Consider the following 71081-nt stretch of genomic DNA (forward strand, 5'->3'; position numbering starts at 1 on the left):
ACACACACACACACACACACACATCCGTGCGTAAGAGGGGAGCAGTGTGCGGCGCACTCAGCTGGACGTTCAATTCTTTGGTGAATGACTGCACAACAATAGAAGCACAATGAAGGAAATCAACACATTACTTTCTCCACGCCTCTCCCTCTCTTCTCTCCCCCTCTCCCTCCCCCCTCCCTCTCTCTCGCTGAGTCTTTTCTTCTCCCTGAACAACGTCCCGGAAACAGAATGAAAGGTGAGCGGCGCGCGCGTCTCCCTCCTCACCGGCGCTAAAGAAAGACGCGCCGCGCGTCCCGCGTCCCGCGTCCTTCAGCCTGCCGCCTCTTCCTCCTCCTCCTCCTCCTCCTCCTCCTCCTCCTCCTCCTCCTGCACCTTCCAGGGGAGCCGCATGCCCGGATTATGAAATCCAAATGCACCGCTGCAGGTTTCTCGTGTTCCGCCAACAGGATCAGGGGAGGGGAGGTGCATGAAGCTGCTCTGCGCTCAGGGGTTTTGGCCAACGGTCTGCAGCACCGCCACTAGTCCACCGTGATGGAGACCGTGTCATGGCGGCGCCGTGGCGCAGTGGTTAGCGCGGCCCTCTCGCAGCAAGAAGGTCCTGGGTTCGAGCCCCGGGGTAGTGCAGGCTTGGGGTCGTCCTCTGTGTGGAGTTTGCATGTTCTCCCCGTGTCTGCGTGGGTTTTCTCCCACAGTCCAAAGACCTGTAGGTCAGGTGACTCAAAGACCTGTAGGTCAGGTGTCTCAAAGACCTGTAGGTCAGGTGTCTCAAAGACCTGTAGATCAGGTGACTCAAAGACCTGTAGGTCAGGTGAACCGGCGGTACTACATTGTCCCTAGGTGTGAAAGTGTGGTGGCCTGGCGGCCTGTCCAGGGTGTCTCCCCACCTGCCGCCCAGGGGCTGCTGGGATAGGCTCCAGCACCCCCGCCACCCTGAGAGCAGGAGAAGCGGTTCGGATGATGGATGGATGGAAACCACGTGGTACACTCGTTTAACTACAGAAAAACGAAATGGTGGATGTCAGTCAGTCAGTCAGTCAGTCAGTCCAAACGTTATTCATGCGGTACATTTAGCACATTTAAATGTAATACAATGCGCTCTACATAAGGTGAAAGTGCCCAGATGAAAAGAATGAATAGAGACTTTGAAAACTAATGATGAACTGGAAAGACGGCGCTTCATCAGAATAATGAAACAGAAGGAGGTGAATCCACGTGGACCCGCCACGTCAGATTGTAGGACAACTCACATTTTCTCTTCTCCAGTCCTGTACTGAAGAATTTAACGAGGTCTTGCTCCACTCCCGGGTAAGCAGCGCCCCCTAGTGCATTGAAATGGTAACGCAGGTAGACTGGAGGCCACTGTGAGGAGCCAACAAGAGTTCAGCGTGGAACGACCTCCATCACGAGGGTCCGTGACGTCCCTCGCCGAACAAGTTCACACAAAATGCTCATTCCAGCGCCGCATGTCTGTTCTGGGGCTCCACTACAGCAGCTCTGCATAATTCACAGTGGTCGATTTTTAGGACCCCTCTGAACCTGAATGAATACGTCAGTACAGTTGCTGTGTTAAATTCTGCGTGGACACCTGTATTCCCATCCGCTTCTATCTGAATCAGAAACCCTAGAGTGTCAAGATAACAACCTCTCCCTAAATGCTGAGAAAACAAAGGAGATAATTGTTGATTTTACGAAGTCCAAAACAGTTCAGACACCAGTTTGCATCAACGAGGTCCCTGTTGAAATTAAGAACTTCAGATTTTTAGGCATTCAGATCTCAGACTCCCTCTCCTGGTCTCTAAACACCAGTTGTGTCATTAAGAAGACACAACAGAAACTCTGAAATGTCTTAAAAGTTTCAGAATGTCCACAGAAACCCTGGTCAGTTACTATCAGACCACCATAGAGAGCATGCTTACTGGAAGCACACTGGTGGGGTTTGGCAGTCTGACTGAACAGGACCACAAACAACTGAGAAGGCTAGTAAAAACGGGTTCAGACATCACAGCAACAGCACTGCCCCAACTTCAGGACATGTACACCACCCGTTGCAGAAGGAAGGCCCTAAGTATGATGGAGGACACCATCCACCCAGCACATGGTCTGTTCTCCTCCTTCCCTCAGGACAATGCTTACAGCTCATCAGAGCTCCGACCAGCCAACTCAAAGACCGTGTTTGCCTCCAGGCCGTCAGAATAATGAACTGTAGCCTCCCTATATAACTTACATTGATCTATTATTTTGTGGGACTACTAATTTCTTATTTATTGTTTTGGTTCTTCTTCTTTCGGCTTGTTCCCTGTGTCTCAGGGGTCACCACAGTAGATTTTGCCGTTTCCATCGGTACCCTGTGAGGGCACAGCACCAATGGCAGCCATTGTCAACCCGGGCCTTGACCGATCCGGTATGGTCTTGTCAATCCGCATACCGATTTGGCAAAATTTTACGTTGGATGCCCTTCCTGACACAACCACTAACCCTGTGGATGTGGGCACAGGTAAAGAAAGCGCTGGATGCCAGCCCAGGATTCATCCCAGGACTCATCCCAGGATTCATCCCAGGATTCATCCCAGGACTCATCCCAGGATTCATCCCAGGACTCATCCCAGGATTCATGAACTTGCGCCCATGCCTGTCGCCTGATTGATTGATTTTGTAATTATTTACTATTTCGTTGTATAGTTTTAAGGACTGGGCGAGCCAGGGACATGCATTTCATTGCATTTGAAGGTACATGGTACTTTTTACAAGTATATGAAAATAGTGAACTTGAACTTGAATTCCTCTCACTGCCAGAGGGGGGAGTCAAAACTTCCGCACTGCAGGTTTAAACAATACACAACAAATGCTGCCTCCTTCTCACAACACGTCCTGTAGGGATAACAACAGGGGAGCTGCACAGAACGTGATCGCCAGGAACGATGTGAAAAGTCCCCAGTGGTACAACAACTAAATTAGTAGTAAAAAGGCTGGTAAACTATGACTGAAGTGACGTTATTATATTATATTCGATTAGATTAGATTTGGAAGGGTGGTGCAGTGGTTAACGTGGTCGCCTTACAGCAAGAAGGTCCTGGGTTCGAGCCCCGGGGTAGTCCAACCTTGGGGGTCGTCCCGGGTCGTCCTCTGTGTGGAGTTTGCATGTTCTCTCTGTGTCTGTGTGGGTTTCCTCCGGGTGCTCCGGTTTCCTCCCACAGTCCAAAGACATGTAGGTCAGGTGGATCGGCCGTACTACATTGTCCCTAGGTGTGTGTGTGTGTGTGTGGGTGGGGGGGTAGGTGCCCTGTGATGGTCTGGCAGCCTCCAGGGTGTCTCCCCGCCTGTCGCCCAATGACTGCTGGGATAGGCTCCAGGATCCCCCGCGACCCTGAGAGCAGGGTAAGCGGCTCAGATAATGGATGGATGGGTGGGTGGGTGGATGGACGGGTGGATGGATGGGGATTTGGAAGGAAAACCAACTTCCGATGACTTTTCAGGTTGTGTTTACATAATATCACCAGCAGGTGTCGCTGTTTCTTCATATTTAGCCACCTTCTGCCCTCTCATGGCTTCATGAAAACACACACACACACTCATGTAAGCACCAGCAAACACACGTCATGCCCACTTTCGCACGGGCGGGATCATTGTGCACACACAAACACAGGTTCACATCTGCACACGAACCATTAGTGCTAGTGTAGATAAGAGGACGTGTCCACGGTACCAGTTTAATTGAGCATGGTACTGAGGTCACACTTCCTCTTTCACACACATTGTCCGCTGTGGGCGCCATATATCGTTTCCTTCCATCCTGCAGCAGAGGCCGTAAGACCACTGCGACACTCCCCGAACAAGACTGATGGCTGTGCGTTAATCATTTAAAAGATGAAAATGTCTTTTCTTCTCACCTTGCAACAGTTCTTGCGCCAGTCCTGTTACACACTTGGTGGAGCTGCAGAGGTCCGTGGTTAGTAGGTCATATGTTCTGTCAGTAAACGCAGTGTAACGTGCATGGATAAGAAGACACGCTGGCCGCTGGCTGGCGGGTCTGACCCTTTGGTCGAGCGGTTAGCGATGCCTCCTGCGGTGCGGGCGATACGGGTTCGCGTCCCGGCCGCGGCAGTTCCTGTGGCTGCGTTGTCCCCCGAATTCGCTCCAGTATGACGGTCAGTTAAATGGGTTTTTCCAGCCAACTGGGTATTGCTAGGGACGCACGGCGATATCGGCGCATCATCGGTATCGGTGGGTAAAGGCTTTAAAATGAAACATCGGTATCGGCCCGAAATGCCGATAAGATGACGCTTTAACTAGGCGCACGCGACGCGGACACGGCGCGTCACGTGAGTGGAGTCGCATAGGCGCAAATTTTTTGGGTTCTGCCCCTGGGTGCCCAAAGGAAGTGAGTACCACCAAAGTGATGATGGTCACAAAACCACGTTTATTGCCAGGCTGCCGTCGCCTGGCGGCCGCAGACACACCCCCGACGAGATGCGACACTGCTCTGCTGCAGCTCATAGCAGGCTACACCCTGCAGGCTACACCCTGCAGGCTGCACCCTACCGGCACACAGTCCGCTTCATTCATTCATTTATTCATTCATTTGCCCGTTGGTTTTTGGTCGGCCTTCCCCGTGGGTGCTCAACCTGTTCATGGGTGGTCGACACCGGAGCACCCACGTGATCGGATCCACTGGCGGGGCGGAGTGGGGCGGGTTGGTTCCCCCTGCGGCGCCAACTGCGCCTGTGTGTGGCGTGCCAGCCGTGTTTCCTGAGGAGATCCCAAGTGGACTACTGTGAAAAACGGGCAAGTTGCTGCGCATAGAGCAGAAACAGTAGACCAGACTTCCGTGGTCAGGGTAGCACCAGACTTCTGTGGTCAGGGTAGCACCAGACTTCCGTGGTCAGGGTAGCACCAGACTTCCGTGGTCAGGGTAGCACCAGACTTCTGTGGTCAGGGTAGCACCAGACTTCCGTGGTCAGTCAGGGTAGCACCAGACTTCTGTGGTCAGGGTAGCACCAGACTTCCGTGGTCAGTCAAGGTAGCACCAGACTTCTGTGGTCAGGGTAGCACCAGACTTCCGTGGTCAGGGTAGCACCAGACTTCCGTGGTCAGGGTAGCACCAGACTTCTGTGGTCAGTCAGGGTAGCACCAGACTTCCGTGGTCAGTCAGGGTAGCACCAGACTTCCGTGGTCAGGGTAGCACCAGACTTCCGTGGTCAGTCAGGGTAGCACCAGACTTCCGTGGTCAGGGTAGCACCAGACTTCTGTGGTCAGTCAGGGTAGCACCAGACTTCCGTGGTCACATATTCATATCACATATTACATATTAATATCACATATTAGATATCGGCAAAAATCCAATATCGTGCATCCCTAATTATTACTGATCACGACTTAGACTGTATAACATGCCTTATTGATATTCATAAACGACAAATGACTGCGTATTTACCGTGTATTATGGTACACACGTAACTAATTTTTCAGTTAAGCTACACCCATGGCGTACAAAACGGAAAATATGTCTATTTAGAAGCGTGGAATAGAATAGAATAGAATAGAATAGAATCATTTTATTTTTCCAAAGGGAGCGTCGTGTGTAGTAGCCACTATGAAACAGAACAGAAACAAAATGTGCCCATATATTCTTCAAATTTGTTATATGTAGAAATTATACTCATAATTCTAATTATTAGATGTTAATTACAACTATACTGATAAATTATGCTGATATATTCATACTAGTATACTTTCATACTAAAATATCAGTGTAATATTTTATACATTACTAATGATATACTAGTACTTATTCATTATACTATTTATACTTTACTACTACTTCTACTACTACTACTACTACAATAATAATAATAATAATAATAATAACAATAATAATATCACAGAAAGTTGAATCAGTTCATCTGGACACAACGTTTATTGACAGAAACGTTTCATCATCTAAGTCAGGGGTGGGCAACATGGTCCACAAAGGGCCGGTGTGGGTGCAGGTCTTTGTTCCAACCAACCAAGCAGTTACACACCTGATTCTATTAGTCAACCAATAGTCTTTGCTAAGGACCTTGATTTGTAGACCCAGGTGTGTAACTGCTTGGTTGGAACAAAGACCTGCACCCACGCCGGCCCTTCCTGAATCATGTTGCCCACCCCTTATCTAAGTGACCTCTTCAGTCTCAACTGATTGCAGGTATCCCACCCTTATAAACAATACAGAGGCATAATGACCAAACCAACGATCAGTTTCATATGCAAATTGCTGTGAGCATTAACTAAGAGTTACAATGGCCATGTCACAGAGGATTTGGGAGTGTTTGCAATCACAGCATTGTAAGATGGCAACAGATGTAGTCTTGCCCCCCCCCACAGATGTCCTTTTTGAGCCCCCCTTCAAACCTGTGTTCCTCCTTATCAAGGATGTGCACATCTTAGGAGACATGCACTCTGGGGGGGGGGGGGGAGTTAAGAGTACATCTGTCACCATCTTACAATCCGTCTTCACGGATATATAACCAAGTCCAATTGCACTTGTATCAATTCCTTTGGATAACTATGACCTGGATGAATGAGAACATTCACAGACCTGTGATTACAACTATTCCCCAATCCTCTGTGAATAGTACACATGACCATTGTAGCTCTAGTTAATGGTCACGGCAATTTGCATATGAAACAAATCGTTGGTTTGGGTCATTATGGAACTGTGCTGTTTATAAGATTGGGGTATACTTGCAGTCAGTTGAGACTAAAGAAGTCACTTGAATGATGAAATGTTTCTCCTAATAAATGTGTCCAGATGAACTGATTCAACTTTCTGTGATTTCCTTATCAGGATTATTGGGCATGCATAAAGACAATAATAGTAATAATGCATTTTATTTATGAGCGCCTTTCACAGCACTCAAGGACACCTTACAAAATACAGTTAAAAACAAGCAGCAATGTATCGAAATATAAAATCAAAAAAGCAATGATATAAAATAATAATACAACAGATAAGTATAAAATCGTTATCAGTGCAAAACTCGGTGTGAATGTAACTATTGAAGTCAGGATCAGACTGAATATGCCAGTTTGAAAAGGTGCGTTTTGAGACAGGATTTGAAGGTGGAAAGAGAGTCAATAATGCAAATGTCTTATGGGAGAGAGTTTCAGAGGTGGGGGGCAGAATGGCTGAAGGCTCTAGACCCCATGGTAGTCAATCGGGCAGATGGTGTAGTGATTTGAATGGCAGAAGAGCATCTGAGAGTATGGAAGGGTGCGTGGATATGAAGGAGTTTGGAAAGATACAAAGGTGCTAGGTTATGAAGGGCCTTGAAGGTGAGAAGCAGAATCTTGAACTTGATACGGTATTTAACAGGGAGCCAATGAAGCTGCTGAAGAGCAGGAGTGATATAATCTATGGAAGGAGTTCTGGTAATGATACAGGCAGCTGAATCTTGGACCAACAGAAGTTTATGAAGACACACGAGAGGAAGACCAAAGAGGAGAGAATTACAATAGTCAATAATTAGGGTGTGAATGAGAATGGTGGTGCTGTTAGGTGTAAGTGATGGGCAAAGACAATTAATATTGCTTAGGTGAAAGTATGCAGACCAAGTAACATTGTTGATGCATGCTTCAAAAGATAATATGCCTTCCAAGATGACACCCAGACTCTTAACCTGAGGGGAGGAATGAACTCTACAATTTCAATAGTCAGAGAAAAACTATCAGGTTTAGCCAAAGTAGATTTAGTACCTACGAGGAGAACCTCGGTTTTATCACTATTAAGTTTCAGAAAGTTGTATGAGAACCAGGATTTAATTTCCAGTAAAGGGAGGTGGGTGGAAGAGTAGAAGTAGGCTTGGTGGATAGATAGAGCTGGGTGCCATTCATGTCGCAGTGAAATGTGGCCAAGAGGCAAAAGATAAATAATAAATAGGAGGGGGGCCCAAAACAGAGCCCTGGAGAACACCGGTAGTAACAGGAAAGGGCTGTGATCTCTCAAATATATATATATATATTTTTTTTTTTTGAAGGATGTATGTTTTAATGGTAACAGACTGCTCCCGGCTTGTCCTGTACTACTGCAGATGAGGGTCTCATCACTATTGAACAGTTTGAAGTCATGGAGGACTGGCAGGAAACATGACGAAACTCTAATGCACATGACTGAGAGCATCAAACTCGAGCATCGGTAGCTCCAAAGGGAATAGGAACTAGCCCCCAGCAGAATACCATCTGAAGCTACACAGAACCATACAACATCTAAACAGTAAGGTTTCCCCAGTTAGTGATTATAATTTGTGGAGCATCAGCAGGCAAACACAAAACAACGAGTAACCAAGAATTATTTATCAAGTCACAGGGCTGTGGCCAGACCAGCAGGGGTATGTGGGTCTTTATTCCTCAAAAGTTTGCCTTTTTATAAAGAGCACCGATTAATAATACACTTTACCACAGCAAACAAATATCATTTTGTATTTCTCAAATCCTTTTCCTTGACTCAAAATGTTATTGTGAGTAGCTGCTACATTTCCTGAGGCATCGTGATGTTTTATTGTTGGCTGATGACTTGTCACTGGTCGGACTTTTTGGACCTTTTGTTTTTTGAGGTAGGTCAAATGACCCAAATGACCCTCCTGGAGAAAAAACAACTTGGAAACTTTCAAGACAACATAGGTTAATAACTCTAAAAACAAATGAGTCACAAAAATGAAAGGGTAGCAAACGGCAACAACTGAGGCGGTGATGGAATAACTTCCCTCTCATTACTGAAGCACTGTTGAAGTCCATGTGCTGCCAAACCAAGTAATCACCTTGTGATTGTGATCTCAAATTTTTATGTTGGACAAACTTGAGTGCGGCCTGAGAGATATGATCTAAACCAGGCAATAGAGGTGCCACTGAATCCAATTGAAGCTAATCTCTCTAAGAGGATGTTATGTGAGATGGTATCAAAGGCTGCACTCAGATCAAGAAGGATGAATATGGTTAAGATCCCAGAATCAGCTTCCATCAACAGATCATTGGTGATTTTCACCAAGGTTGTCTCCACACTGAAAGGAGCAAAAACCAGACTGAAATTGTTTAAACAGATTGTTGTCAGCCAAGTGAACGTGTACCTGAGCTACAACTGTTTTTTCAAGTATTTTAGAGAGAAATGGTAAATTTGAAATTGGCGAAATTTATTCAAATTGGTTGGGTCTACACCAGGTTTCTTGAGCATTGGAGTTATTGCAGCTGTTTCGAGAAATGAGGGAACAACAGTAGACATAAGGGGGGAATGTATGGTATCAATTAATAAAAAAGGCACAGAAAAAGTAGACAGACTATTACTAAATAAGTAGGAAGGGGTCCAACTGGCAGGTATATGAATTGGATTTATGAATGAGACCAGATATTTCAGCAATGGTTGGGAATTTAAAACTAGATAGTGAAGAAAAGAGGAGTACGTAGAAGGGTGAATAAAGTGAACTTTATGTAGTATTTGAATATTTTCAGTTTTGGCATTGAAAAAGGTCATGAAGGTGTTACATTGAGCAATTGAATACAGCTGAGGTGCAAGAGTGTCCGGTGGCTGTAAAATATTGTTTACCATGGAAACAGGCCGTTTGCCTGATCTAATTAAATTTGCATAATAGGAAGATTTAGCTGTGGAAAAAGCCTCCTTATATTGAAGTATGTGGTTGCTTGCGGCACGATGGCCCAGTGGTTACCACTGTCGCCTCACAGCAAGAAGGCCCTGGGTTCGACACCCGGGGTTGTCCAACCTTGGTGGACCTTGTTCACCTGACCTACATGTCTTTGGACTGTTGGAGGAAACTGGAGCCCCCGGAGGAAACCCACACAGACATGGGGAGAACATGCAAACTCCACACAGAGGACGACCCGGGACGACCCCCAAGGCTGGACTACCCTGGGGCTTGAACCCAGAACCTTCTTGCTGTGAGGCGACTGCGCTGCTCAGCAATATTATATTAGGGGACAAAGAACATAAGAAGGTTAGAAAAACATTTAAGAAACCGTTGGATGGTCATTTAAGGAACCGTTGGATGGTCGATACTAATACAGTTTACGGTAACACTTTAGTATGGGGAACATAAAAAAACTTAATTACTAGTGAATTAGTAATGATCAAGATGTCACTTTAGTATGGGGAACATATGCTAAGTAACAAAAACTTAATTTAGAGTAATTTAACACTATGAACACTTGTAGTTTTGTGTGTTGTTATGTAAGAACAGAGCATATTCATTAAGTGTTAGTAAGGGAGAATAACTCTTCTTGTGGTACTACCACCTTATAAAGGCCATACTAAGCAAAGCATATTAAGATGGTACTACTAATAAGCAATACTTCTGAGGTTATAGAGGGAAAACTCATAGTTAATGGCTTACTGGTTGTATAATAAGGCCATGCAGAATAAGGCATTAATGAGTACGTAATAATGACCAATTAACAGCCAATATGTTGTTAATTTGCATGCTAATAAGCACCTAATTAATGGTGACTACGCTCCCCATACTAAAGTGTTACCCAGTTTACTTATACTGTTGTACTTTACTATACTGTTATAGTATACAGTATTGCATGTACAACGAGAAAAGTGCAGCGCTTGTGATGTACTCCAAATCCACCCGGCGCCGTCGGGGCTGCCCCTCGCCTCACTCCAAGCGATGTGATTGGCCGTGGCGGATTTGTTTACCATATTTGGCAAGGTAGTGCCACAGCGCGTCCAGGGATTGGACGAGCGCCTCCGTCTTTCACAGAATTCCACCTCTGAGAACGTTACAAACAAAGCGCGGGCCCACGGGACTTGTAGTCCAAAACAAACCCTCTCGCAGACCCCCCCCGGGTCGGGGCCTTGTGGCCTACGTACGGCGATTTCGAGCGCATGTAGACGCCGCGTCGCAGAACACGCACATCTCCATCGGTCCGGTGTGTTCAACGCGCGGGTCAAACCCGATAAACCCGCTGCCTGAGAATACCGAGAAATACCCCAGGAAGCATGCGGCATACACGTCCCGCCGGCGACACTCTCGCCCCATTGGCTGCGCTCTCCTGTCAATCAACGGGGCTGTCCTTCCACTACCGCTCCTACAGTAAATATTTGTGTTTGCTCAGCCGGCTGTAATGGTGGACGACTGAGGAGCAGGAAAAGGCGAGGACTTCAAAACCCCCTCCCCCCCCCACAACGAAACAGGAGTTTAAAGACGCTTCAGCGGCAGCCGCGAGTAGGACACAAAGCTTCGTCGAAAAATGGATGAACTTAAACATCAAGTGATGATCAACCAGTTCGTCCTGACGGCGGGTTGCGCGGCGGACCAGGCGAAGCAGCTTCTGCAGGCGGCGCACTGGCAGTTCGAGGTAAAATACAAACGCTGCTTCTGCTCTGCCATTCATTCTCCCTTCAAGCCTCCCCCCTCTCTCTCCCCCCCCCGGGGGGGGGGGGACGGCGGAGAATCCCGTCTCAAGAGTCGCAACGGTACAGAGCGGAACTTTCTGGGGGGGGGGGGACCGTTTCAGTTTTCATACAATTAAAGTCTTATTTTACCACCGTTAATTACACGCACGCCATCGTAGAAGAGCGAGGCGGGCGGCAGCGGCGCCCGGCTTCCCCCCCCCCTGTCCAATTAGACCCGACTCCGGATTAAATTAAAGACTCTAATCCCCGCATGGCAGCGGTGTGCGCCGGCTAGGCTGCCGAGCGCCGTTACGCAATAAAGATGACCGCTGTCCGTGCGGCCAACCTGCATCCGCGCTCCGTCTGCGGCCGCACTGACGGCGGATTTTCGCCGCGGGGGTTTCGTGTCTTTGTGAAGAGCGAACGACCCGCCGCCCTGCCCGGCTTCTGGAAGTTTCGCTTGCTTTTGCGTCCGGCGGGGCTGTGCGAAATGTCGCCTCATGTGTGTGTTTGTGTGTGTCTCTTGTTTGTTTGCAGACTGCCCTCAGTGCCTTTTTCCAAGAAACCAATATTCCCTACGGCCATCATCATCAAATGGTGAGTGTGTTCGCCCTCCCTTTAACCTGTCCGCCTGACGCCGGGTACCCCCGGCGTGCGTCGTTACGGACGGCCCAACGCTCCCCGTCTTCTCTCGTCTTTGCTGTAATTGCGGAGGAGAGGCCGGAGTGCCGGGACGGGCCGGGAACGACGAGGTTGTACTAACAATAACAAAGCACATGGCGGCCATGTTGGGAGATTCCAGAAATAAACACAGGCAGGCATGCGGCCGCAGCCACGCTCTGCGCGTGCGCTCGCGCTCTCGCGCTGGTTCTTGCTCTGCTATATTTGCCGGGGCCCGGCGAGAGTTTTTAAGTCGTTTTGAGGACACGTCCTTACCATTTTAAGGGTCTATAGTGAGGGTTAGGACCTGAGTTAAGGGTTAAGTTCAGGATTAGGCTGAGTTTTGGGTAAGGGTGGAAGCAGGGGTGGGCAGTCTTGTCCGGAAAGGGCCGGTGTGGGTGCAGGTTTTTGTTGCCACCAAGCAGTTACACACGTGATCCCACTAAGCAGCCAGGAGAGTCTCTGCTGAGGAAGCTGACGAGACGACGCAGGCGTGTAACTGCTTGGTTGCAACAAAAACCCTGTCCAAGGGCAGGGTGTTGTGTTGCTGTGAAGCCCACTGAGGCAGATTTGTAATTGGTGATATTGGGCTACACAAATACAATGGACTTGACTTGACCCGCGCTGGTCCTTTCTGGATAAGATTGCCCACCCCGGGGTTAAAGGTTAGGCACGTATTTCTGAAGGTTTAAGATACAAGCTGTCATGGTTGTGTTTATGCCCCTGCTTTGCTCACCTGCCCCCCCCCCCGTTCCCTGATTGGCTCCCCAGCAGTTATACCCCCGCCCCGGGGTGCCCCGACTCTTTGTCAGATCATCAGATAGACTTTCGGTAGCTGGATGCTCCTTGGCGTCTGGATGGACTGTTGCTGTTTCGTAGGTTGTTTGCTTCATTCAGCACTGCTCCTGCTCCGGCCCCGGCCTGTCTCTGCTCTCTGCATCTGGGCCCCGGTCCTGCTCTTCCCCGTGACACAAACCTTCATTCAAGTGGAAACCAAAGGGTCGCGTTGCTGCCAAAATACAAAGTGAAGGGTTAGAATCTGCTGTCACTCCCAGATTGATTGACAGGTCTCTTAATAGCGGGCGCTGCAGCCGCCCATTGTAAAACAGACCCACGTGTTCTATTGCCATCAGTTGAGAAAGACGCAATATGATCGTTTTACATCTGTAACTCAAACTCTTCAGTTATGCATGGAGAGATACCTCCATTTGATACCATCACATCTCAGGATGGAGCTGTAAGGTTAGCGTTCGGGGCGTTGGAAGGAATTTAGCTAATGAGGGTCCTGGCATGTAGGGAAGTACAAAGTGTGTGTGTGTGTGTGTCAGGACCATGTCTTTAGCATCAAGGTACTACGTGATATCTCCCGTTTCACATTCTGTCTATGCCCTGTGCAGTGCTGAGGGGAAGGAAGAGCCCCTCGGGTTTCTGAGGAAGTGAGAAAAGGCTCTCCAGGAAAAAAAGGCCGCTGCCTCTCGGAAACAGAACCTTGTGACGGACACGTCCCCTGTTTTGGGCCGGCCGGGTTCTCTGTGAGCTGGGCACTGCTGCTGGCAGGAGTTAGGGACGTATGGAGGCTCCACAGTGTGCAGGATACTGTGAGGGCAGCAGAACGGGCTAGAATAAGCTAGGGGGTGTTAGGGCCGTGTCACACGAGGCGCAGCGCAGACGGAGGGGGGACATTATGAAACACCAACACAGGATTTGGGCAGCCCACTTCGGTAGCACGTTGGCCTTTGTTTGCAGCTGCATGCATGGTGAGCATCCGGCAGCAGCTGCATTCAGGAATGGCCTGACGCTGACAGGGGATTTGGGTGAATTTGCCGATCGGTTCTGGAGCCAAAGAAAAGTGTGTGTGTGTGTGTGTGTGTGTGTGTGTGTGGTCAGATCGTCACATCAGTGTGGTCGACATTTTGAATGTGATTTAAGAAAGAAGAAGAAGAAGAAAAACCAGAAGGGAAAGAGAGAGTCAGATGAAAAGTTTTCTCCTCGCCTCTCGTTCACATGTGTGTTCATTTATAGCCTGCACACAGAGCATCATCATCATCATCATCATCATCATCATCAGTCCACGCACAAAAAGATTCACATGGGCCGTTTCATTTGGTTTTCATTTGGCTGCAGCCCTGTTGCAGAGCCAGAGCACCCTGTATCCCCTGCTCGGTAAATAACCCGCGGGTCTGTATCTGGTGTATCTGGCGTATCTACTGTATCTACTGTATCTAGTGTATCTGGTGTATCTGGTGTATCTACTTCACTGGTGTATCTAGTATATCTGTTGTATCTAGTGTACCAAGTGTATCTGGCGTATCTACTGTATCTACAGTATCGACTGTATCTGGTGTATCTGGCGTATCTACTGTATCTGGCGTATCTACTGTATCTACTGTATCTAGTGTATCTGGTGTATCTACTTCACTGGTGTATCTAGTGTATCTGGTGTATCTACTTCACTGGTGTATCTAGTGTATCTGGTGTATCTGCTGTATCTACTGTATCTACTGTATCTGGTGTATCTACTGTATCTGGTGGATCTGGTGTGTCTGGTGGATGTGGTGTATCTAGTGTATCTGGTGTATCTGGTGGATGTGGTGTATCTGGTGGATGTGGTGTGTCTGGTGGATGTGGTGTATCTAATGGATCTGGTGTGTCTGGTGGATGTGGTGTATCTAATGGATCTGGTGTATCTGGTGGATGTGGTGTACCTAATGGATCTGGTGTATCTGGTGGATGTGGTGTATCTAGTGTATCTAGTGTATCTGGTGTATCTGGTGGATGTGGTGTATCTAATGGATCTGGTGTATCTGGTGGATGTGGTGTATCTGGTGGATGTGGTGTATCTAGTGGATCTGGTGTATCTGGTGGATGTGATGTATCTGGTGGATGTGGTGTATCTAATGGATCTGGTGGATGTGGTGTATCTGGTGGATCTGGTGTATCTGTTGGATGTGGTGGATCTGGTGGATCTGGTGGATGTGATGTATCTAGTGTATCTGGTGGATGTGGTGTATCTAATGGATGTGGTGTATCTAATGGATCTGGTGGATGTGGTGTATCTAGTGGATCTGGTGTATCTGGTGGATGTGGTGTATCTAGTGTATCTAATGGATCTGGTCTATCTGGTGGATGTGGTGTATCTAGTGTATCTAGTGGATGTGGTGTATCTGGTGGATCTGGTCTACCTGGTGGATGTGGTGTATCTAGTGTATCTAGTGGATGTGGTGTATCTGGTGGATCTGGTCTATCTGGTGGATGTAGTGTATCTAGTGTATCTAGTGGATGTGGTGTATCTGGTGGATCTGGTGTATGTGGTGGATCTGGTGTATCTGGTGGATCTGGTGTGTCTGGTGGATGTGGTGTATCTGGTGGATCTGGTGTGTCTGGTGGATGTGGTGTATCTAGTGTATCTGGTGTATCTGGTGGATGTGGTGTATCTAATGGATCTGGTCTATCTGGTGGATGTGGTGTATCTAGTGTATCCGGCCCAGGAAGTCTCGCATCCAAATCACTTTGATGTAAACATCAGCGAGAGCATCTTGACCTGTTTCCAACTGGGCTTTGTGGAAACAAGCCTGATGGACACACACACAATAGTCAAAAGCCGTTTGTTGAACCGGTGTGTGTGTGTATTCATTCTGTTGTGTAGTTGCGGTGTATACGTGTGTGTGTGTGTGTGTGTGTGTGTGTGTGTGTGTGTGTGTGTGTGTGTGTGTGTGTGTGTGTGTGCAGGCAAGTGTACTTGTGTCTGTGGTGTTTCACGATGCTCCACATTAGGCCAGCATGTCCAGCTTTCTGCTTATCGGTGTTGGTTGGTATACACACCTAATCCACTTTGCTCAATCCCTCTCTCTCTCTTACACTCTCACACTCTCTTGCTCTCTCTCTCCCGCTCTCTGTCTGTCTCTCTTACACTCTCACACTCTCTTGCTCTCTCTCTCCCGCTCTCTGTCTCTCGCTCTTACACTCTCACACTCTCTTGCTCTCTCTCTCTCCCACTCTCTCTCTCTCTCTCTCTCTCTCTCTCCCTCTCTCTCTCTCTCTCTCTCTCTCTCTCTCTCACACTCACACTCTCTCGCTCTCTGTCTCTCTCTCTTACACTCTCTCGCTCTCTGTCTCTCCTGCTCTCTGTCTCTCTCTCTTACACTCTCACACTCTCGCTCTCTCTCTCCCGCTCTCTGTCTCTTGCTCTCGCTCTCTCTCTCTCGCTCTCTCTCTCCCGCTCTCTGTCTCTCGCTCTCTGTCTCTCGCTCTCTCTCTCGCTCTCGCACACTCTCTCGCTCTCTGTCTCTCGCTCTCTCTCTCGCTCTCGCACACTCTCTCGCTCTCTCTCTCGCTCTCGCACACTCTCTCGCTCGCTCTCTTGCTCTCGCTCTCGCTCTCGCACACTCTCTCGCTCTCGCACACTCTCTCGCTCTCTCTCTCGCTCTCGCACACTCTCTCGCTCGCTCTCTTGCTCTCGCTCTCGCTCTCGCACACTCTCTCGCTCTCGCACACTCTCTCGCTCTCACTCTCGCTCTCGCACACTCTCTCGCTCTCGCACACTCTCTCGCTCTCTCTCTCGCTCTCGCACACTCTCTCGCTCTCTCTCTCGCTCTCTTGCTCTCGCTCTCTCTCGTGCGCGCTCTCGCTCTCACTCTCTCTCTGTCTCTCTCTCTCTTGCTGTCGCTCTCTCTTGCTCTCCCTCTGTCTCACTCACTCTCTCTCCCTGTTTCTCTCTCTCTTTCTCTCTGTCTCTTGCTCTCTCCCTCTCTGTCCCTCTCACTCTCTCCCTCTCTCTCACTTTCTCGCTTCCCCTCTCTCTCACTCTCTCCCTCTCTCTCGCTTCCCCTCTCTCTCTCCTTCTCTCTCTCTCTTGCTCTCTCCCTCTTTTTCTCTCGCGCTCTCCCTCTCGCTCACTCTCTCTCTCTCTTGTTCTCTCGCTCTCTGTATGTCCGTGTCTCTCGCCCAGTTTAGTAAGCGTGGCATGAAGCCGGGTAAGTTTACTTCGGTTAGCAGCCGAGGGTGAACGACATGACATCGGATGTGTTTCAGAAATGGCCGCCCGTTGATGTTTTACTTTACAGTAAACACGCCGGGCCCTGACTCCTCAACCGGCCCACTGTGCTCACTGGCACACACACAGTAACGCGCATTATGTCCGTTTAGGTCAATGCATTCACGGACGAAGGTTCAACGACTGTTTGTGCAAGTTGGAAAACGAGCAGATTACTTTCCCCCGCGGCTAATTTTAACTCCCGTTTCCCCGTTGCGTGAGACAGAACTGAGCTGCGTGGTGATCTGTGCCGGTATCGCAGACAACTATCTGGGTCGGTTCTGGCAGTGCACAATATATCGGTCAGCTTATGGTATCGGCCACTAATGGCTTATTGTGTCCGACGTGTCTCGCCGATGTAATGGCAGGTTAATTATGTGCTGACGGTGGCGACAAGCGTGCGTAGAAGCAGGTGGCGCTACGTCCCAGAGGTGGCTGCGGTGCGGTGTGTGTCCGTTACGACCCCGACCCGGTATTAGTGGAACAAGTCAACGGGCCTCGCTCAGGCCTCTCAGTGGTGCGTGAAGGGAGCGTGTTCACAGCAGGTAGTTGTCCCGGAGGCGGCGGGGTGGTAGTCACCGTTTACACACAAGCTCTACGGGTGGACCTGCGGCGGGGCGAACGTCAGGACAGACATGTCGGAAAATGTCCTGCCAAGATGACTGTTTCCTCCAGTTCAGTTGAAGTCCTCTGTGTTCGTCCCCTTCAGTGAAAGCAGAGACCTGGAGACGGTGCTCTGTAGGACAGCAGGACAGGTAGTAACGCAGCACAGTTTGATATTCTCCTTCTCACTTTGCGGCGGCCTCCTCCAGCACCGTCCATGCAGTGTCTTTGTCCACATCCACGTCCCAGTTTGGTGGCTGGGAGAGCTGGCGCTGGACGGGCTGGGAGAGCTTGGTCTGCCGTGTCCTGTGGGCCCAGGGACCACGGCCCTGCCTGGAGCCGAGCCCGTGTAGGAAACGCCCAGGGCGGCCTGACAGGACGTGGAAGCGGGGCAGGCTAAGCTAACCGCTAGCTCTCCCGGACAGTGCAAGTGTTGCACTGTGTTGCACGGAGTGGACTGTGTTGTTAACGGTTTGTGTGTGTGTGTCTGTGTGTGTGTTTTTTGGTGTTGTTTTTTGCCTAGTTCTCGGTTTTTGTATGTTTGTGGTGGTGTCATTGCGCATGTGTGTTCTTGTCTTTTGCGTCGCACTGCTGCGGGCTGGGGGGCAACGCACTTTTGTTTCTTTTGTGTTGTTCCCGGTTCCTGATCTCCGGTTCCAGTAGAATCCTGGATACACTGGGATTGTAGCGACACAGACGGGTCCGTATCGGTATCGGCCAGAAGGAGGGCTGGGATGAGCGGGTGTCGGATACCGGGGGAAATTAAATATTGTGCCTCCTTAGTTGCTTCAGTTCACTTCCTGGTTGTTGAACATGCTTTGTGCGGGGGGGGGGGGGACCGGTCAGCAGAATGTCTTCGGTCTGAGCGGCCCCGAGTCTCGGGTTAACTAGCGGACCTGCGCTCTCGCCGGTCCGCCGGTGCGGGGAGTGTCGGAGACCGGCGTCCCGTGAGAGATGGGTATTAAACCTGAGGCGGTTGGGTAAGACCGGCAGACCCCTGCAGGATGCTGCCAGAGACCTGGGACTCGGCTCTCGGCTCTTCATTATTATTCCCACTTAGCGTCCATCCCTGGGAGTGCCCGCTCGCTGCCGGGCCGCGCAGACAAATGCCGGTCTCTGCACAGACACGCACACACTGTGTTGCCTGGTGTGTGTGTGTGTGTGTGTGTGTGTGTGTGTGTGTGTGTGTGTGTGTGTGTGTGTGTGTGTGTGTGTGTGTGTGTGTGTTTCCGAGGGTAGGTGTGTTTGTGTTAACAAACTGAATGGAAGCAGGTGTGGGCGTCTCGGTGTCGGTGTTAGTGTTGGTATCTCTGCCTGTGTTTGAAGACGGTCTTTGATTAAACCTGACCTCAGCGGGACAGACGGAGAGCCGGTTGTGGCTGCTGGTGGTCCGGTCCAGGTGCCGGGCTTAAACCTGAGCGGCCCGGTGTAATCCTGCCCCAGTCGTGGCGTCCTCCAACGTGTCCTCCTTCTGTGGCTGGGAACCGCTGTGGCCGCTTCGTTTTCCAACAGGATATGACAGTCTTCAGTGTGCGGTGGTTAGACACAGCACCTCCTCTACTGTCTCTGTCTCTCTCTCTCTCTGTCTCTCTCTCTCTCTCTCTGTGTCTCTCTGTGTCTCGCTGTCTCTCTCTTTCTCTGTGTCTCGCTGTCTCTCTCTCTCTCTGTGTCTCTCTGTGTCTCTCTCTCTCTGTGTCTCGCTGTCTCTCTCTCTCTCTGTGTCTCGCTGTCTCTCTCTCTCTTTGTGTCTCGCTGTCTCTCTCTCTCTCTCTCTGTTTCTCGCTGTCTCTCTCTCTCTCTCTGTCTCTCTCACTCTGTATCACTCTCTTTGTGTCTCTCTCTGTCTCTCTATATCATTCTCTCTCTCTTTGTGTCGCTGTCTGTCTCTCTCTCTCTGTCTCTCTCTCACTCTGTATCACTCTCTTTGTGTCTCTCTCTGTATCTCTCTGTCTCTCTGTCTCTCTGTCTCTCCCTGTGTGTGTGTGTGTGTCTCTCTCTCTGTCTCTCTTTCTCGCTCTGTATCCCTGTGTGTGTGTGTGTGTGTGTGTGTGTGTGTGTGTGTGTGTGTGTGTGTGTGTGTGTGTGTGTGTGTGTGTGTGTGTGTGTGTGTGTGTGTGTGTGTGTGTGTCTTTCTCGCTCTCTCTCTGTCTCTCGTTCTCTTGTCTCTCTCTCGCTCTGTTTGTTTGGTCCTGCCCAAGTTGCTGCCATGACTGTATCTGTGTTCCTGTCTTGAGGATGTGAACCTGGATTTTGCATGAATGAAAGGAAAAAAACCACTTGCTGAAGTGTGTGTGTGTGTGTGTGTGTGTGTGTGTGTGTGTCAGCATGTATGTACTGATACAGCTGATAAGCATATATAAATGATCATATATACATATATCTATACTGTACTGTGTATCAATACTGCACTATGTATCGTCCTGTACTGTGTATCGCCCTGTGCTATATGCATCATATCGTCATGTGTATGTGGTACAGTATCCTTACATTCTTCTAACAGTTCCATGACTTACAGCCTGCTGGTTTGTGCCGTGTGGTAAAGCCAAAAGGAACCGCGGATGGAGAGATGGAGTATACTGAGATATAAACAGAAGACCACTGAATCAGGAGGTTTGGCGGCGATTATTTCAGAACGTGTGAGCATATTAGGAATTTAAAGTAACTCGCCCTGTCGTGCTGCTGTGTCTTTGTGCATGCTCATGTGCACATCACAGCATGCACAAATCAATAAACACACACATGTGTTGTTGTATGAGATGGAGGGGGGGGGGGGAACTGAAGCAGCCAGCATCACAGAAGACGGCTGTGTTAAAAATAACTAAGAAGCACGTCGGCTTTGCTTTCGGTGCTCGTACGAACACTCTTACAGTTACAGTACAAAGCCAAAAATCGGAATAAAAGATAAAGCCGCTGAATCCTAAAATGGGAAAACTTAAAAAGGATTTCACAGGGACGTTAAAACTAGACCGTCTCCATGTGGGATATGCACAGCCCCAGTAAAGTCATGTGACCGCAGACCAGGAAGTAACGCTTTGCTGACTGAGTTCCAGTGCTGACTGCATGTGTGTGACCCCCACCCCACCCCACCCCACCCCACCCACCATGTGACTCGGTCAAGCACTGAAGTGAAACTAACCGACATTCGGAGGACGTCGGACACCTCTGTCTTCCGTACCCGAGTCTCGGTCACACGGGAACACGTGAGGCTCTCGGAGAACTACAGCACGGTCATTAGGGAAGGGCCATGGTGTTGAGCTGGTCTGCCGTCATCAGCAGGTCAACCCCGTAAGATTCATCTCCTTATGTAGCCTCCCATGCCCCCCCCCCCCCCTCCGTATCTCCCTCCCTCCTCCATCTGCCTCCATCACGCCCTTGTCTCAAATCAAAAAAAAGAACTCCTTTATCTTTCGCCTTGCTCCTTCTTTGTCATTTCTCTGCGAGCGCTTTTCGCTCACATGATTGCTTTATGGCGCTAGTTTTACTGTCAGCAGTTTGGTTTTACAGCCCTGCCAGCCGTTTACTGGCAGAGGCCCGTGAAGATCCAGATCCAGATCCAGATCCAGGTAGTAATCAGTGTTATTCAGTTGGAGCCCTCGTCTCAAGTCACTGCATCTACATGGTTATGGCCTCTCAACAGCTAGACGCTCAACTGAGGACCAAAACATATGAAAGGACGCTGCAGCCAGCGAGTAATCCAGATAACAAGTACTAAGAAAATAAGTGTCATACTCGGTATGCAACAGGAAGTAAGCAAAAGGAGTGGGAGATGCTGGCCAAACAAAACAGAAGACAGGGGAGAAGCTGTGCCAACCAGGCAATGGGCCGGCAAACCCACTTCTTCCCCCTAAGCTACCAGAAATAAATAAAGAAATAAACAAACTAAGCCGAACCAGAGACAAAACCTGAGAGCTGGACTACCAGAAATCTCCCAACCCAAACTAGAATAACAGTCCAGCCTAACAAAACCCAGCAGGGCTCGACCGATATGTGTTTTGTTTTTTTCAGGGGTCGGTACTGATACCGGTGCCGTATCTGCGGAGACTCGTAATCGATATGTGGAACGGATGTACATTTGCAGCATGAGTCCAAATTAAGGATAACACAAACTCCGACACAAAACTTTGTGGAAATGCCTTCAAGCACTTGTTTACTCAAAAGAGAAAGTTCCAACGTGATCTCGGAACAGAGAGTGCAGGGCGCCCCCCAGCAGCAGGAAGTGGTGTTGCAGCCCAGCGAGGTTCTTTCTACTCGGCTGGCTACAGTATGGATCAACAAGTCAACTTGTCCAAGTTCGCTGTCGCATTCAAGTTAGCTCCACGGGACGCCACGTTAGCTTACGTTATTATGACCGTTGGCTACCTATCAGGCGTGTGTGGCAGTGGGGGTGGGACTTGTTAATGCCAGCGGGGAGGAGGGCACACATGAGGCGAGTTAGCGTGGTTGTGGAGCCCTTCTCCTCCCCGCTGGGCCACTGGAGCGATCTCCTGGGCCAGCAGGGCCTCACTACCACCGCCACACGGGGCAGAGGCAGATGTACCGGCGGGGGGGGGCAGAGACGGGAGGCTGGCGTGGACGGAGAGCGAGGTGGAGGGAGAGCCGGAGCGGACCGACGCCGCAAGGGAGTGCTGGGGCGTGGGCACTGGGTGGGAACTTCCGCGTGGCCACGGACTGCACGGTGCCAGTCGGCTGCCACCGCAAGGGAGCCGAGCTGAGGAAGGGGGGCGAGGTGCGCCAGGGAAAGCCCGCGAGGGCTCTCGGTGCCAGCCAGATCTGTGGCCAGCAGCTCTGTGTACTCCTCCTGTAGTCTGTATGATTGTGCCGTAATAAATCTATGGCCGATTGTTGCCTCCGTCACTCTGTCCAAACCCCCCTCGTGGCAACAGACATTTCCACGATGTAAAAACACCAACTCGTATGGGGCGAGTCATGTTGCCTTCGCAATATGGCGGCTAAAACACATTGCGGTTGCCCTGGCACCAACCCGACTCAAAGCTATCGCTATGTAAATTCTGTCTCGTTGTGGTCCTTATTATTTGGGCACTTTCTGTGGTGCGACTGGGAAACTGGGCATACTTGTCATCATAGCAGTGCATAGGGCCGCCGTATCTGCTGCCTTACCTGCGAAACGCCGCGCCGCTCGCTCGCTCGCTCGCCAGAGCTGCCCCAGTCTGCAAACGCACAGCGGCCTTCAGCGTCGACCGGCTGTTAATCCTGACGTGCAACCAATCGGTCGGTGTTGTGGGCGGGACGTCGCTGGAGACCACAGCGTGGTGACCTGCATCAGAGCCAGAGTGGCACGTTTTGATTCGAGGGATTTTTATCGATGATCAGATAAAAAACGATTCCGACAGTTGTAAAAATGCTGAATATCTGATCCGATAGTCGGCCCGGCCGATAAGCAGGTAGAGTACTCAAGACACACCCACGAGAGGTGCGCCATAACGCACAGGGTTTGAACCAGTGTGTGTGTGTGTGTGTGTGTGTGTGTGTGTGTGTGTGTGTGTGTGTGTGTGTATCTTGCTCCCAGGGTTTCTATTTCAAGGTTTTGCAGTGTTGGTAGTCTACTGAATGCCGGCTAATCTGGCCTATATTCTATATACCCCACCGCTGCTAGCTCCCTGCTGGCTTGATTGATCATTTCTCGCCACAGTGATTTCAACACTCGTCCCTGACGTCACGCAGGGGTCCGGATCGCTCCGTCATCCCACGGTGGATGAATTTGTTCTTTCCTCTTGCAGTTGTTGCCCCCGGGAAGCAGTGTTGAGTTGTGAGCGTCTGGGCGCAGTGTCCCACAGACCAGCGGACATCGGTGGGCAGCAGTAAAACGCTGGTTCCTGGCACTGTGGAATGGAGGGATGGGGGCGTTTCTGGTAACTACAAGCATGTGGTTTTGGCATCTGGGTGTGCCGTTTTAAAACAGAGAGGGCTAGAACTCCTAACTTTTCTCTCTCTCGTGCACATGCACATGCACACAAGTGAGACTGGGATGACTGTGTGTGTGTGTGTGTGTGCGCTCCATGGCGAACGGCAGAGGTATAATTACAGCCGGTCATTAATCCTGATGTGTTGACATGGATTAACTGTCCGCTCCTGCTCCTCTTTCATTGGGACTTTCTTTCTACCCTTCTCTCGTCTGCAGGTATCCAGAGGCCTAAAGGGCAGAGATTGATCATGATGTAACCATATTAACACCACAGTGAGACAGTTGTCATGAATAGAAAACTTTATTTCCACGGAGCGTAATGGGGAGAGCAGTTAAAACAGTGTTGTACTTTGAATATTGGTGTAAAAGAGTCTGAAAATATGAAGCCGCGACTTAAAGACCTCGGTAGTGCTCCACCAGTCTCAGACCTGCACCACAACAAGCCCCCGAGGATCTGAGGACGCGCGGTGGACGGCGGGCCGAGGGGCGTCAAAAAACACTCCCAATGCATTGCTGACAATTCCACCGTGACGCAAAACTACAGATAAGATTCAGAGTCACACAACTGTGTATGTCTCCCAGAAGGGCAGCGGAGCTCCACAGTCTGCCCAGACGTTACACAAACTCACAGACAGGTGGCAGTCAGCAGTATGGCAGAGACAATAAAGCAGATGCGCTTCATTGTCCCACAGGGACATTTGTCTTGCTTGGCCTCCAAGTCACTGCACCACACAACACACTAGCCAACGTCACGACGCACATACAGACATAGGACATAGATCATATATACATAGTGTATATATAGAGGTACATTTTCTGCTCCCGGTGTGGGAAGATGGCAGCGCAAACTTACATTTGTGGCGGCCTCACCCAGTGCCTCTGCAGTGTCTTTGTCCACATCTGTGTCTGGGTTTGTGTCTTCGTCTGATGGCTGGCCGAGCCTGGTCTGCTGCGTCCTGTGGGCCCAGGGACCACGGCCCCGCCTGGAGCCACGCCCGAAGAGGAAACACCGAGGTTGGTCTGGCAGGACGCAGAAGCGGGGCAGGCTAAGCTAACTGCTAGCCCATGCAGACCGGCAGTTCTGATAACACTGAGGGCGGTCTGGCGGCGGCCTCGCCTAGCCTTGGCTGTGGTGTTTTTGGTGTGGTCGTGAGGAGTGTGGGGAGGTGTGTCAAGGGTGTCTAGCCGGGAGAGCTGGCGCTGGATCAGCTGGGAGAGCCTGGTCTGCTGCGTCCTGTGGGCCCAGGGACCACGACCCCGCCTGGAGCCACCGAGGGCGGTCTGACAGGACGCGGAAGCGGGGCAGGCTAAGCTAACTGCTAGCCCATGCAGACCGGCGGTTCCCACAGTCATCCTGGCGTTTGCTGTCTTGGACAGTGAAATAGTTTTGGTTTTTGTGGGTTTTTTTGGATGTGTTGGATATACTGTGTGTTTTTTTAGTTTTCATAGGTTTTTTTGTTTTGTAGTTTGGATGTGTTTTTGTCTTTGTGTTGCACTGCTGTGGGCTGGGGGAAACCATATCTTGTTACATTTCTTGTACGCATGTGCATGAAATGCATGACGAAGGGTCCGACCCGTTAGCCGGCGGGCTAGCGAGTCCAGTCATCCGTGATCGTTACATGCAGCTTTTAACTCACAAAGCTCCATTTGCAAAAGAGGGTAAATAACAAGTCATTAAATCAGACTAAATTATAATAAATACTTGCCAGTAGGCATAAAAAAAGACCTTGATGTACTTTTTAATTTTCTGTCAAAAATGAGAAGGTTTAACCCAACATGCCTTACAGAGCCGGTTTGCCTCACATGGCATCCTCTGTAATGTGGCGGTTGGACGTGATTGTGGTTGTGAAACGGCACATTGTTCAGCCTTAATTAGCACATTCCATATATCGGTGATACTCCGCCATGTGCCCTGCAGAGGCATGTGGATGCAGGTTTTCATTCAGACCCACTATTAACACCAGCTGATTCCCCCAGTTCACCCCATCTGCCCCCACTGGCCTGTCTGAGGAAGCCAAACAGCACATCTTAAGGACACCGTGGAGGAAAGGAGAGTTTAGGATGAATTAGGGTCCTGTGTTTTCCACGGTGCGGAAATCCAATACGGAGGGAATGACGGGGCGGAGACGAGGAAAGAGGTTTCGTATGGAAGCAGAAACAGTGCAGGGTTTGGACATTTGCGGGAGGTTATTGCAAAATGTATTATCATATTATGGATTTAAGGTCATTTGTTCTTGGACCGTCTGTCACTCTTCCTCACAGAAGCCCTGTCGCGGTGCTGTGTCCCGTCACAGCACCGCCCGTCAGTCAGGGCAAGCGAGTGTGTCGTCCAAGACGGAGACGAGAAGGACAAAGCAGCCGGCACCACAGACCACAACGTGTAAAATAACCAACAGACACCGTCATGTAGCGGTTCCTTGTTTTTGATAAAGCGGCGGTGGTTGAAACGTTGGGCTGGCTGGTGGCGGGGCAGGGGCAGGTACTGTTGGTTGGCTGGTGGCGGGGCAGGGGCAGGTACTGTTGGTTGGCTGGTGGCGGGGCAGGGGCAGGTACAGTTGGTTGGCTGGTGTCGGGGCAGGGGTAGGTACTGTTTGTTGGCTGGTGGTGGGGCAGGGGCAGGTACAGTTGGTTGGCTGGTGGCGGGGCAGGGGCAGGTACTGTTGGGTGGCTGGTGGCGGGGCAGGGGCAGGTACTGTCGGTTGGCTGGTGGCGGGGCAGGGGCAGGTACTGTCGGTTGGCTGGTGGCGGGGCAGGGGCAGGTACTGTTGGTTGGCTGGTGGCGGGGCAGGGGCAGGTACTGTTGGTTGGCTGGTGGTGGGGCAGGGGCAGGTACAGTTGGTTGGCTGGTGGCGGGGCAGGGGCAGGTACAGTTGGTTGGCTGGTGGCGGGGCAGGGGCAGGTACAGTTGGTTGGCTGGTGGCGGGGCAGGGGCAGGTACAGTTGGTTGGCTGGTGGCGGGGCAGGGGCAGGTACAGTTGGTTGGCTGGTGGCGGGGCAGGGGTAGGTACTGTTGGTTGGCTGTTGTCGGGGCAGGGGCAGGTACTGTTCGTTGGCTGGTGGCGGGGCAGGGGCAGGTATAGTTGGTTGGCTGGTGGTGGGGCAGGGGTAGGTACTGTTGGTTGGCTGGTGGCGGGGCAGGGGCAGGTACAGTTGGTTGGCTGGTGGCGGGGCAGGGGTAGGTACTGTTGGTTGGCTGTTGTCGGGGCAGGGGCAGGTACTGTTGGTTGGCTGGTGGCGGGGCAGGGGCAGGTACAGTTGGTTGGCTGGTGGTGGGGCAGGGGTAGGTACTGTTGGTTGGCTGGTGGCGGGGCAGGGGTAGGTACTGTTGGTTGGCTGGTGGCGGGGCAGGGGCAGGTACAGTTGGTTGGCTGGTGGCGGGGCAGGGGCAGGTACAGTTGGTTGGCTGGTGGTGGGGCAGGGGCAGGTACAGTTGGTTGGCTGGTGGCGGGGCAGGGGTAGGTACTGTTGGGTGGCTGGTGGCGGGGCAGGGGCAGGTACTGTTGGTTGGCTGGTGGCGGGGCAGGGGTAGGTACTGTTGGTTGGCTGGTGTCGGGGCAGGGGCAGGTACAGTTGGTTGGCTGGTGGCGGGGCAGGGGCAGGTACAGTTGGTTGGCTGGTGGCGGGGCAGGGGTAGGTACTGTTGGTTGGCTGGTGTCGGGGCAGGGGCAGGTACTGTTGGTTGGCTGGTGGCGGGGCAGGGGCAGGTACAGTTGGTTGGCTGGTGGCGGGGCAGGGGTAGGTACTGTTGGTTGGCTGGTGGCGGGGCAGGGGTAGGTACTGTTGGTTGGCTGGTGGCGGGGCAGGGGTAGGTACTGTTGGTTGGCTGGTGGCGGGGCAGGGGTAGGTACTGTTGGTTGGCTGGTGGCGGGGCAGGGGTAGGTACTGTCGGTTGGCTGGTGGCGGGGCAGGGGCAGGTACAGTTGGTTGGCTGGTGGCGGGGCAGGGGTAGGTACTGTTGGTTGGCTGGTGGTGGGGCAGGGGCAGGTACAGTTGGTTGGCTGGTGGCGGGGCAGGGGCAGGTACAGTTGGGTGGCTGGTGGTGGGGCAGGGGCAGGTACTGTCGGTTGGCTGGTGGCGGGGCAGGGGCAGGTACTGTTGGTTGGCTGGTGGCGGGGCAGGGGCAGGTACTGTTGGTTGGCTGGTGGCGGGGCAGGGGCAGGTACTGTTGGTTGGCTGGTGGCGGGGCAGGGGCAGGTACAGTTGGTTGGCTGGTGGCGGGGCAGGGGCAGGTACTGTTGGGTGGCTGGTGGCGGGGCAGGGGCAGGTACTGTTGGTTGGCTGGTGGCGGGGCAGGGGCAGGTACTGTCGGTTGGCTGGTGGCGGGGCAGGGGCAGGTACTGTCGGTTGGCTGGTGGCGGGGCAGGGGCAGGTACTGTTGGTTGGCTGGTGGCGGGGCAGGGGCAGGTACAGTTGGTTGGCTGGTTTCGGGGCAGGGGTAGGTACTATTGGTTGGCTGGTGGTGGGGCAGGGGCAGGTACAGTTGGTTGGCTGGTGGCGGGGCAGGGGCAGGTACTGTTGGGTGGCTGGTGGCGGGGCAGGGGCAGGTACTGTTGGTTGGCTGGTGGCGGGGCAGGGGCAGGTACTGTCGGTTGGCTGGTGGCGGGGCAGGGGCAGGTACAGTTGGTTGGCTGGTGGCGGGGCAGGGGCAGGTACAGTTGGTTGGCTGGTGGCGGGGCAGGGGTAGGTACTGTTGGTTGGCTGGTGTCGGGGCAGGGGCAGGTACTGTTGGTTGGCTGGTGGCGGGGCAGGGGCAGGTACAGTTGGTTGGCTGGTGGCGGGGCAGGGGCAGGTACTGTTGGTTGGCTGGTGGCGGGGCAGGGGTAGGTACTGTTGGTTGGCTGGTGGCGGGGCAGGGGCAGGTACAGTTGGTTGGCTGGTGGCGGGGCAGGGGCAGGTACTGTTGGTTGGCTGGTGGCGGGGCAGGGGCAGGTACAGTTGGTTGGCTGGTGTCGGGGCAGGGGCAGGTACTGTTGGTTGGCTGGTGACGGGGCAGGGGCAGGTACAGTCGGTTGGCTGGTGGCGGGGCAGGGGTAGGTACTGTTGGTTGGCTGGTGTCGGGGCAGGGGCAGGTACTGTTGGTTGGCTGGTGGTGGGGCAGGGGCAGGTACAGTTGGTTGACTGGTGGCGGGGCAGGGGTAGGTACTGTTGGTTGGCTGGTGGCGGGGCAGGGGTAGGTACTGTTGGTTGGCTGGTGGCGGGGCAGGGGCAGGTACTGTTGGTTGGCTGGTGGCGGGGCAGGGGCAGGTACAGTTGGTTGGCTGGTGGCGGGGCAGGGGCAGGTACTGTTGGTTGGCTGGTGGTGGGGCAGGGGCAGGTACTGTTGGTTGGCTGGTGGTGGGGCAGGGGCAGGTACTGTTGGTTGGCTGGTGGCGGGGCAGGGGTAGGTACTGTTGGTTGGCTGGTGGTGGGGCAGGGGCAGGTACTGTTGGTTGGCTGGTGGCGGGGCAGGGGTAGGTACTGTTGGTTGGCTGGTGGCGGGGCAGGGGCAGGTACAGTTGGTTGGCTGGTGGCGGGGCAGGGGTAGGTACTGTTGGTTGGCTGGTGGCAGGGCAGGGGTAGGTACTGTTGGTTGGCTGGTGGCGGGGCAGGGGCAGGTACTGTTGGTTGGCTGGTGGCGGGGCAGGGGTAGGTACTGTTGGTTGGCTGGTGGCGGGGCAGGGGTAGGTACTGTTGGTTGGCTGGTGGCAGGGCAGGGGTAGGTACTGTTGGTTGGCTGGTGGCGGGGCAGGGGCAGGTACTGTTGGTTGGCTGGTGTCGGGGCAGGGGCAGGTACTGTTGGTTGGAGATAGAATGTCTGCTTTGTGTCGGCTGCTGTGGAAGTGAGCCTCCATCTGTCTCACCTCCACACACACTGAGCTGGGAACACACCGAAAATTATCATCGGAATGGAGTTAAATCAAATTACCTCTTGTGTGTGTGTGTGTGTGTGTGTGTGTGTGTGTGTGTGTGTGTGTGTGTGTGTGTGTGTGTGTGTGTCTTGAGTGTTTGGGTACACGACATGGATGCTCATGCACCAATGTGTGTGAGATATTAAGAGTTTATCACGTCTAGATGTGTTGTTGGTGTGTGTGTGTGTGTGTGTGTGTGTGTGTGTGTGTGTGTGTGTGTGTGTGTGTGTGTGTGTGTCGCTGTGTAGCCATGCCAGGCAGTGAGCCACATCTGAAGAGGCTTGGCCTGCGCTCGTCATGTTCCAGCGTGTTGCTCTGCATGTTTCCAGGAGCAACACTTCCCAGAACACAAACCACACGCACACACACACACACACACACACACACACACACACACACACACTCACTCACAGGAACGTTGGCTCTGGGGAGAGTGGGAGTGGGAATCCATGAGGGAGTGCTGCAGGGACCAGATGTGTTTATGAGCACTGGAGTTAGATTGAGTTTCACAGAGATACTTGGACACAACAGAACGCACAACACACACACACGTATACACACACGTATACACACAAATTAAACAGATCTAGACCTCTAACACACTGTGGCAGATGCAAGAAGTACCAAATGTGGACATCTTCAGTCCACATGCAGACATGCATGCACGTACGTGCGCACACACACACACACACACACACACACACACACACACACACACACACAGAGATCACAGGAAGTTGAATCAGTTCATCTGAAAATGTTTATTGACAGATACATTTCACCCATCAGTCATCTAACGCCCCTTTTCCACTGCCTGGTACCGGGTCAACTCCACTCGGCTCTAGTCGACTCTACTGGCTTTACTTTTTGGGGTTGTGTTTTCCACTGCAGATGGTGTCCCCTCACGGCCAGGCCCCGCTGCTCGTTTGTGGGCGTGTTGACTGGTTTTTGTTTTTTTAAGATTTTATTTATGTTTAAATAAATATACATATATTTATGTTTTACTTATATATTTATAGTGGTATTTTCATTAGGGGTGTAAGAAAATACCGATACACTTGAGTATTGCGATATTATCTTTTGTGATACTGTATCGATTCTTAAAACCACTGTATCGAGTTTTAATTGTTTACATGTAAAGGTTCGTGACAAACATGTTGTGTTGTGTGCAACCCCACGGCCGCTAGACAACAGTGTTGTAATCTATCTTCAGCCATTTGACTCTTCCACTCCAACGCAACAATGTAAACTGAGACAGGAAGTAGCACAAGCACAAAGAACACAGGCCTATGAAATCACAATATATCACCTTTCTTACAGTATCACAATGTATCACCTTTCTTACAGTATCACAATGTATCACCTTTCTTACAGTATCACAATATATCACCTTTCTTACAGTATCACAATGTATCACCTTTCTTACAGTATCACAATATATCACCTTTCTTACAGTATCACAATATATCACCTTTCTTACAGTATCACAATATATCACCTTTCTTACAGTATCACAATGTATCACCTTTCTTACAGTATCACAATTTATCACCATGTATTGAATCGTAACCCTGTATCGTGAAAACCAAACAAAGCAAGTAGAGTAGAGTGGAGTTGAGTCAAGCCGGCACCATGCCGTGGAAAAGGGGCATAAGTGACCTCTTCAGGCTGAACTGACTGCAAGTGTCCCCACCCTTATAAACCATACAGTGGCATAACGACCCAAACCACCGACCAGTTTCATATGCAAATATGGGCGTGACCATTAACTAGAGGTACAGTGGCCATGTGTCCTGTTCACAGAGGGTTGGGGAGTAGTTGGAATCACAGGTGGTGTGAGAAAGATGGTGACAGATGTACCCTTAGGCCCCCCTGAGAGCGCATGTCCCCTAAGATGTGCACGTCCTTGATAGGGAGGAATGCTGGTTTGAACTGGGAAGGAAAGAGGCCAGCTATGTGAAGAGGGAACGACCATCCCTGACCCGGGGGGGGGGGGCCTAAGAGTACATCTGTCACCATCTTACGATGCTGTGATTGCATCCAGCCATTATCCAAGCTGTTTATCTCAATCAGGGTTGTGGGACGCTGGAGCCTATCCCAGCAGTCTTTGGGTGGTGGCGGGGAGACACCCCTGGACAGGCCGCCAGTCCATCACAGGGCTCATACACACACATTGTCTCTCTGTGGCTCACGCTGGACCTTTCCTCACCACCTCCTCCATGTGTCCCCTTTCCTCCTGGTCCTCTCTAACACCTTACCTCCTCTACTGGTCTACACCTTCATCCTCCTCCTCCTCCTCTACTGCAGTCATCGGAGGAGCTTGGTTCAGATGTTGTCGTGTGTCCTTCTCTCTGGGAGTCGGAGGTCCGAAATGGGTTTTGCTGCAACCAAACAATTTCCCCCATGTTTTGTGTTTAAGTCCTCCCAAATCCGACCCCCCCCCCCACCTACACCACACCCGGTATTAACATATGGTGTTTTATTTTATTTTATTTATTTTTTTCCCCCAGCTTTTTCTCCCCAGTTGTATCTGTCCAATTACCCCACTCTCCCGAGCCGTCCCGGTCGCTGCTCCACCCCCCCTGCCGATCCGGGGGAGGGCTGCAGACTACCACATGCCTCCACCCATACATGTGGAGTCACCAGCCGCTTCTTTTCACCTGACAGTGAGGAGTTTCGCCAGGGAGACGTAGCACGTGGGAGGATCACGCTATTCCCCCAGTCCCCCCCCCCCCCGAACAGGCGCCCCAACCGACCAGAGGAGGCGCTAGTGCAGCGGCCAGGATGCATACCCACATCCGGCTTCCCACCCGCAGACACGGACAGTTGTGTCTGTAGGGACGCCCGACCAAGCCAGAGGTAACACGGGGATTCGAACCGGCGATCCCTGTGTTGGTAGGCGACGGACTAGACCGCTATGCTACCCGGGCGCCCTGACCTTCACCAGTCCTGAAGTGTCCCAAATGACCGTCTCACCCGCTGGTCCAGATGTTAATCATTGATGTGTGGCCTGTGATGGAAAACGAGCGCCATCACAATACGTGCTGCTTAATCTTTACCCGCCAAGCAAATCATTTGATAAGAGAAGAGGTGAGCAGTAACACTAAACACCTGCTGTAAAGAAACAGAATGAACTTTGACCCCCCCCCCACACACACACCACCAGCACACTTTCAGGACCTCCTCCTTCCTGGTTCTGTTCTTGCAGACGTCCCTCACATCTGGATTGGGGCCAGCTGTGACGCTCAACACTGTTTTCAACCCTACTCGGCCCCTGGGGCTACACTCAGACCAGCATGGATGTACATCCTCTGTGTGTGTGTGTGTATATGTTGTGGTCTGCTTGTGTTGATGCCTCACGTTGACCCTTGACCCCAGAGCTACTGCTGGCCGCCGCTGTGTTTCTTTCTAGAGGACCGTGGGTAACTGTAACGCCATTGTTGGTCTGGGGGACATTGTTTTGAGCAGCGTGCACCGTGTGCAGTTGCTCAAACAAAACCTTGTTGTTTGACTGGTACACGTGTGTGTACACACACACACACACACACACACACTGCACTGTGCTGTTGTGTTGTGTTGTGACCCTCTCTCCCTCTCATTCTCCGTCTCACTCGCTCGCTCTCTCGAAACACACCAAGTAGTTGTACGTGTTTCCTTCTTTCTCTTTGTTTGTGTCTCTCTGAAGTCAGTGACCTTTATCGGCGTTAAAGTTTAGCAACAGTGTTGCCAAAGCAATGTCACACAAACAATATAACGATTAGAAAAATCAATAAAAAGAAAAAAGTCACAAGAAACGGAAGGAAACATGGGCGGATGAGGAGAATAATTAATCTCTCTCTTTCTCATTTACTGTTACTTTCACTCAACCCCCCCCCCCTCCACACACACACACACACACACACACACACACACACACACACACACACACACACACACACACACACACACCTCTTTACAAGGTGTCATACACCCACAGTCTGTCTAATAATCAACTGAGTCCCCGAGGGAACGTTGACCCTAACATATGTGTAACACACACACACACACACACACACACACACACACACACAGTCGCTCAGCCTGCAGGGGGCTCAGAGGGGTGTTAGGCCTTCAAGGGTCTAGGTTGGGTGGTAGGCCTGCAGGGGGCTAGGTGGGGTGGTAGGTCTGCAGGGGGCTAGGTGGGGTGGTAGGCCTGCAGGGAGCTAGGTGGGGTGGTAGGTCTGCAGGGGGACTAGGTGGGGTGGTAGGTCTGCAGGGGGCTAGGTGGGGTGGTAGGCCTGCAGGGGACTAGGTGGAGTGGTAGGTCTGCAGGGGGCTAGGTGGGGTAGTAGGTCTGCAGGGAGCTAGGTGGGGTGGTAGGTCTGCAGGGGGCTAGGTGGGGTGGTAGGTCTGCAGGGAGCTAGGTGGGGTGGTAGGTCTGCATTGGGCTAGGTTGGGTGGTAGGTCTGCAGGGGGCTAGGTTGGGTGGTAGGCCTGTGGGGGACTAGGTGGGGTGGTAGGTCTGCAGGGGGCTAGGTCGGGTGGTAGGTCTGCAGGGAGCTAGGTGGGGTGGTAGGTCTGCAGGGGGCTAGGTGGGGTGGTAGGTCTGCAGGGAGCTAGGTGAGGTGGTAGGCCTGCAGGGAGCTAGGTGGGGTGGTAGGCCTGCAGGGGGCTAGGTGGGGTGGTAGGTCTGCAGGGAGCTAGGTGGGGTGGTAGGTCTGTGGGGGACTAGGTGGGGTGGTAGAACTGCAGGGGGCTAGGTTGGGTGGTAGGCCTGTGGGGGACTAGGTGGGGTGGTAGAACTGCAGGGAGCTAGGTGGGGTGGTAGGTCTGCATTGGGCTAGGTTGGGTGGTAGGCCTGTGGGGGACTAGGTGGGGTGGTAGAACTGCAGGGGGCTAGGTTGGGTGGTAGGCCTGTGGGGGACTAGGTGGGGTGGTAGAACTGCAGGGGTCAGCCTGGTCTTGGGATGTTGGGTGTTGGGGGGGGGGGTGGTAGCGGGGTGGTGGAGGTGTTGGGGTGTTTGTCTTTTAACTGATGAGTTTGCTGAAACCTTCAGCAGCTGTCCCTCTCCTTTATTTAGTTATGGAGAGTTATACATGACACCCACCCGACCTCGGTGACCCCCCCCCCCGTCTGACAGACAGACAGACAGACAGACAGACAGACAGACAGACAGACAGACAGGATCCAGTCAGTCAAAAGCTCAGACAGACTTCATTTAAAGAGGGTTTTGTACAGAAAATGGGGTGCACTTCATGAAAGTGTGTTTTGTTGAAGAAGACGTTTCGACCGGGCAGACTGAAACCTGTCAACAGTCCACAATGATAACCCCCCCACCACCACCTCCACCTCCACCACCACCACCACCATCCTTCTGTTCTTTTCCAAGGCAAAAAAATATGAACAATAAACGTAATATATTTTAAGAAGTATACAGAGAAAAGTTGAAGTGGAAGGGTTTGGTCGTCCAGTTTTAGAAAGAAATGAAAAGTGTGGGGAAGTGTGGGGAGGTGTGGGGAAGTGTTGGGAGGTGTGGGAAGGTGTGGGGAGGTGTGGGGAGGTGGCGGCGCCAATTCACGTCTGCGGTGGCCTCACCCAGTACCGTCCATGCAGTGTCTTGGTCCACGTCGGCGTCTAAGTTGTGTCTTCGTTTTATGACATGGGGGCGTCTGGGTGGAGAGCTGGCGCTGGACCGGCTGGGAGAGCCTGGTCTGCTGTCCTGTGGGCCCAGGAACCAGGGCCCTGCCTGGAGCTGCACCCGAGGGCGGTCTGACGGGACGCGGAAGCGGGGCAGGCTAAGCTAACTGCTAGCCCATGCAGACCGGCAGTTCTGATAACACCGAGGGCGGTCTGGCGGCAGACTTGCCTGGCGGTGACTGTGTTTTTGGTGTCGTCGTGTGGAGTGTGGGGAGGTGTGTTGAAGGTGTCTGGCTGGGAGAGCTGGCGCCGGATCGGCCTGGTCTGCTGGGTCCTGTGGGCCCAGGGACCAGGGCCCTGCCTGGAGCTGCACCCGGAGAGGAAACACCGAGGGCGGTCTGACGGGACGCAGAAGCGGGGCAGGCTAATGGAGTATTCCTGCATTTCTTTCAGCCCTGTAGAAAACGTTTGTAGCTTGTCTTCCTCTCTCTGGACAGGGAGATGGGTCGCAGCGCCCCCTGGTTCTGGTAGGACTTAAGACTCGATGTTAAAGACGTGTCAGTAGAGAGGATTTGAACCTCAGCTGACAGGGCGGTGTCCAGCCCAGCTGCTCAGGTGAGAGGAACATGCTAGCATTATGGTGCTTAGGAACTAGCTTGTCCCAAGCCTCCGTTATCGCCGCGGGACTTTTTGTTCCCTCGGTCAACGTGAAGGTTGTGGCGCTAAGCAACGGCCTTCCTCCCCACTCAGCATCATCATTTATGTGTTAGCCGTGTTAGCCGTGTTAGCCATGTTAGCCATGTTAGCACTGCTGCTGTGATGAAGAAACCAGTCATTATTAATGTTGTGATGTGACTGCAGAGCTGCAGTGCCACAACAAAGCGCACACACACACACACACACACACACACACACACACACACACACGTGTGTATACAACACTCCTTTTTAAAGATTAAACAGGTGAGCAGCATCATGTACAGTTAGTTCCGCTCCAGTGGATTCTTCTTTATTCTCCTTCCTCTCCACCCTCTGTCTGTTCACTTGGTTCCCATTTTCCCGGTGAGTCCTGTTCCTGGTCCTGGTCCTGGTCCTGTGCCTGACTCGCTGTCCTGCTTCACCTCCCACTCACTCCTCTCTTCACCCTCCATCTGACACACCTTGGCGTCAGGCTGCGGTCCCACACGGGTGCGTGGAGGTGAAGTCGTGTGTTGTCGTGCAGCATGTGACAGGATCAGTCCTCCGGTCTGGAGTCCGTTTGAGCGGTCGTTGGTTTGGCGATGGGAACGTGTCCACTGAAGTCCAGAGAGAGGAATAAATGTTCCCCCTTAACTGTCTCACTTGTACCTATTATCATATGGTGTTTTTTTGAGGGGGGGGTATTTCCCCCTTTTTTTCTCCCCAGTTGTACTTGGCCAATTACCCCACTCTTCCGAGCCGTCCCAGTCTCTGCTCCACCCCCTCCGCCGATCCGGGGAGGGCTGCAGACTACCACATGTGGAGTCACCAGCTGCTTCCTTTCACCTGACAGTGAGGAGTTTCACCAAGGGGACGTAGCATGTGGGAGGATCACGCTATTCCCCCCAGTCCCCCCCCCCCCCCCGTGAACAGGCGCCTAGGTGACCGACCAAAGGAGGCGCTAGCGCAGCAACCAGGACACATACCCACATCCGGCTTCCCGCCCACAGACACGGCCAGGTGTGTCTGTAGGGACGCCCGACCGAGCCGGAGGCAACACGGGGATTCGATGCGGTGATCCCCGTGTTGGTAGGCGACGGACTAGACCGCCACGCCACCCGGGCGCCCCCATGTTATCGTAGTTTTATGGACAGATACAGAGGAAGAACGTTGGTGTACAAGTCATTTCTATATGTGAATTGATGTTATTGATAAAGGTGTCTCCCGACTTCCTGCCGGGCGGGCAGCAGGTCTCCGGTGGGGCGGCTTGTAGGTTCTGGCTGGTTCGACACAGGAACCATCAGAATGTCCCCGTCCTGGCCCAGGAAGAATACTCGTATATCCAATTACAGCCAAGTGGGGTCCACCCCACACACTTGGTTGCTGTTGGTTGAGGCTGCGGATTCGCCCGTCACCCGTCACCAAAGCTGAGGTCCGGGCGAAGCGAAGGTACGAATTTGTTTTCCTGCCGCCAGCCAAAGTTTTATTCATCCCTCGCTCACAGACAATGGAAGAGGACACATGAATGGAAGTGAAGGGCCGGCTTCGCACATGTGACCGTAGCCCGAGGCCTTTCCCATCTCCCCCCCTTCCATCGCCCTCTCCCTCTCTCCCCCATCTATCTCTCTCTCCCCCATCTATCTCTCGCTCTGCATCTCCCTGTCTCTCTCCTCCATCTCTCTCTCCCCATCTCTCTCGCTCCTCCATCTCTCTCTCTCTCCTCCATCTCTCTCTCTCTCTCTCGCTCCTCCATCTCTCTCTCCCCCATCTCTCTCGCTCCTCCATCTCTCTCTCCCCCATCTCTCTCGCTCCTCCATCTCTCTCTTGCCTCCATCTCTCTCTCCCCATCTCTCTCTCTCTCTCCTCCATCTCTCACTCCTCCATCTCTCACTCCTCCATCTCTCTCTCCTCCATCTCTCTCTCTCTCTCCCCATCTCTCGCTTCTCCATCACTCTCTCCTCCATCTCTCTCCCCTCCATCTCTCTCTCTCTCCTCCATCTCTCTCTCCCCATCTCTCTCTCCCCATCTCTCTCCTCCATCACCCTCTCCCCCATCTCTCTCCTCCATCTCTCTCTCCCCATCTCTCTCTCCCCCATCTCTCTCTCTCCTCCATCTCTCTCTCCTCCATCTCTCTCTCTCTCTCCCCCATCTCTCTCTCCCCTCCATCTCTCTCTCCCCTCCATCTCTCTCTCCCCTCCATCTCTCTCCCCTCCATCTCTCTCTCCCCTCCATCTCTCTCTCCCCCATCTCTCGCTCCCCCATCTCTCTCTCCTCCATCTCTCTCTGCTCCATCTCTCTCTCTCCCCCCCATTTCCCCCGTGCCCCCCCCTTCTGCCTCCATTGTTCCCTCTCCACTCTCCACTCCCAGGCAGGCAGGGCATGTCTCCAGGTATGGGAAGTTAAAGTAGGCCACCATGTTGTTCATGTGCCTCCGTGGTTGTCTTTGTGTTTGGGAGGTCAGCGGCTGCTGTGAGAACGCTCACCGTGTCATTAGACGAGTCGGGGCCTGATGCCGGCGTTCCCCGGCGGCCCTCCCGCCCACCCCGTCTTTATTTAAAGCTTGTCAGAAGAGGCGGCGTCTGTCGTTTAATTTCATATCCCGTCTTTAAGTCTCGCGGTATGAGAAGCGTGTTTCCATGCGGGGGAGGGGGGGGGTGTTTACATGCAGGCTGACATGCTGGTCTTGTTCACAGCAACGCCTCGGCCCGACTTCCACAGTCGGGCTAAGGTCTTATTTGCCATATTCAACACCCGATTCAGTCCCCTGGACTTTTGCCCGGTCTCGGTTCTTGAAACTGCACGTCGGGGGCAGTCGCAGGTCAAACATGGCTGCCGTGATGCCAAACAACAGCCTCGGCACTTCTGTTACGAGAGAACAGGGTCTTCTGTTCAACCAGGTGGGCTCGGTATGGAGGAGGAACACAGCTGTGTTCTGACCCTGCTGTGACACCAGATGTGAAACTCCTCAGGGATGGAACTGATGGACACCCAGGGGGTGCACTGTTTAGGGGTGCAGTGTTTAGAGGCGCAGTGTTTAGGGGTGCCGTTCTTAGGGGTGCAGTGTTGAGGGGTGCAGTGTTAAGGGGCGCAGTGTTGAGGGGTGCAGTGTTTAGAGGTGCAGTGTTGAGGGGTGCAGTGTTTAGAGGTGCAGTGTTGAGGGGTGCAGTGTTTAGGGGTGCCATTCTTAGGGGTGCAGTGTTTAGAGGTGCAGTGTTGAGGGGTGCTGTGTTTAGAGGTGCAGTGTTTAGAGGTGCAGTGTTTAGAGGTGCAGTGTTTAGGGGTGCAGTGTTTAGGGGTGCCATTCTTAGGGGTGCAGTGTTTAGAGGTGCAGTGTTGAGGGGTGCTGTGTTTAGGGGTGCCGTGTTGATGGGTGCAGTGTTTAGGGGTGCGGTGTTTAGAGGTGCAGCATTGAGGGATGCGGTGTTTAGGGGTGCGGTGTTTAGAGGTGCAGTGTTGAGGGGTGTGGTGTTTAGAGGTGCAGTGTTTAGAGGTGCAGTGTTTAGGGGTGCAGTGTTTAGAGGTGCAGTGTTTAGAGGTGCAGTGTTTAGGGGTGCAGTGTTTAGGGGTGCCATTCTTAGGGGTACAGTGTTTAGAGGTGCAGTGTTGAGGGGTGCTGTGTTTAGGGGTGCCGTGTTGATGGGTGCAGTGTTTAGAGGTGCAGTGTTTAGAGGTGCGGTGTTTAGAGGTGCAGCATTGAGGGATGCGGTGTTTAGAGGTGCAGTGTTTAGGGGTGCGGTGTTTAGAGGTGCGGTGTTCAGAGGTGCGGTGTTTAGAGGTGCAGTGTTTAGAGGTGCGGTGTTTAGAGGTGCGGTGTTTAGAGGTGCAGTGTTAAGGGGTGCGGTGTTTAGAGGTGCAGTGTTAAGGGGTGCGGTGTTTAGAGGTGCAGTGTTTAGAGGTGCGGTGTTTAGAGGTGCAGCATTGAGGGATGCGGTGTTTAGGGGTGCGGTGTTTAGAGGTGCGGTGTTCAGAGGTGCGGTGTTTAGAGGTGCAGTGTTTAGAGGTGCGGTGTTTAGAGGTGCAGTGTTTAGAGGTGCGGTGTTTAGAGGTGCAGTGTTTAGAGATGCGGTGTTTAGAGGTGCAGTGTTAAGGGGTGCGGTGTTTAGAGGTGCAGTGTTAAGGGGTGCGGTGTTTAGAGGTGCAGTGTTTAGAGGTGCGGTGTTTAGAGGTGCAGCATTGAGGGATGCGGTGTTCAGAGGTGCGGTGTTTAGAGGTGCGGTGTTCAGAGGTGCGGTGTTTAGAGGTGCGGTGTTTAGAGGTGCAGTGTTTAGAGGTGCAGTGTTTAGAGGTGCAGTGTTAAGGGGTGCGGTGTTTAGAGGTGCAGTGTTGAGGGGTGTGGTGTTTAGAGGTGCAGTGTTGAGGGGTGTGGTGTTTAGAGGTGCAGTGTTTAGAGGTGCAGTGTTTAGAGGTGCAGCATTGAGGGATGCGGTGTTTAGGGGTGCGGTGTTTAGAGGTGCAGTGTTAAGGGGTGCGGTGTTTAGAGGTGCAGTGTTGAGGGGTGTGGTGTTTAGAGGTGCAGTGTTTAGAGGTGCAGTGTTTAGAGGTGCAGCATTGAGGGATGCGGTGTTTAGGGGTGCGGTGTTTAGAGGTGCAGTGTTAAGGGGTGCGGTGTTTAGAGGTGCAGTGTTGAGGGGTGTGGTGTTTAGAGGTGCAGTGTTTAGAGGTGCAGTGTTTAGAGGTGCAGCATTGAGGGATGCGGTGTTTAGGGGTGCAGTGTTTAGAGGTGCAGTGTTTAGAGGGTGGAGGGAAGCAGTAAGAACCGTGGAACATACGCCGGTTATGCAAAGCGCCATGTAGACGTGTCATCTGGAGTAATCCGGTTCAGGTTTGAGACCAGATAACATGTGTACGTGTGTTGTGTTAGTCTGACGCCTCTAAAGCCTCCGTTTACATGCGGTTCGTCAGTAATCACGTCCCCGTCCCGCTTTCCTCACGGCACCGAGCCTCAGTGTCACGGTCACACTCGCTGTTGTAGACAGTCGCCACTGCGTTGTTTCCGTCTGTCCAGACGTTTTAACGTACTGCATTCCTGTTTCCGCTGCCGGGGTGGCAAGATGGCGGCCTCACCCGGTACCGTCCATGCAGGGTCTTTGTCCACGTCCGCGTCTAAGTGTGTCTTGGTTTGGTGGCTGGGAGAGCTGGTGCTGGATCGGCTGGGAGAGCTGGTGCTGGATCAGCTGGGAGAGCCTGGTCTGCTGCGTCCTGTGGGCCCAGGGACCACGGCCCTGCCTGGAGCTGAGCCCGAAGAGGAGGCACCGAGGGGGGTCTGACAGGACATGGAAGCGGGGCAGGCTAAGCTAACTGCTAGCTCATGCAGACCGCCAGCTCTGACAGTCCTCCTGGCTGGAGTTCTCTTGGACAGTGATTTATTTGTTTAGTTTGGGTATGTGTGTTAGTTTGGGTATGTGTGTTAGTTTGGATATGTGTGTTAGTTTGGGTATATGTGTTAGTTTAGATATGTGTGTTAGTTTGGATATGTGTGTTAGTTTGGATATGTGTGTTAGTTTGGATATGTGTGTTAGTTTGGATATGTGTGTTAGTTTGGGTATGTGTGTTAGATTGGATATGTGTGTTAGTTTGGATATGTGTGTTAGTTTGGGTATGTGTGTTAGTTTGGATATGTGTGTTAGTTTGGATATGTGTGTTAGTTTGGATATGTGTGTTAGTTTGGGTATGTGTGTTATTTTGGGTATGTGTGTTAGTTTGGGTATGTGTGTTAGTTTGGGTGTGTGTGTTAATTTGGGTGTGTGTGTTAGTTTGGATATGTGTGTTAGTTTGGGTATGTGTGTTAGTTTGGATAAGTGTGTTAGTTTAGATATGTGTGTTAGTTTGGGTGTGTGTGTTAGTTTGGGTGTGTGTGTTAGTTTGGGTATGTGTGTTAGTTTGGGTATGTGTGTTAGTTCGGGTGTGTTAGTTTGGGTATGTGTGTTAGTTTGGATATGTGTGTTAGTTTGGATATGTGTGTTAGTTTGGATATGTGTGGTAGTTTGGATATGTGTGTTAGTTTGGGTATGTGTGTTAGTTTGGGTATGTGTGTTAGTTTGGATGTGTGTTAGTGTGGATATGTGTGTTAGTTTGGGTATGTGTGTTAGTTTTGATATGTGTGGTAGTTTGGGTACGTGTGTTAGTTTTGATATGTGTGGTAGTTTGGGTACGTGTGTTAGTTTGGATATGTGTGGTAGTTTGGGTACGTGTGTTAGTTTGGATATGTGTGGTAGTTTGGGTATGTGTTATTGTGGGTATGTGTGTTAGTTTGGGTGTGTGTGGTAGTTTGGATATGTGTGTTAGTTTGGATAAGTGTGTTAGTTTAGATATGTGTGTTAGTGTGGATATGTGTGTTAGTTTGGATGTGTGTGTTAGTTTAGATATATGTGTTAGTTTGGGTATGTGTGTTAGTTTGGGTATGTGTGTTATTGTGGGTGTGTGTGGTAGTTTGGATGTGTGTGTTCTTGCAGTTATAGTAGTGTTGGGTTGTGTGTTCTTGTCTTTGTGTTGCACTGCTGTGGGGAAACGATAGTTGGTTTTGTTTCATGTGCACAACTTCCTGACCTGAGATGAGACTCAAGTGTTGCTGACTCCTCCGGTAGCTCATGCTGTGTGGAGCGCTCGCTCCGGGGATGCTGCCGGACGCCATGTTGGATGTGGCCATCTTCTTCTTCTTGTTGCTACGGTTACGTTCTCGTGCCACGCTCTTTATGGTGCACGTGAACACGCTGAAGATACCTTCCAGAACCCGACTAAGGGCCAGAAAATGGGTCTCTGGCAGAACTCTGGGCTGCATTAAGCAGGTTCGGCTCTCTCCCTGATTCTGATGAAGGAAACCAGGTCCGTTTCCCACAGCTGTTCTGGGGTCAGCTTGTGGCCAGGAGAGGGGAGTAATCCCGCTACTACAGTGCATGTGGACACTCCGTACAGGCAGCTAACCGGTGCTCCTCATCTCCTGGCTGCACTTTTGATAGCATGGAGACAGGCTGGCTTCGTCAACATGGACCTGAACACATTCACATTAGCCAACGGTGATCTCCATTAGCCACCTCCTTCACCTCCTTCACCTCTTTCACCTCCTTCATGTCTTTCACCTGCTTCACCTTTCACCTCTTTCACCTCCTTCACGTCATTCACCTCCTTCACCTCTTTCACCTGCTTCCCCTCCTTCACCTCTTTCACCTCCTTCATGTCTTTCACGTCCTTCACCTCTTTCACCTCCTTCATGTCTTTCACGTCCTTCACCTCCTTCACCTTCTTCACCTCTTTCACCTCCTTCACCTCTTTCACCTCCATCATGTCTTTCACCTCCTTCACCTCTTTCACCTCTTCATGTCTTTCACATCCTTCACCTTTTTCACCTCCTTCACCTCTTTCACCTCCATCGTGTCTTTCACCTCCTTCACCTCTTTCACCTTCTTCACCTCTTTCACCTCCATCATGTCTTTCAGCTCTTTCACCTTCTTCACCTCTTTCACCTCCTTCATGTCTTTCACGTCCTTCACCTCTTTCACCTCAATCATGTCTTTCAGCTCTTTCACCTCCTTCACCTCTTTCACCTTCTTCACCTCTTTCACCTCCATCATGTCTTTCACGTCCTTCACCTCTTTCACCTCCTTCACCTCTTTCACCTTCTTCACCTCTTTCACCTCCGTCATGTCTTTCCCCCTCTTTCACCTCCTTCACCTCTTTCACCTTCTTCACCTCTTTCACCTCCATCATGTCTTTCACCTCTTTCACCTCCTTTACCTCTTTCACCTTCGTCACCTCTTTCACCTCCTTCATATCTTTCACCTGCGTCACCTCTTTCACCTCCATCATGTCTTTCACCTCCTTCACCTCCATGCATCGTCTGAACTGTGAAACTGAAAACAAACCCGCACAGCGGCCAGAGGAGAGAAACGGAGAGCGGGAGAGGGAGACAGGGTGAGGGAGAGAGGAAAGAGAAAGACAGACTTCTTTGTTTTGTTCAGTCCGTTCTGTTGAGGGGTGGATGAGGGGGGGAGGGGGGCGGGGAAACAGGAAGTGAAAGAGGCAGTAGAAGGAGAGTGTGGTTTGAAAGCATGCGGGAGTTGCTGAGGAGGTCAGTCAGGGTCGAACCGGATCCACGCCAGAGGATGGAGAGTTTCTCCCTCCACACACACACACACACCCTTGAGGGTGGGCTGGGGGATATGGAAACCATACATTATAGTCTTCAGAGACCCCGTGTGTACACAGCCAGCTGAGGTCCCCCATGTGGACCTGTCTCCCATGGGAATTGTGACGTCGGACCAAAACTAGCACTGACCACAGCATGCTGTATCACGATATGATGATATGCAAATGTCCCCCGATACGCCACCGCTAACGGGCCATGAATGATGGTATTGAAGTGCTGCGCGGCCCGGGATGGAGGAATGTGCTGGGTTAGACTGGAAATAACAGCTCATCTCGTTTTATTTACACACACACACACACACAAGGGAGTGTTCAGGGATCTGTTTAAAAGAGTCTGAGCCTCACCAAAGGCAGGCCGGGCCCGGGCCCGGCGTGTTTGGAGTGGTTCTTGGAAGCGGGCCGTGACTTCCACAAGCCGGACTTCTGCAAACAGACGTGGAAGTGGGGCGAACGAGGCGCGGTGAGCGGAGAGCGAGTCTGGACCACTTAACCAACTCCCATCCTGTCAACAGACTGTCTGTGCTGCTGTCTCCTGACGACCGTCCCCATAGCAACCCGTCTCCATCGCTCTGGCTGAATCACACTCGCTCTCTCTCTCCGCCTGTCTCTCCCTCGCTCTCTCTCTCTGTCTCGCTCTTCCTCTCTGTGTCTGTCTGTCTGTCTGTCTCTCTGTCTCTCTGTCTCTCTGTCCCGCTCTTTCTCTCTCTGTCTGTCTGTCTGTCTGTCTGTCTGTCTCTCCCTCCGTCTCTGTGTCTCACTTCAGTTCATTTCGCTTCATTGGCATTTACATTGCCAGAGCATGGGAAACATAACTGTTAAAAGTATAGATGACTCTCTCGCACTCTTCCTCTCTCTCTCTCTCTCTCTTGCTCTCTTCCTCTCTCTCTCTCTCTCTCTCTCTCTCTCTCTCTCTCTCTCTCTCTCGCTCTCTTCCTCTCTCTCTCGCTCTCTTCCTCTCTCTCTCGCTCTCTTCCTCTCTCTCTCTCTCTCTCTCTCTCTCTCTCTCTCTCTCTCTCTCTCTCTCTCGCTCTCTTCCTCTCTTCCTCTCTCTCTCGCTCTCTTCCTCTCTCTCTCGCTCTCTCTCTTGCTCTCTTCCTCTCTCTCTCGCACTCTTCCTCTCTCTCTCTCTCTCTCTCTCTCTCTCTCTCTCTCTCTCTTCCTCTCTCTCTCGCACTCTTCCTCTCTCTCTCTCGCTCTCTTCCTCTCTCTCTCGCTCTCTTCCTCTCTCTCTCGCTCTCTCTCTTGCTCTCTTCCTCTCTCTCTCTCTCTCTCTCTCTCTCTCTTCCTCTCTCTCTCGCACTCGTCCTCTCTCTCTCTCGCTCTCTTCCTCTCTCTCTCTTCCTCTCTCTCCCTCGCTCTCTTCCTCTCTCTCTCGCTCTTTTCCTCTCTGTCTCTCTCTTCCTCCCTCGCTCTCTTCCTCTCTCTCTCCCTCGCTCTCTTCCTCTCTCTCACTCACTCTCTTTATCTCTCTGTCTCGCTCTCTTCCTCTCTCTCTCTCTCTCTCACTCGCTCTCTTCCTCTCTCTCACTCACTCTCTTTATCTCTCTGTCTCGCTGTCTCGCTCTCTTCCTCTCTCTCTCCCTCGCTCTCTTGCTCTCTCTCACTCACTCTCTATCTCTCTCTCGCTGTCTCGCTCTCTTCCTCTCTCTCTCCCTCGCTCTCTTCCTCTCTCTCACTCACTCTCTATCTCTCTCTCGCTGTCTCGCTCTCTTCCTCTCTCTCTCTCTCGCTCTCTTCCTCTCTCTCACTCATTCTCTTTATCTCTCTCTCTCTCGCTCTCTTCCTCTCTCTCTCTCTCGCTCTCTTCCTCTCTCTGTCTCGCTCTCTTCCTCTCTCTCTCTCTCTCTTCCTCTTTCTCTCTCGCTCTCTTCCTCTCTCTCTCTCGCTCTCTTCCTCTCTCTCTCGCTGTCTTCCTCTCTCTCACTCTGTTTATCTCTGTCTCTCTCTTTCACTCTCCCTCGCTCTCTTCCTCTCTCTCTCCCTCGCTCTCTTCCTCTCTCTCACTCACTCTCTTTATCTCTGTCTCTCTCTTCCTCTCTCTCTCTTTCACTCTCTGTCTCTCTCTTCCTCTGTCTCACTCATTCTCTTTATCTCTGTCTCTCTCTTCCTCTCTCTCTCTCTCTCTTTCACTCTCTGTCTCTCTCTTCCTCTGTCTCACTCATTCTCTTTATCTCTGTCTCTCTCTTCCTCTCTCTCTCTTTCACTCTGTCTCTCTCTTCCTCTGTCTCACTCACTCTCTTTATCTCTGTCTCTCTCTTCCTCTCTCTCTCTCTCTTTCTCTCTCTGTCTCTCTCTTCCTCTGTCTCACTCATTCTCTTTATCTCTGTCTCTCTCTTCCTCTCTCTCTCTCTCTCTTTCACTCTCTGTCTCTCTCTTCCTCTGTCTCACTCATTCTCTTTATCTCTGTCTCTCTCTTCCTCTCTCTCTCTTTCACTCTCTGTCTCTCTCTTCCTCTGTCTCACTCACTCTCTTTATCTCTGTCTCTCTCTTCCTCTCTCTCTCTCTCTTTCTCTCTCTGTCTCTCTCTTCCTCTGTCTCACTCATTCTCTTTATCTCTCTGTCTCTCTCTTGCTATCTCTATCACTGTCGCTCTCGCTCTTTCTCTGTGTATCTCTCTCCCCCTATCTCTCGCTCACACTCTGTCTCTCTCGCTCTCTTCCTCGCTCTCTTCCTCGCTCTCTTCCTCGCTCTCTCTCTCTGTCTCTCTCTTGCACTCTGTCACTCGGTTCTCGCTCTCTCTCTCTCTCTATCACTGGCTCTCTCTCTCCTTTGCTCTGTCTCTGTAGCTCCTTCTTTCTGTCTTTCTTTGTCTCGCTCTCTCGTTCTCCACCTCTCTATCTCTGCCATGTTCCTCCAGCTGTCTGTGTGAAATCACTTTTATTTGGGGTTTTCACACAAAAGGATGCTGTAGGACACTGTGTGTGTGTGTGTGTGTGTGTGTGTGTGCGTTCTGCATAACGGGACTGCACCTGTTTTCGTTGCATGTGGAGGTGCATGCAGCGTGTCCTTCTCGGAAGCGACATGTCAACCCTCGCTGCGTTCCCGGTGGCCCGCAGCGAGCGCCCGTCCTCGCGTCTCTCTCAGCCAATCGGGTTCTCAGCTCGGTCTGCGCTGTGCCGTCCCATCAGCCCTTGCTGCAGTCGCTCCTGTGTCCTTCAGAGCGGCGAGAGTTGATGTGCGGCTAACCCGCTCAGTCCCGGCAGAGTTAGTGGAGGGGATGTTATTTGCACCGGGGTAAAATGAGAGAGAGAGAACATCTCATTTCCCCCCTGGGATTCTACCCCAAACTCCTCTGTAGCAGAAAACACCGAGAGAGAAGAGAAGAGTAACGGTGAAATCCCACCACCAGCAGCAGAACAGATGGAGGGATGTGACTCCTACGACGTCGGGGGAAAGCGTGGTTAATTCAGCCTTTCTGAAACCACCTGCTTCTCCATTCTGCTCCTGAGAACACGCTCCTCTCCACGTGGAGCGAAGTGAAAGAGGAGCGGGTCAGCACTCGTCTTTACTGTGGGTGTCTCCTGACCTGTGTGAAGGGTGGAGATGTGGAGGACGGTGTTCGGAGGTGGTGGTGTCGCCTGATGCTGTGGTAGTATTACGGGATGACTGACACTCAGTGACACTCAACTTCTACATCGTCATTCATTCTGCCCTTTCTTCTTCTTCCTCTTCTGCAAGTTCTACATAGTCTTCATTCTGTCCCTGAGAACATTTTCATCTTCTTCTTCTACTGCTTCTGCTTCTTCTACATAGTCATTCATTCTGCCCCTTCTTCTTCTTCTGCAACTTCTACATAGTTATTCATTCTGTCCCTGAGAACATTTTCATCTTCTTCTTCTACCACTTCTACTTCTTCTACATAGTCATTCATTCTGCCCCTTCTTTTTCTTCTGCAACTTCTTCTTCTGCAACTTCTACATAGTCATTCATTCTGTCCCTGAGAACATTTTCATCTTCTTCTTCTACCACTTCTACTTCTTCTACATAGTCTTTCATTCTGCCCCTTCTTCTTCTGCAACTTCTTCTTCTGCAAGTTCTACAAAGTCATTCATTCTGCCCGTGAAAACATTTTCATCTTCTTCTTCTACTGCTTCTACTTCTTTTACATAGTCATTCATTCTGCCCCTTCTTCTTCTTCTGCAACTTCTACATAGTCATTCATTCTGTCCCTGAGAACATCTTCTACCACTTCTTCTTCTTCTTCTACCACTTCTACTTCTTCTACATATTCAGTCATTCTGTCCCTTCTTCTTCTGCTTCAACTTCTTCTTCTTCTTCTGCAACTCTACCTAGTCATTCATTCTGCTCCTGAGAACATGTTCATCTTCATGTGGAGCGAAGTGAAAGAGGAGTGGGTCAGCCCTCGTCTTTACTGTGGGTGTCTCCTGACCTGTATGAAGGGCGTAGATGTAGAGGACGGTGTTCGGGGGTGGTGGTGTCGTCTGATGCTGTGGTAGTATTATGGGATGACTGACAGTCAGTGACGCTCAACTTCCACATAGAGGAAACACTTCCTGTTTGAGGATTGTTTTTACTTTTTTTAAAGGTGTAGAAATTCTGTAAAAATCCAGAATCCCACCCAGACTGTCAAGACCGCATCAAGACAGCAAGTCTGTGGTGTCCGTTTGTTCCGTCTTTCTGGCTTCCTTCCGTTATTTTCATACATTTACACACAGACAGACAGACAGACAGACAGACAGACAGACAGACAGACAGACAGACAGACAAGGTCGCTGCTCTTCCTCTAGACCAAACACCAAGCTCTTCCCAGTGGGCTGACTGATTGTCTTTGTCTCTGGCTCTGCTAAACAGACACACACACACACACACACACACACACACACAGACACACACACACAAGGGTGTTCTGTTGTGAGTGGTGAATGGAGGAGTGTGACGGTGTGGAGCGGTGGAAGCTAAAAAGTGTGTGTGTACAGAATTTACTTCAGTCACATTCATTTGTGGCATGACCACTGAGTTTACACAGGCCTGGGACGGGGGAGGGCGGGGGAGGACGGGGGAGGACGGGGGAGGGTGGGGGGGGGCTGGGAGAAAGGGGACCAGCTCAACTTTTCTGGACCCGCTGGGAAATGCTTGGACGATGAAGTAAATGAGAACAGGTCTGCTGTCTCTCTACAGGTACTGCCAATGTGCCCTTGAGCATGACATATGTAACAGCTCCGGCACAGTTGTTCCAGTAACACAAAGGTTTTGGATCGTGTGTGTGTTTGGATCGTGTGTGTGTGTTTGGATCAAGTGTGTGTTTGGATTGTGTGTGTGTGTGTGTGTTTGGATCCAGTGTGTGTGTGTGTGTTTGGATCAAGTGTGTGTGTGGATCGTGTGTGTGTGTGTGTGTGTGTGTTTGGATCCAGTGTGTGTGTGCGTGCGTGTGTGTGTGTGTGTGTGTGTGTGTGTGTGTGTGTGTGTGCGCTCTGTTAACCGTCCCCAGATAAATAAAGGTTCATTAAAGTAAGGGAACCAACAGTGTGTGTGTGTGTGTGTGTGTGTGTGGATCGTGTGTGTTTGTGTGTGTGTGTGTGGATCGTGTGCGTGTGTGTGTGTGTGTGTGTGTGTGCGCGCGCTCTGTTAACCGTCCCCAGATCAATAAAGGTCCATTAAAGTAAGGGAACCAACAGGGTGTGTGTGTGTGTGTGTGTGTGTGTGTGTGTGTGTGTGTGTGTGTGTGTGTGGATCGTGTGTGTTTGTGTGTGTGTGCGCGTGCTTTGTTAACCGTCCCCATATAAATAAAGGTTCATTAAAGTAAGGGAACCAACAGTGTGTGTGTGTGTGTGTGTGTGTGTGTGTGTGTGTGTGTGTGTGTGCGTGCGCTCTGTTAACCGTCCCCATATAAATAAAGGTTCATTAAAGTAAGGGAACCAACAGTGTGTGTGTGTGTGTGTGTGTGTGTGTGTGTGTGTGTGTGTGTGTGTGCGTGCGCTCTGTTAACCGTCCCCATATAAATAAAGGTTCATTAAAGTAAGGGAACCAACAGGGTGTGAGGGAGCAGTGTGTGGCTTCCTGTCAGCAGCAGTTGTGCGGCTGCGGTCCGGTGTGTTCTCCCTACCTTGTGTTTTGTGTGTCGTATGAGCAGGTCGGCGGGTGAGCGGGTCGGTTCTGCGGGTCTTGGCGGGTGTTCTGGACGGCCGGGCCTCGGCGCTGTAGCGAGCGTCGTTGGCTGGGCGAGGCTGTCGGAGGCCGAGCCGCGTCGGCACCGTTAAGCCTCGTCATGAGAAGCCAAGAGGCAGCTTCAGCGCCGAGGCCCGGCCGGCCGGCAGGCAGGAAGGAAGGAAGGAATGTCTGGAGGTCGCCTGCAGCATTCCAGGGTGTCCCTTTACCCACAGGAAACGACCTCAAAGACATGAGCCAGCGTTTCCTGTCAGGGGGCCGCCGGGGACACGCTCACCTTTCACAACAACAACGTGGCGCTCTGTATGAGAGTCCTGGCCCGGCCCGGCCCGGCCCGGCTCCGCAACTGTTGAGTATTTATAGAGGTCCAACCTGCAGCACGCAGCACTTTTAGGGGGCAAGACGGTCCGGTTTCCCCCCGGGGAGCGGGGTTGTTGTGGAGGGCACAGAGAGCGCCGGGCTGTCAGGCTCTTGTTGTTTTGAACAGCGAAGCATCGATGTCACTTTTCCACGGCCCGGGCCGAGTCCACGTAGGACGTTTTCACCTCCACCCGAGACCGGGTACTGACAGGGCAGACGCAGACCATTCATTTGGGGTTCGTGGGTCAAATAAGGGAGACACACTTAGTTTTTTCCACCATTTCAGAAACACAGGCTTCGTGTGCCAAACATGCAGTAAAGCAAAACTTATTTTGCTTTTATTTCGGACAGGTGACTCCCGGCGTTTGGTGGCAGAATTGTTTTGAAAAGTTTTCCCCCTTTTCTCCCCAGTTGTACTTGGCTAATTACCCCACTCTCCCGAGCCGTCCCGGTCTCTGTCCCACCCCCTCTGCTGATCCGGGGAGGGCTGCAGACCACCACATGCCTCCTCCCATACATGTGGGGTCACCAGCCGCTTCTTTTCACCTGACAGTGAGGAGTTTCACCAGGGGGATGTAGCACGTGGGAGGATCACGCTATTCCCCCCCAGTTCCCCCTCCCCCCCGAACCGGTGCCCTGAACAACCAGAGGAGGCGCTAGTGCAGCGACCAGGACACATACCCACATCCGGCTTCCCACCCACAGCCATGGCCAATTGTGTCTGTAGGGATGCCCGACCAAACCGGAGGTAACACGGGGATTCGAACCGGCGATCCCCGTGTTGGTAGGCAATGAAATAGACCACCGTGCGAAGTACCAAACGTTTGCTGGTTACAGCTTTAAGATTAGCCTACACCTGTCAGATCATTACAACATGGATACTGTAGGATGTTATTACAACATGAATACTGTAGGGTGTTATTACAACATGAATACTGTAGGGCGTTATTACAAGATGAATACTGTAGGGCGTTATTACAACATGAATACTGTAGGGTGTTATTACAACATGAATACTGTAGGGTGTTATTACAACATGAATATTGTAGGGCGTTATTAAAACATGAATACTGTAGGGTGTTATTACAACATGAATACTGTAGGGTGTTATTACAACATGAATACTGTAGGATGTTATTACAAGATGAATACTGTAGGGTGTTATTACAACATGAATACTGTAGGGTGTTATTACAAGATGAATACTGTGGGGTGTTATTACAACATGAATACTGTAGGGTGTTATTACAACATGAATACTGTATGGTGTTATTACAACATGAATACTGTAGGGTGTTATTACAACATGAATACTGTAGGATGTTATTACAACATGAATACTGTAGGGCGTTATTACAAGATGAATACTGTAGGGTGTCATTACAACATGAATACTGTAGGGCGTTATTACAGCAAGAATACTGTAGGGTGTTATTACAACATGAATACTGTAGGGTGTTATTACAACATGAATACTGTAGGGTGTTATTACAACATGAATATTGTAGGGCGTTATTAAAACATGAATACTGTAGGGCGTTATTACAAGATGAATACTGTAGGGCGTTATTACAAGATGAATACTGTAGGGCGTTATTACAGCAAGAATACTGTAGGGCGTTATTACAAGATGAATACTGTAGGGTGTTATTACAACATGAATAGTGTATGATGTTATTACAGCATGAATACTGTAGCGTGTTATTACAACATGAATATTGTAGGGTGTTATTACAACGTGAATACTGTAGGGTGTCATTACAACGTGAATATTGTAGGGTGTTATTACAACATGAATACTGTAGCATGTTATTATAACATGAATACTGTAGGGTGTCGTTACAACATGAATACTGTAGGGTGTCATTACAACATGAATACTGTAGGGTGTTATTACAACATGAATACTGTAGCATGTTATTATAACATGAATACTGTAGGGTGTTATTACAACATGAATACTGTAGGGTGTCATTACAACATGAATACTGTAGGGTGTTATTATAACATGAATACTGTAGCACGTTATTATAACATGAATACTGTAGGGTGTTATTACAACATGAATACTGTAGGGTGTCATTACAACATGAATACTGTAGGGTGTCATTACAACATGAATACTGTAGGGTGTCATTACAACGTGAATACTGTAGGGTGTCATTATAACATGAATACTGTAGGGTGTTATTACAACGTGAATACTGTAGGGTGTCATTACAACATGAATACTGTAGGGTGTTATTACAACATAAATACTGTAGGATGTTATTACAACATGAATATTGTAGGGTGTTATTACAACATGAATATTGTAGGGTGTTATTACAACGTGAATACTGTAGGGTGTTATTACAACATGAATACTGTAGGGTGTTATTACAACATAAATACTGTAGGATGTTATTACAACATGAATATTGTGGGGTGTTATTACAACATGAATACTGTAGGGTGTTATTACAACATGAATACTGTAGGGTGTTATTATAACATGAATACTGTAGGGTGTCATCACAACATTAATACTGTAGGGTGTCATTACAACATGGATACTGTAGGGTGCTATCACAACATGAATACTGTAGCATGTTATTACAACATGAATACCGTAGGGTGTTATTACAACATGAATGCCGTAGCATGTTATTATAACATGAATACCGTAGGGTGTTATTATAACGTGAATACTGTAGGATGTTATAACATGAATATTGTAGGGTGTTATTACAACATGAATACTGTATGGTGTTATTACAACATGAATACTGTAGGGCGTTATTACAACATGAATACTGTAGGGTGTCATTACAACATAAATATTGTGGGGTGTTATTACAACATGAATACTGTAGCATGTTATTACAACATGAATACTGTAGGGTGTTATTATAACATGAATACTGTAGGATGTTATAACATGAATATTGGGTGTTATTACAACATGAGTACTGGAGGGTGTTATTACAACATGAATACTGTAGTGTGTTATTACAACATGAATACTGTAGGGTGTTATTGGCTGCTGGTCAGCCAGTGAACAGTTTTAAGACCTGGCTTTGGCCTCTGGGAAGTTTAAATGGGAATTCATCAGTGCTTTTGACATCCCGACTGAATGATTCATCAATTAATTGACAAAATAATCAATACAGTAATTTGATAATGAAAATAACGTTTTCCAGTTTCATATTTCTTTATCAGATTTGTTGATTTACCGTCAGAACTGCTGCAGTGGTGAAAATGTGAAGCTTTTCTCCTGCTCGTCAACGTAATTAAACCGTTTCAACCAATCAGCTTCTGGTAATAAACGACATCATCTGATACTCTGATTTGAATTGTCATCATCAGTCTGTCAGCTGGTCTTTTTTTTTTGAATGGTTGCTTAGCAACATCATGCTAGTTAGCAAGCAAGCTAGCTAGCGATCAGTAAAGAGCCTTGTGAACTCAACCTGCTGAGAATTGTCCGTGTTCAGAGAGGGGGCGCTAACACGGGGTAACAAATCACATGATCCTCCTGAAGATGAATACATGACTGCTAACATTAATGTTACACAAAACTTGTCTGACTGAATTAAAATGCACGGCAGGTGGTTTCATCTCACCCCAGCAGCTGACATTTTCCACCTCTTTGATTAGAAAACCAGACTTTAAGACAGTAAGTGGGGCCGACTGGCTGCGTTGCTGCGGCCGGGACGTTGTGATTTGTGGGCTGTCGGGACTTTGGTGCCCTCTTTTGTCTTGGGAGCGGAGGCTTTTATTTTTAGACGGCCTGGCCGATGTTTTGTTCCACCGCTGGCTTCCGGTGAGAGTTGGAGGCTGTGGGGTGACTTGTTGTTTACCCACCCTCAAACAGAGCATCTGGAAGAGGAAGCCCTGTGATGATGATGATGATGATGATGATGATGATGATGATGATGATAAAGACCAGCGCCAACCGCTTGCTATTTCTGAGCAGCCCAGCTTGTTGTTCGGATGGCCTCGTTACCTGGGCTGTTTTCCCGTGTTTGTCTTGGCGAGCATGTGTGGATGTGCGCTCGCTTTGTGCCACCAGAGGAACTCCTGGCAGAGGGGCCGCGAGGGCCGCCAGCACAATGGAGGGTCACAAGAGTGAGGACACAGCACGTAGAGTCGGGGGTAAACACATTGTGCCAGGGTTTAAAAACCAGAAAGTGTGTGTGTATGGGGTGAGGGGGGGGGGGCGTGGGGGTGAGGGGGGGGGCATGCTGTAGATGTAGGAAGCAGAGGTCAGGAGCCGGGATGAAACAGAAGGTCAGAAGGGACAAAAACGTGGCTTGATTCTCCGCACCAGTTCCCTTTACGTGTCCGTCGTAGCGGGAGGCTCCGCCCAGTCCCGGCTCTCGGCATGGCTGCAGTTCACTGACTTCCGGGTTCTGCTGCAGCGGTCACACCGGTTTCCTGTTTGTCGCCGTGTGCTGTTGACAACGGCGTGTTTTTTGCGATGCCTGTAAGATTTACCGTGGATGTACAACTTGAACCTTTTCACCCGTTTGCCGGTGGGTGCAGGTGAAACTTTGTCGACAGTTCTGTGGATGTCGTTGACACTTATCCATGGTGGGCGTCCGGGTGGCGTGGCGGTCTATTCCGTTGCCCGCCAATATGGGGATCGCTGGTTCGAATCCCCGTGTGACCTCCGGCTTGGTCGGGCGTCCCTACAGACACAATTGGCCGTGTCTGCGGGTGGGAAGCCGGATGTGGGTATGTGTCCTGGTCCCTGCACTAGCGCCTCCTCTGGTCGGTCGGGGCGCCTGTCCGGGGGGGGGGGGCTGGGGGGAATAGCGTGATCCTCTCACGTGCTATGTCCCCTGGTGAAACTCCTCACTGTCAGGTGAAAAGAAGCGGCTGGTGACTCCACATGTATCGGCAGGGGGCATGTGGTAGTCTGCAGCCCTCCCCGGATCAGCAGAGGGGGTGGAGCAGAGACCGGGTCCCGAGCCGTCCTGGAGCCAGGTACAATTGGGGAGAAAAGGGGGGGGGGGATACCCCCTAAAAAAACAAAATCAAAACACATGTATCCATGGTAAATCTTGCAGGCATCATGGAAAATACGCCATTGTCGACAGCACACGCCAACAAACAGGAAACTGGTGTGACCGCCGCAGTAGAAACAGGAAGTCGGCGGTCTGCAGTTATGCACCGAGCCGATCGGCCTTGTGGCGGTTTTGTTGCACAGTAACAAACGTGAGAGATCTCAGACCCCGTTGTAAAGGTTTGTTACATGAACGTGTAGCCTGAAACTCGTTTTTCTTTGCCTCCTCTCTCAGATGTGCACCCCGGCCAACACGCCAGCGACGCCCCCCAACTTCCCGGACGCGCTGACCATGTTCTCCCGGCTGAAGGCCTCCGAGAGCTTCACCAGCGGCAGTCCCATGGCGGCCTCCATGGCCACCTCGCCCCCGCCCCCCCAGGTCGCCGGCTGGGGGGTTCCACCAAATGTACCCAACGCACCCCAGCCGCCACAGGGACTCTGGACTCAAGGGCAACCGTCCTCGCAGCCCTGCCCCGCCTGGCCGACAGGCGTGAACGTTAATCCGCACGCGGGGGCCGAGCAGAAGGCTAGCGTAGCGATGGAGGCCGAGAGATGAGAGGCTGGATGGGACTGAACGAAGAGGGGGGTTTTTTTTGGGGGGGGGGGGTAAGGGTGTGTGTTTGGTGGGGGGGCATGGAAAAAAAGATGGTCGGTTACTTGGTTGGTTGGAAGAACGGATGGACGTACGGGAAAAGTGGACATTTTTTTTGAGCTACGCAAAACCAAGAAAAACTCAAAGTGGACAATTTTAAGAAGAGGAGGAAAACAATGCAAACGTCAGTTAAAAACAAAGATAAAACGCACACACACACACACACACACACACAGCAAGAAGAGCAACTGAGATCTGTTAGTTTTTCTCTGACTAAATGCATCGATATGAGACATATATTATGGAACTTAAACAAAACAAAAAAACAAAAAAAACCAACAACAAAAAAAAACACACAACAAAAAAACAAAACAAGAAATCGTCTCGCCCAAGGATTTGGTGTAATCTTCTTTTTCTAGGTTTTCCAGATGGGGACATTTAAGGCAGCAACTCTACTTCCTGTTTTTTTTGGCATCTTCCTGGTGATTTCAGCCGCCTGCGTTTTGAGTCCAGATTCGTCACGCAGGCCCGCCTGCGTCGTTTGCATGTGGGCGTTCTGGTTTTCTGGTTAAATTACGTCAGCACATGATCACACACACACACACACACACACACACACACACACACACACACACACACACACACACACACTAGTGTTAAGAATCAACAGTTCCATATTTTTCATCCCCATCGTCAAGGTGGGACTTTTCTTACCTCACCTGGTGGTCACATGACTTCTCTCAGCCAATCAGGGATTCTTAAACCAACCGTTGCCGACAACGACACAGGACATGTTTTTAAAGGCTTTTTTCTTAAAGGCAGCAGCCGCTCTGGTCCAGATGCTAACTGATCCTCGTTAAGTGGCTTTTCTTTCAACGGGACGCTGACACGGTTTCAACCAGGGTTCAGAACTACACCTGTCCCCTGCGTAGGGTTCTGCTGACTTGGGTATTAATATATGTATAAAAAACAAAACAGTTTGATATGACATAGTTTATAATGTTAATTGTTTTTTGCTCTTCTTTTGAAAGGAGGGTTAAGGGAGGTGGCTTTTGAAAACGGGCAGAGTTTGTTCAGGTTGACTCTTTATCGGAGATCTAAAGGCAGCAGATTTACGTCAACACGACTCCATCACCACCACCCCTGACTCTTTCTGAGAGATTCTTTGCCACTTTGCATGACAGGTTCATAACGTGTAACATCTTTTGTAGCAAACACATGAAACCAAGAAATGTTTCCACTCTGGGGGGGAGGGGGGGAATCCTGAAGCTAGCTAGTATAGTGGCCCGGGGGGTGGGGGGTTCTGAAGCTAGTTAGCGTAGTGGCCTGGGGGGGGGGTCCTGTAGCTAGCTAGCTAGAGTAACAGCCCCGGGGGGCGGGTCCTGAAGCTAGTTAGCATAGCATCCCGGAGGGGAGGTCCTGAAGCTAGCGTAGCGGGGGAGGGGGTCCTGACGCTAGCTAGCTAGCGTAGCGGCCCCAGGGGAGGGTTTGGGGGATCCTGGGGTCCTGAAGCTAGCTAGCGTAGCGGCCCCGGGGTGGGGGGAGGGGGGATCCTGGGGTCCTGAAGCTAGCTAGCATAGCGGCCCCGGGATAGGGGGAGGGGGGATCCTGGGGTCCTGAATCTAGCTAGCGTAGTGGCCCCGGGGGGAGGGGGGAATCCAGGGGTCCTGAAGCTAGCTAGCGTAGTGGCCCCGGGGGGAGGGGGAATCCTGGGGTCCTGAAGCTAGCTAGCGTAGTGGCCCTGGGGGGAGGGGGGAATCCTGGGGTCCTGAAGCTAGCTAGCGTAGTGGCCCTGGGGGACGGGGGGAGGGGGGTCCTGAAGCTAGCTAGCGTAGTGGCCCTGGGGGGAGGGGGGAATCCTGGGGTCCTGAAGCTAGCTAGCGTAGCGGCCCCGGGGGGTGGGGGGAGGGGGGAACCTGGGGTCCTGAAGCTAGCTAGCGTAGTGGCCCCGGGGGGAGGGGGGGAATCCTGGGGTCCTGAAGCTAGCTAGCGTAGTGGCCCCAGGGGGAGGGGGGGATCCTGGGGTCCTGAAGCTAGCTAGTGTAGCAGCCATGGTTCCACGTTTCTCTCCATAGCAAAGATGGCAACGTTAAAGTCTGGTTCAGATGAACTAGATGAACATTGTCCTGCAAGCTGCCTCGCCTCGCTTTGGGACACGACAGACTACTTTCAGATATATGAACCCTCAGAGGACATCAGAGGACTTTTTAAAGCGTTTTAGGAGTCTGATTTTGAGCAGACTGGTTTGGGGGGGGGGGGGGCGTTCAGGAATGACCCTGAAAAACGACAATATTTTCAAACGCAGGGTCAGCCGCCCCCTTTTTAAGTTTCTCTCGTTGGGGTTTTTGAATTTTTTTAATTTGTTAAAGGAAGCGAGTGTAAGAAAAGAGATATTTTGAATAGCTGGAGGTCTTTTTTATAGAGAACGGGGGTGAACGAGGTTATGGACAGAACAGTAAGAAACTGGTCTCTTTATTTTGACTACACCTTCCCCCCCTCCATGCGCCACACTTTATTTGGTCAAATCAACGCATTCTGGGTGGGTATGTTTTCTAAACGGTATGTTTTCCCTCGTATGACTGTATGATGCCATTCCCACAATATTTGTGGACTACCTGATAATTAACTTATCATTTTTTGTGTTCCTAAATAAATATCGTATGTCAACCTAGTCCGTACAGTTGTGTGTCTGTGTAAACACGTGCACGTCAGTCATTTCTTTCCCAAAACTTGATTGACAACATTCAGACTTAAACAACAGTACCAAATACAGAACTTTAACACACCGTTGTTTTTTTATTTTTATTTTTTTAATTGCCACATTTATGAACTTACAAACATTATGAGAACGGTCAAGAACACAAGGGGGTGAAAAATAGATACAATGAAACAAGTAAAGAAAAGTAAATAGCCGTAAGACAGCCTGTCAGTTCTGTTGCGTAACAAACGGTCGTTAAATAGAGTCGTTGTTTTACAGCCTTCTTATTGTAACTTCAAGATGTTGTGTCCATGTAATGCTGCAAGTCCTTTGTGAAAACACTGTAAAGAGGAGTCCTTTTACAACACGGTTCACGGCTGCCCCCTGAATTCGTTACAATATGAAGGAGATAAAAATCCACCTGTTTTTGGATTAATCTGGGTTCAGAAAGAGACTACAGGGCTGTTTCATAACCTACAATAAAACACGCATGGAATTTGTTTTCGGTACTGCATGTTAAACTGCAGCACTACACATACACTACACATATTATCACGAACAATACAGTCACACAATAGCAGAAACAAATATTACACACAACAAACAAAAGATCCCACAGCAGCAGAGTTCATGTTGTCTGTGTGGTTTCTCCTCATCAACAAATTATCCCCAATGTGTATACTCTCGACATCTGAACGGTGAACAATGTATAAATTAAGAAGTTCTGCATCCATCAAAAATAAATAAGGGGTTATTGGGCATCCCTGTCTTAATTCCTCTCTGAACTTCAGAACGCGGAGAGGTGCCTTCCTTTAGCAGTGAGACATTACTGATGTTTTAATACAGAGACTGGATTATATCGCCAAAGTTTTTACCAAAACCAAAATGAGCCAAAGCTTAAAAATAAAGGGGTGCTCAACAGCATCAAAGGCGTTGCAAAAATCTAGGAATAGCATAATTACACCATCATGGATTAGATCTGGATAGCCGATAACATCCAGGACCAAGCGGATGTTTTTTGAGATGTGTGTACCTTTCATGAAGCCTGGCTGTGTAACAGAAATGATCTCTTCCAAGCAAGGCTTTAATCTATGGGCGTATAATGCAGCTAAAAGCCTCCAGCTGCTAACTGTACAAATTGAGGCTCCTTGTCATGGCTGCTGGAGAAAACACTTCCGGGTCACGATGGCTCCAAAGGAAACTTCCGTGGTCTGTTTCAGTGTTTGGTTGAACACTGATTCATTGATGAAAAGTGTGTGTGTGTGCGTGTAAATATATATATACATATGTATATATGTATATATATATGTATATATACACATATATACATATGTATGTAACACACACACACACAAACACACATATATATATATGTATATGTGTGTGTGTGTGTGTGTGTGTGTGTGTGAGATCCGGAAAGCACATCTACGTGTGTTTTAGTGCATCTTTTCTGCCTGATGGTGACGTGACAAGAACAAATGACTGGCCCGGACACGAGACAAACAGGAGCATGACGGGACGTGTTTCACGCTCTCACTCTGGTTTCAGTTCCCTCTCGTCTGGACGCCGTCTAGAATACAGCTGATATTATTCACAACGACGGAGCCAAAAACAAAACAACAAAAAAGAAGAGGTGACTCCTTGACCGGATGTCTAGAAATCCCGTTGAACCGACACGTGGAAGTGTGAAACAGAGAGAAAAGATGTTGAGCAGATGAATGTGCTCGATCCCATACTGCTGAAGCCCTAAAACCACAAAGCCCCCCTCTCCCCCCCTCTCTCTTCATTCTCCCCCCCCTCTCTCTTCATTCTCCCCCCCTCTCTCTCTTCATTCTCTCTCTCCCCCTTTCTCTCTATTCATTCTCTCTTCATTCTCTATCTCCCCCTCTCTCTCTATTCATTCTCTCTCTCCCCCCTCTCCCTCTCTTCATTCTCTATCTCCCCCTCTCTCTCTCTTCATTCTCTCCCCCCCTCTCTCTCTTCATTCTCTCTCTCCCCCTCTCTCTCTATTCGTTCTCTATCTCCCCCTCTCCCTCTTCATTCTCTCTTCATTCTCTATCTCCCCCTCTCTCTCTATTCATTCTCTCTCTCCCCCTCTCCCTCTCTTCATTCTCTCCCCCCTATCTATTCATTCTCTCTCTGATTCATTCATTCTCTCTCTCTCTCCCCCTCTCTCTATTCATTCTCTATCTCCCCCTCTCTCTCTATTCATTCATTCTCTCTCTCTCCCCCCTCTCTCTTCATTCTCTCTCCCCCTCTCTCTATTCATTCTCTCTCTCCCCCTCTCCCTCTCTTCATTCTCCCTCTCCCCCCCCTCTCTCTATTCATTCTCTCTCTATTCATTCATTCTCTCTCTCCCCCTCTCGCTAGTCATTCTCTCTCTCCCCCCTTTTTCTTCATTCTCTCTCTCCCCCCTCTCACTCTCTCTATTCATTCTCTCTCTATTCATTCATTCTCTCTCTCCCCCCTCTCGCTAGTCATTCTCTCCCCCCCCTCTCTCTCTCTTCATTCTCTCTCTATTCATTAATTATCTCTCTCTCCCCCCTCTCGCTAGTCATTCTCTCTCTCTCTCTCTCTCTCTCTCTCTCTCTCTCTCTCTCTCTCTCTCTCTCTCTCTCTCTCTCTCTCTCTCTCTCTCTCTATTCATTCACCCCCCCCATTCATTCTCTCTCTCTCTCGCTCCCTCCCTCCCTCCCTCCCCTCTCGCTCTCTCTCTCTCTCTCTCTCTCTCTCTCTCTCTCTCTCTCTCTCTCTCTCTCTCTCTCTCTCTCTCTCTCTCTCTCTCTCTATTCATTCATCCCCCCCATTCATTCTCTCTCTCTCTCTCTCGCTCCCTCCCTCCCTCCCTCTCGCTCTCTCTCTCTCTCTCTCTCTCTCTCTCTCTCTCTCTCTCTCTCTCTCTCTCTCTCTCTCTCTCTCTCTCTCTCTCTCTCTGTCTCTCTCTCTCTCTCTCTCTCTCTCTCTCTCTCTCTCTCTCTCTCTCTCTCTCTCTCTCTCTATTCATTCATCCCCCCCATTCATTCTCTCTCTCTCTCTCTCGCTCCCTCCCTCCCTCCCTCTCGCTCTCTCTCTCTCTCTCTGAGAAATAGGCGACCAGAGAGCAGGCCTGGAAGGAACAGAGATGAAAGGCTGGAATAGAGGTGGAAAGAGAAAAGCATTTGAAAGGAGGAGTTCGGCTCCTTCGCCCCCCTCCCTCCCCCCCCCCCTCTGAATTAACGCTCCTCACATGTAAACCCAAACAGTTTGCAGCTGTTCACACACACACACACGCACACACACACCTAAAACACATGAATGGTGGTGGTGGTGGTGGTGGGGGGGGGGGGGGTCGCAGGGTTCTCAGTGCGTCCTCGCTTCACCTCCTCTTCCTCCCTGCTTGGAATGCGCAGCGCTCCGTCTCGGCCGGCGTGCGGCGGTTTGGCCTGCGGGGCGTCAACGCGGCAGAATGCCGCCAACATGGAGCGGGCTCCGCAGCGGGAACAACGGGTTAAAACTGGCCTGTCGGCACGTGGTCCTACGGATGAACCAGAACCCGACCCAGTGGGTCACGGAAACGGTCTGAAGCACAGCCCAGGCAGGCACGGCGGCTCGATTCCCGGCTTTTCACGCGCCGCCCCGTGACTTTTATGAGCCGCCGGTTTGCCGAAACCTGCGCCGGCAGCCCGCAGCTCGGGTCCGGCCGACAGGGCGTCTTTCATGCGCCTCTGGAGGGCGCAGCCAGGGCTACTTCGAGTGGAATGCAACTTATTTTAGGAATTCCCGTTTGGTATTCCCGTTCAGGGAAACTCAGAATCACCCTCTGAGGATCTGGATGTTGATTCATGTCCTTTTTTTAGGAGACCTTTTATTGTCATCTTTCCGGGACATCGTGGAAACAGGAAATGTTGTCGACTGGCCTGCTTAGTTGACTAAAAATGACGCAAAGAAGAACCGAGTCTCACACACACAACACAGGCAGCTTTAGAATTGACGATGTCACGAGGAAGGAAAAGATTTCTTCCTCGGCTGTTTTTGACCCAATCCAGCAAAACATTACGGGACTCCATATTTGTACATTATTTCACCCCGGATGATGCCACCTTAACAATTACCAACATTACCCCCCCCCTTCTTCTCCCCAATTTTCCTTGGCCAATTACCCCGCTCTTCCGGGCCGTCCCGGTCTCTGCTCCTCCCCCTCTGCCGATCCGGGGAGGGCTGCAGAATACCACATGCCTCCTCCCATACATGTGGAGTCACCAGCCGCTTCTTTTCACCTGACAGTGAGGAGTTTCACCGGGGGGACGTAGCGCGTGGGAGGATCACGCTATTCCCCCCAGTTCCCCCTCCCCCCTGAACAGGTGCCCCGACTGACCAGAGGAGGCGCTAGTGCAGCGACCAAGACACATACCCACGTCCGGCGTCCCACCCACAGACACGGCCAATTGGGTCTGTAGCGACGCCCGACCAAGCCGAAGGTAACACGGGGATTCGAACCGGCGATCCCCATGTTGGTAGGCAATGGAATAGACTGCCAACCCAGACCCACCTAACCCAGACTCACCTTCTCATTTTTAGCCTAACACTAAACCAAAACCCCATTTTAGACTCTAACCTAATGTTAACCTTTATCTTAACCTAATGTTAACCCCCAGCTAAAATACAGTTGTACCATCCAAACTGGTGTTGAAACTCAGAGGTCTTGGTCTGGGCGACTCTATCTGTAACTGGCTATTTGATTTCCTGACAGGAAGGCCCCCGACTGCGAGAATAGGTAAAACATAGTCATTCACATTAGTTCTTAGGACCGGTGGCCTTAAGGCTGCTATCTCAGGCCCCTATTGTACAGTCTGTTTACACACGACTGTGTTGCCAAATACGACAACAGCATCATGACACTCGCAGATGGCACCACAGTGACTGGACTAATAAGCGACAGAGATGAGAGGGCCTATAGGAGAGAAGTGGAAGATGTAACCATATCATCATCATCCGCGGTCACTCGAGGTCTAGTAGGACTGTCCTCCCTCTGCATCCCTCTGGGTCCTCAGGTGGGCATAGAGGCCATTCCTGGAGCCACATAATGGGAGGACGCCTGCACGTGACAGCTTTTTACGTGGAGTGGCTGATGCACCTGCAGCCACTACTCGGTTCTTGGCAGGGGGTGGCCAGAGTCTAATGGCATGGAGAACCGAGACGATTTGGGACCATCCTCTGTTGCAGCCTTCATCTGCCTTCACTGCTGTTGTGAACTGGAGACATCTTCTGACAGTTCCTCCATTGAAGTCTTTGTTGGATTGTGCTTTGTCCGGAACCTCCCCCTTGACCTTGGTGACCCTACCAGGAGTCAAGCTCAGGGCAGCGTTGCTCTTGGGATCATTAGTACACGCAAGCTTCTCCACCACGGCAAGGTGGACATCCAGGAGAAGATTAAACCATATGGTGCCATGATAACAACCTCTCTAAATGTCAGTAAGACAAAAGAAGTCAGTGTTGACTTTAGAAAGATCAGAGAAAATCACATTCCTGTTCCCATCAATGGGTCATTTGTTGAAATTGTGGACAGTTTTAGATTTCTCGGTTTACACATCACAGACTCCCTCACGTGGTCTCTCAACACCAACTGCGTCCTGAAGAAGGCACAGCAGAGACTGTGTTTTCTGAGGCATCTCAAGAGTTTTGGGATGAGTACCAAAACTCTTATGAACTTGTATCTCAGTACCATGGAGAGTGTGTTGACAGGCTGTATCACAGTGCGGCCTAGCAACCTGACTACTCAGGGCTGCAGACTGCTGCAAAAATCATTGGCATGGAACTACCACAACTTTATAATATTTACACCACCCGCTGCAAAAGGAAAGCCCAAAACATCATTAAGGACACCAGCCACCCGCTCATGTTCTGTTCTCACTCCTTCCATCTAAAAAATGTTACCAGAGCATCAAATCACACACCACCCGTCTCACTAAGTTTCTTTCCACAGGCCATCAGGTTGCTGAACAGCTGACACACCCATATGCACCTTACATTGTTGTGTTGTCATGTACTTTTCTATATTGTGTATATATTGTATGAATTCCTGTGTACATAGTCTACGGGTTTGTAGTGGGGGGGGGGCAGAGAGAGCCAGAGCAGAAGAATTTCATTGTCTTCTAATACACATGACAATAAAGTTGAACTTGAAACTGAACTGGTGTACAGACAGGAAGTCCTGAAAGGCCACACTGACCACAAAGTCGTTTCTCTCACAGTGAGTCTGGAAACCTTTGACCTTCACACTTACGAAACACAAATAAACATCATCGACATAGTGTCAGACATAACAGACATAGCGTCAGACATAACCTCTCATACGCTGAAAAAAACCGAGCAAAGGCAGTAAAGACAGTTCAGCCAGGACAGACAAAACTCCATAATTGTTTAGAAACCAAAATGGCGGCTAACCCTAAGCCGTGCCGCCGACTCCACAAAACCGGAAAACACGCAAAGAAAGCTGATGAAAGCCTTCAGAAATGGCATTCAGTGTCACGTTAGACAGCGGTTTTCAATCAGGTCCTCAGCCTCAGGTACCATCAGTACTGCTGGTTTTCTATTCTGACAGTGTAGCTGAGTCAATATGTTGTCCAGTTTATCTTCATTTTATATTTTTTCCTCTAAACCTGTGTGTAATATGTTCTGTTATAGTCTGTACATCACCAGGTTTATGTTTAACGAATGACTATGTATTTCCGGTTTACCTGTCGTAGCAAGGGGGACATCAATTAGTGACACACAAGAGGCGCGGGGGTGACGTGGTGAGAATTCGCGCCAAAAGATGGGCAGCTCCTGTAATGGCGGGGCTTGTAGTGGCGCTCTCTATGCCTCGGTTAAGATGGCGCGGTTCGAAGTATTTCCCCTGGCTCAAAGTGTGCGGGAATGTAAACCCACACCGTTGCTAACATGTCCGCGGTGTTGCCGTTGGCTTCGGTGGTTCAACCCCGTTAAATCTGTCGGAGATTGTGCACCGGTTCCTCCGAGCGAGAGACGGCCTGCCACGCCATGCTGCCTTCTGTAGGTGCGTTATGGTGTCCAATTGTTACTCGTTATCGTCTTGTGTACTTTCGTAACCGGTTATTTTCTTGCCCGGTGCGCGATTCGATCCGGGATGTAGTGCACCACAAGGCGACACCACTAACCGCTCGGCTAAAGGGTCAGACACGTTAGGTCTTATTAGTAGTTTACAGTCGTCACCCTCTCCCGGAAGCGCGCCCTCACGCTTTGTTATTCCCGCGCTCCGAAGAGACTTCTGCGGATCTGCACACTTCCGGATCCCGCCGCTGCCACCAATGTAACCGGTTATTTTCTTGCCCGGTGCGGGATTCGATACGGGTGTACTGCACCACAAGGCGACGTCACTAACCGCTCGGCTAAAGGGTCAGATCCCTTAGCTAGCTAGGGGCTAACGGGTCTTATTAGTAGTTTACCCTTTTAAGGAAGGGCTGCGTGGAACGAGTAGTCCAGCATCGTTTTACTTATTAATTGTTTCCGTTTTTGCTTTTAGTTGACTGATTTCAAGTACACGTGTCACCAGTGTAAGGGCAAACAGTCCTCCTACAGACAGAGACCGGGAGATTTTAGCAGGTCTACCAGTTCGTTGCAAGCCACACTGTGCGATGTGGCTCTAGCAAACGTGGGTACGACATCAAGTGTGACGTATGTAGACTGTACGATAACGCCTACTGAGTCGCAGGCTACAACGCAAGGCCGTACCAACGTCATCAGCGTGCGTGCCGCGTCAGCGCGCGTCATCAACCTGCGCCGCTGGTAGCGCGACGTGACGCCAAGCAGGAGTCGAGTCCGTTCACCGGTCGCCGCAGCCCGTTTTGCTCGTTGTGCTGAATTTGGGTCACACAGTACGTTTACGTGACACTTAAAAAAAATCGCATTATTGCGTTAGTCCGACCAAAACCCGGGCTTTTAAAATGCACGTCAACTGGTCGAGGCGCTCTGCGCGCACGCGCTTAACTTTCCGCGCGCCAAGTCTGACCCCGGAAGTCGAACAGCGTAAACAGAAGAAGAGGAAGCCAGCAACTGCAAACATGGCGAAAACATCGAGAGCTCATTATTGGGCGGATGAAGAGGCGGACTGTACGCTCACTCGGTTGAAAGAGCTGGACGTTTTAAAATACGTGGACGGGAGGGGTCGCTAACTTCCTAGTTCGCTACGACGATCGTTGCGCTCTTCGTGTGTGACGTTAATAGGTCAACCGGTAATGGCCCAGTACAAACGAGCTGAAAGAGTGCATGTCGCCACCTATCGTAGCGGAGGCCACATGACTCCTCCCTCGGTGAATCGATTTCCCCCCCCCGCGCATGTGTACTGGGACCAAAGTCAGCAGTCGGACTAATGAACTGAACCGTGCATGTAAACGTACTGACAGACGCTAAGAGTCTGTTTGTGTTTAGCGCCAGCAAAGATTCTGCGTCGCGTTGATCAGTGCGTCATTTCCTGCCGCATTTCTATTGGTTGGTTGGTAGACGTAGGTCGTAGCAGCGGTCACACTGGGCTGGGGATCCTAAATTTCTGACGCTGTCAAACTTTTATCCCAGGTTATCTTCGGTCGCAAGACCGTAATAGCGACCGTAATAGCGACCGTCTCTGAGCCTGTCTCACTGTGGGACGTAGGACCACCGTTTTGGAGCCACGGCCCAAATCACACAATGTGTGCCGGCCTTATAGTGTGCACACAGGGTCGATTCTAGGACCAGAGCTTTAGGGGTGCTGAGCACCCAGAGTGCTGGCCGGCCAGGCAAGATAAATTTGGGGGGGTGGATCAAACCATTTTCGAAGCATGGGGGATGCTGTATTTTTGTTGTTAAAATATTACGTTTAAACCATATACTGGATATGGTTTTGACATTTCTTCAGCTTATTAAACATGGACATACAGTAAAAAATAAAAAATCTCTTCAATTTTAGGGGTGCTGGGGTTCAATTTAGGGGTGCTGCAGCACCCCCAAAAATGGGCTAGAAACGCCCTATGTGTGCACATATTTTATTTATAGTTGAGAAAAGTTGAGCAGCTCCTGTAATGGGGAATGCGAGACATCCTGCCACCGTGTGTGAGCTGACTGTTCTCCCTGCTCCTGTTTCTAGAGTAAATGTGCAGATCCTGATTCCTGGTGTGACTGCTGCTCTTCAGTCTGTGGACAACCATCTTGCAGCTGCTCCACCACGTTTTAAACCACATTCGTGTCAGATCTAAAAGTTGCCTGACACAGTCGGAATTTACATTTACAATTTTAAAAAAAACTCATATAGTTTAACTGGGTTTTCAGCTTTACACCGCAGATCATTTGTGTTTTTTGACTGGAGTTCAATTTGCATCCATCTCAAAATCCAGCAAAAAAAATAAAAAAAAAATGTCAATATCAATTTTTAGTTTCGTGATGGATCACGTTTATAATGTGCTTGCCCCCAGCGTTTACGGTTGCTTTGGCTTGTTTTAGTCATCTTTTCTTTAACTGACAGGTCAGATTTACCCGTCAGGGTCTGCGGACCCTCTGGGCGCCATTCAGCATCATGGACGGAAACGCATCCGTCCTCCAAACCGCCCCCTGTAGAAACTAATGAACTGCCACCACCTTTCCGCTTGTTAGGAACTGTCCTTCAACTGAAAGAAGGAACATATAGAATGTGAGACATGTTGGTGGTTCTTCTATTGGTAGAAAAATCTCTTTGAATTGTTTTCCTTTTTATTTATTTGTACTTTCATTGTCCCTTTTTGCCATGTTTATTCACAGCAGGTATCCATCCAGCCATCCATCCATTATCCAAACCACTTATCCTGCTCTCAGGGTGGCGGGGATGCTGGAGCCTATCCCAGCAGGCATTGGGCGGCAGGCGGGGAGACACCCTGGACAGGCCGCCAGGCCTAGTACAGCCGATTCACCTGACCGACATGTCTTTGGACTGTGGGAGGAAACCGGAGCCCCCGGAGGAAACCCACACAGACACGGGGAGAACATGCAAACTCCACACAGAGGACGACCTCCAAGGTTGGACTACCCCGGGGCTCGAACCCAGGACCTTCTTGCTGTGAGGCGACCGCGCTAACCACTGCGCCACCGTGCCACCCCACAGCAGGTATGGAAGGAAACATTAGCTACTACTATCACCTCTGCACATGACGAACATTAAAAATATGTGCAACCAGAAAATCTTTGTCAGAAAAAAGCCTCACAAATGAAACCACGTGTTTTTAAAGCTAACAGACAGAAGTGGAGGAATGGAAGTAAAGGAAGTAAATATTACGATCAAACAAAGGTCAGCCTGCATAGACACACCGAATAAGTACATTGATTATGTTGTTGGGAGACGTGTACTGGTGTAATACATGGCACTATGGTAATATGTGGGGAGGTGTACTGGTGTAGTACACAGCACTATGGTAGTATGTAGGGAGGTGTACTGGGTGTATTGGTGTAGTACACAGCACTAGGGTAGTATGAAGGGAGGTGTACTGGGTATACTGGTGTAGTACATGGCACTAAGGCAGTATGTAGGGAGGTGCTGCAGGGAGGACAGTGTGCTGGTATACTGGTGTAGTACATAGTACTGTGGTAGTATGTGGGGAGGTGCTGCAGGGAGGACAGTGTGCTGGTATACTGGTGTAATACATAGTACTGTGGTAGTAGGTGGGGAGGTGCTGCAGGGAGGACAGTGTGCTGGTATACTGGTGTAGTACATAGTACTGTGGTAGTATGTAGGGAGGTGCTGCAGGGAAGACAGTGTGCTGGTATACTGGTGTAGTACATAGTACTGTGGTAGTATGTGGGGAGGTGCTGCAGGGAGGACAGTGTGCTGGTATACTGGTGTAGTACATAGTACTGTGGTAGTATGTGGGGAGGTGCTGCAGGGAGGACAGTGTGCTGGTATACTGGTGTAGTACATAGTACTGTGGTAGTTTGTGGGGAGATGCTGCAGGGAGGACAGTGTGCTGGTATACTGGTGTAGTACATAGTACTGTGGTAGTATGTAGGGAGGTGCTGCAGGGAAGACAGTGTACTGGTATACTGGTGTAGTACATAGTACTGTGGTAGTATGTGGGGAGATGCTGCAGGAGGACAGTGTGCTGTATACTGGTGTAGTACATAGTACTGTGGTAGTATGTAGGGAGGTGCTGCAGAGAGGACAGTGTGCTGGTATACTGGTGTAGTACATAGTACTGTGGTAGTATGTGGGGAGGTGCTGCAGGGAAGACAGTGTGCTGGTATACTGGTGTAGTACATAGTACTGTGGTAGTATGTGGGGAGGTGCTGCAGGGAGGACAGTGTGCTGGTATACTGGTGTAGTACATAGTGCTGTGGTAGTATGTGGGGAGGTGCTGCAGGGAGGACAGTGTGCTGGTATACTGGTGTAGTACATAGTACTGTGGTAGTATGTGGGGAGGTGCTGCAGGGAAGACAGTGTGCTGGTATACTGGTGTAGTACACAGTACTGTGGTAGTATGTAGGGAGGTGCTGCAGGGAAGACAGTGTACTGGTATACTGGTGTAGTACATAGTACTGTGGTAGTATGCGGGGAGATGCTGCAGGGAGGACAGTGTGCTGGTATACTGGTGTAGTACACAGTACTGTGGTAGTATGTGGGGGAGGTGCTGCAGGGAGGACAGTGTGCTGGTATACTGGTGTAGTACATAGTACTGTGGTAGTATGTAGGGAGGTGCTGCAGGGAAGACAGTGTGCTGGTATACTGGTGTAGTACATAGTACTGTGGTAGTATGTAGGGAGGTGCTGCAGGGAGGACAGTGTGCTGGTATACTGGTGTAGTACATAGTACTGTGGTAGTATGTAGGGAGGTGCTGCAGGGAGGGACAGTGTGCTTGGTATACTGGTGTAGTACATAGTACTGTGGTAGTATGTAGGGAGGTGCTGCAGGGAGGACAGTGTGCTGGTATACTGGTGTAGTACATAGTACTGTGGTAGTATGTGGGGAGGTGCTGCAGGGAGGACAGTGTGCTGGTATACTGGTGTAGTACATAGTACTGTGGTAGTATGTGGGGAGGTGCTGCAGGGAAGACAGTGTGCTGGTATACTGGTGTAGTACATAGTACTGTGGTAGTATGTGGGAGGTGCTGCCAGGGAGGACAGTGTGCTGGTATACTGGTGTAGTACATAGTGCTGTGGTAGTATGTGGGGAGGTGCTGCAGGAGGACAGTGTGCTGGTATACTGGTGTAGTACATAGTACTGTGGTAGTATGTGGGGAGGTGCTGCAGGGAAGACAGTGTGCTGGTATACTGGTGTAGTACACAGTACTGTGGTAGTATGGGGTGCTGCAGGTAGGGACAGTTGTGCTGGTACTGGTAGT

At 50.7% G+C, this 71081-nt stretch overlaps 1 protein-coding gene across 2 annotated transcripts; it reads left to right on the top strand.

Annotated features, from left to right (window-relative positions):
* The first annotated feature begins 11132 nt into the window (after positions 1–11132).
* On the top strand, positions 11133–56035 carry ubald1a (UBA-like domain containing 1a). 2 transcript variants are annotated; one of them, XM_056297643.1, is made up of 4 exons: positions 11133–11349; positions 11924–11983; positions 31800–31856; positions 55698–56035. In XM_056297643.1, exons 1-4 carry the CDS (start codon positions 11242–11244, stop codon positions 56016–56018), a joined length of 546 nt encoding a protein of 181 aa, XP_056153618.1. In that variant the 5' UTR covers positions 11133–11241; the 3' UTR covers positions 56019–56035. The 2 variants fall into 2 exon arrangements, with proteins under 2 accessions (XP_056153618.1, XP_056153619.1); XM_056297644.1 differs by lacking the exon at positions 31800–31856.
* The last annotated feature ends 15046 nt before the right edge of the window (positions 56036–71081 follow it).

The sequence above is a fragment of the Lampris incognitus genome, chromosome 17, assembly GCF_029633865.1.
Source record: "Lampris incognitus isolate fLamInc1 chromosome 17, fLamInc1.hap2, whole genome shotgun sequence".
In the NCBI taxonomy this organism is placed as follows: Eukaryota; Metazoa; Chordata; class Actinopteri; order Lampriformes; family Lampridae; genus Lampris; species Lampris incognitus.

Excerpts from the sequence above, each read along its gene's own strand:
- ubald1a (XM_056297643.1), top strand. The coding sequence starts at position 11,242 with ATGGATGAACTTAAACATCAAGTGATGATCAACCAGTTCGTCCTGACG. Across the intron at positions 11,984-31,799 it reads ACGGCCATCATCATCAAATG|TCATCGGAGGAGCTTGGTTC; the intron begins GTGAGTGTGTTC and ends CCTCTACTGCAG. Across the intron at positions 31,857-55,697 it reads CTTCTCTCTGGGAGTCGGAG|ATGTGCACCCCGGCCAACAC; the intron begins GTCCGAAATGGG and ends CTCCTCTCTCAG.